Source organism: Perna viridis, chromosome 9 (assembly GCF_037379345.1).
Source record: "Perna viridis isolate PV_CMFRI_1.1 ecotype Kerala chromosome 9, ASM3737934v1, whole genome shotgun sequence".
NCBI classification, from domain to species: domain Eukaryota; kingdom Metazoa; phylum Mollusca; class Bivalvia; order Mytilida; family Mytilidae; genus Perna; species Perna viridis.
Genome location: NC_142453.1, coordinates 10,368,397 through 10,440,485, shown reverse-complemented (window position 1 = coordinate 10,440,485; position 72,089 = coordinate 10,368,397). Strand labels below are relative to the sequence as shown.

Here is a 72,089-nt window from a genome sequence, read left to right as displayed (position 1 = left end):
ATATGTACTATCAGGGGGCGTAGCTAGGCTTGTTTTATTTGTAGGCAAAATTTCAACGAGGGGTCGTGGTGGGGGGGGGGGGGGTTCGCTCAAGGCCCCAAGTGAGTCATTGCATAAAACCTTTATCTCATCTTTAAAATGTGTGTTTTTATTTTTGTTACTTTTTTCGAAAGTACGCAACTGCGTATTTGCGTATAGGCAGCTACGCCCCTGATTATATAAAATAAAGACCTTCACTCTTTCAATATGTTAATTATTATCCTGTTAGATTATATTGACCTTGGACTTTTTCCTTGCTCCAAGAATACCTGATTTTTTGGGGGTATTCTTAGGTATACTCTTGGGCATTTCTGGATTGTCTGATGTACATAACTCAGTACACATTTCTTTTCGCATTAGTTCACGTAGGGTGAATCAAAAAGATAACAACCCATCCGTTACAAAACCAGTCAAGCGGAGAGACAAAAAACAGGTCGAGTTCACCCAATGTTTACACGGTAAACAATATGAGTTGACAGATATTTTAAAAGATATTGATAATTTACACATGAACGATTACATTGATCAAATGACATGGATAATGTCATTGGTAAGATTTGTGGAGTGTTTCAATCAACTAGACAACAAGTATTCAATAAAAATAAACACCAAAAAAATAGATTCAAGTCCTATTCGAAGCCATGGTATAATACTCAATGTTATGAACATAGAAAAAAGTTCCACAAGGCTAGGAAACGATATAAAAGAACACAAGAGTGAGCTAAATCGGCTGAGTACGATTCGGTGCAATACATTGTATAAAAAGGTCACAAGCAAGGCATATAATGATTTTCAATTGAAATTTGAGACAACCATTCGGAAAACTGCAAAATCAAACAGTAAAGAATTTTGGAAGATACTTAACAATTGTCTGAAAACATACAACCTGACGAGATTGATTTAAAGGTGTTGACTGAACATTTTAAATAGCACTCCAGCTAAGAATCATGCAAACTGTGATACATGGCTGGAAAGCCAACATATTTTTTTTTTTTTTTTGATATTTTGTTTAAAATGCTTTAGTAATCAAAAAATAACATTTGGTTTTTCATATAACCTGTGCTCATAGGAGATAAAAATTGTATAGAATGCACTGTATAATTTTAAATTAAGGGAGATAACTCTGTGAATGACACTCAAATACAATAGAATCTATTGGATTTTCAATGTTGATTATCTCCTAGGAGCAGGCAGATTTGAATGAATAATTACTCATTTCATAATATAGACCCATAAAACAACTTGATTACAAAAATAAAAATATGTAGCCTTTTTTGGGGTGTATCACAGTTTTCAGATTTTGCATGAATCTTTCAAAGACAGCTACTTAAGAAATTAAATCAAAATGTGCATGATGACGAGACTGTTGATGTTGATACTAATGTAAATGATATAACTCCAGACATGGATGAGATACTCAACTCTCCGATTACTGAAATTGAAATTCAAAAAGTGGTAAAATGTTTGAAGAATGGGAAGTCTAATGGAACAGATGAAGTGCTAAATGACTATTAAATATTCCATTGACGATATGATGCCCATTTATGTTTCTTTATTTAATTTGGTTTTAGATTCAGGGGTGATACCGGAGAGTTGAGGTGAAGGTATCAATATTTCTATTTTTAAGAACAAGAGGTCTACATCTGATCCGTCATGTTATAGAGGTGTTACATTGAATCCATGTTTGAGTAAATTATTTTCAGCAAAATTGAATAACAGATTAAACACTTTTTCAAAAGAATTTGATAATATAACCAATGCACAAGCAGGATTTAAGAAAGGGTTTTCAACCATTTTACACTCTCTTTTATCTATTTATTTTTCACTTGAGAAAAGTTATACTGTACTTTTGTGGACTTTAATAGCGCCTTTGACACAGTATGGAGGATAGATCTATGGCAAAAGATGCATAGATCGAACATACAGGGAAAGATATTGAAGGTCATTTATAATATGTATCAAAATATCAAATCTTGTTTGAGGAAAGGGGATGATTGTTCGGACTTTTTTGGCTGTGATATTGGCGTGAAACAGTGGGAAAATTTATCATCTTTCCTATTTTCTCTTTACCTCAACGATTTACAATCCCTTTTCACAGAAAATGACGTTGTTTAGAAAGTATATCTAATATGTGTGTAGATCATTTGGGAATGTTAATTAAACTATTTATCATTTTGTATGCTGACAATACTGTTATTATGTGTGAATCAGTAGAAGATATGAGAAATGCATTAGAAAAATTTGAAGAATATTGTTTGGAAGTTAAAGGTCAACACGAAAAAAAAATACAAAATTGTTATTTTTAGCAAGAGGAAGCACAATCCACGAGCCACTTTTAAATTGTATGATAATGACATAGATATTGTAGATTCATATTCTCATCTAGGTGTGTGATTTAATTATAACGGAGATTTTGGTGCAGCAAGCTAAATCCTTCAAGCTAAATCCTTCAAGCTAAATCCTTCAAGCTAATTGATTAAGTAGAATGCATTGACATCGACGACAAAAAGTTGATTTAATGACCCTTGAAGTGTTTTCCACACTCGATTCTACTTTAGCTTAATGTTTTTTCTCCAATTTCTCATCACGGTTAAATGATGAAAATCCTAATTCAAATTATCGAGTGGATAAATAATTTCAGCAATATCCATTGAGAAAAAAAACAACCTTTTTTATAGATTATTCATATATTTAAAGAAAATTCTATTGGTTTTGTTAATGTTTTAAAGGATATAACGGACCGTAAAATTATGACAACCACTTTTTATTAGTATTTCCATTGTGTAAGTAGTTTAGGTTATGATTAATCTTTGCTCTGTCTTCAAACATTTGCAAACCATCTTAATAACTACTTTATTTATACTGTTTTACCAAGTACTTTTAAATACATGACTTCATATTTTTAACGTCTTATTCGGTCAACTGTAGACCAGGTATAAAGAGCGGACAATCACAAAGATCATAATCATTTTATCTCAGCTGCTTGAGACAAATCAATCAACTTTCCCGTACAGTTTTTTAATGCTATATAACTTACTTTTTAAAATGTTGATGATTAATTGGTTCCTTGCCTCAGAATGTCAACCAGAAGGTGATTTGTTCATCATACATTTATTGGTATACCCTACTCTTTGGCATGATCTTTTTGTTGACCTTGCTAGTGAAAAATATATGACTATAGGATGAAAGAGTAGCCTCTAGTGTCGTTTAAATCGTTTAATGTATCAAAATTCGGATATTTTGTGAATCAAATCAGCACTTCAATCGATGTCATAATAAGCAGCTTTAAATTTCATATTTATTGATATTGCCAATTGAATCATAATATGAATAAAACTGGAATATAAATTGTTATTTAAAAAATGAAAATCATAAATACAAATTACATAAGCCATGTAAAACAAAGAAAAAAACATTTGGATCCAGACAGCTCGTAGTTTCAAAGAAAACCTTTTTTGACTCGGGTTATGATTGCAATAGCTCTTTTATATGCGTTCTTTTATTCATAACAGAACTTTATTAAGTGCAGCCCTTTTGTACATTCAACTATTAAAACATTCTCTATTTAAAATGATCACTTTTTATACCTGCGTCAACGGGAACTTCTGGAAATTTGAGATGTTCAAAAAATGAGGTTTTTTTATATATATATAGTAAACTGCCCCTGAAATGTTCGTTGTCAATTTACTGACTCATTACATCTACGTGATGTGGACAAATTTGTCTCTACGTTTTTCAACATTGTGAATACTTATAGCTTATTTCTTACCATGTATCCCTCCAAAAGAGACAATTATGTTGTAAAGGAGAAAATTTAGTATAATGATCATCTGTTGCGCAGTACAGCAATTCTCGTCGTTTTGTTCCGGGAAGTAAAATATGTAGAATCGTAACTTTCAACAAAGCAATTTGTAAGAATGACCAATATAACAGTAAAATTCTTTGTTGATGGTTTCTTTTACCGTTATAATTTACATAAATGTAAAAATATTTATATATGTATGCATGTATTTTTGAGAATAAATGATGTATACATTAGGCCAGCTGCCAGTTTTTGTAAATACCACGAGTTTGGTGGTTTATTTCGTCATTTATCTGTTATTAAGTTGTAAAGTCATTTTATGGAACGACATAAGTGTACAACTGTCTTATCATTTCTCTATATTATAAACGAGTTCGTGTCAGGATGAAATTTAAACTTATTGTGCTGTTTCAAATTTTTCAACTGTATTTTAGCGAAAAAACAATAGAAAAACGGCTGCTTTTGGACAAAGGAAACACAGGAACCGAGACGCAACTTTTAGAACAGGAATTGCAAAACTTAAGGAGTAGGTTCGTGCAAATTGAGAACGAAATAACAAGTTTACAAGCCCGGAACACTCAAACGGAGAACGAAAACATGGCTTTGAAGACAAGGATGTCTGCAATTGAGAAAGAAAACAGCTATTTGAAGACAAACATGGGCACCTCAGTTTGTATGAGTCTAAGTTTTGTTCATTATCACTATATATATATATATATATGATCATAAATTTTACACGAAATGTTTATGAAATACTAAAGCAGACTAAGAAGACTGTAACCAGTTTTTCTATAGGTGTTTTTCTAAAAAATAAAAGTATGTTCACTAGGTCGAGTTATCAGTGAGGAGTTAATTTTCAACGATATTTGAGTCGGTCATTTCCCAACTTTTTATATGTTTAATAGGATTTAATTGGTTGTTTAGTCGAATATTTTAAGTTTATTTTCTGCTAATGGTAGAACTATTTCACGAGGTCTCACTTTTCTCTAGAACAAACACTTGGGTTCCATTCGCGTACCTATCACTAATGGCGTGGACGTTCACCAGAATGTTGTTGATTCAAATAATGTTTACAATGAGCTTATAAACTTAAGGGTAGCTCTATATGGTGCTGTTAAAGTTATAAAGCTGTAACTACGATGCGTACGTTGGTAGCAACGTTGACATACACTTAATAGGCTTGGTCTGGGTAGGTTTTGCCTTTGAGCGTTGGCATCGATGGTGATTTTTAATTTACGCTTTTTGAGCTGCACTTTTCATCTGATCTCAACGTCGATGTGTTCAATGTCTTACGAACCAGTACTCAGTTTGATGGGAAATCGGTGTATTGGTGTTGTCAGGACATGCTATGACGATGAATTGTCAAATCATTTAGATAACATAACGTTCACCTCCTAATGGTTGAACTTGATCCTGGGTTGGGGATTCTCCCAAAAAACAAACCCCTCATATTTGGAAATTATTTTGTGGATCTAACTGTCAACTTATGACTCACGTCAATGAGACAAACAGCGAGCGCAGGTCGAAGACGAATTGGTGATGGGGGGGGGGGGTTGTAGTTGTTGATGAGGCACTCCATGTTGTAGTAGTTTTTTCTGGATCTAAGCACAAGCGGTTGACACTTATTCAGATACATGCATGTCTCTCTCTCTCTTTGACCATGTTCTTTATATAAGACCATACTCTGAGCAGAGAACTTGGTCTCATGTTTCCGTACTGATATATTAAAAACGTTTTGTTGTCAATGGTTTTTTTTATTTTTTTGTGGGCAAATGCTACGTTGAGCTTGTCCAAAGAAAATAAAGTTCATGGTGTTGGTCTAACAGAAAACAAAGTCTGTTCAATTTAGTACTAGTTATGTTGGTACAATGCATAAAAAAACCTTTTATTTATCAGCTAATATGAGACGGTATACGATACTTCCTTTCGCAGCATCGGCAATGGAATATTCATATAATACGAGCAGTGAATTTTAATCCCCATGCGCATTTATGATTAAAATACAGACAAAACGTACAATACAAGCTCAAAACTTCAGGCTTTATCTTCAACGCTATACCCATTTTAAAATTAATTAACATTTGAATAAAAAAGCCAACACTGAATCGGAATTTCCAAAATCAAAGACAACAGTTTTACATAACAGTCAATGATACTTAAATTAAGATCGATAAAAAATGTCACGTTTTGTCCTTATACACAATTGCACTGATTTAATCTCTTTTTAGCTACGCGTGTTTATAATGTCTGGGGACAAAAGACCTGCCCTACAGTTAATGGCACACATACGCTGTATTCAGGTAAATAAGCAGACTTTCCCCTCTGTACATGATATCAAAATGACTATGTAATAAACCCACCGCCGTTGCAAGAATGCCATCAATACAAAGGATGGATCTATTTGTAAGTTTGATTAAATTGAAGATAAATGGTATGATACGTCTTTAAATAATGATTCAGTAAGTTTCGTTTAATATATATTTGTACTCCTATACCATATTAAAGCAATTTTTAATGCTATTTTGCATCAGATTCAGTGATACAAAACCTGTTAACGTATTAATTTTCGTGGTTGCTAATTTTTTCGGAATCTGTCAAGTAAACATTTTCGCAGCTATCAGTTTTCGCAGTTCCCAAAAAGGTTCGCGTTATACAGTGTTGGAAACCAATTTGCCGGGTACTATTTTTCACTGATTTCTATCCAACGCGAAAACAGCGAAAATTAGTACACCGCGAAAAAAATACGTTGACGGTATATGACTAGCACCAACTCATTGATTCATTGTACAGGAATCTTGGCTGGAAAACATTGGAATGAGAAGGGAAGCGGTGTCAATACGCTTTGTGTCCCCCATGACCCAGACAAATTCGGGATTCCCATCGTCCGTTGATGGCAACTACTTTGCAAAACTGTGGGGAAGTGAATTTCAGTATAATTACAAAAATGTAGCTATCAACGATGACGCACCATGCGCTGTTTGCTCAGTAAGAGGAGTGTCTGAGATCCTCATGTTTCCCTCAAAAATATCTTGCCCAAGTGGATGGTTGAAACAGTATCGCGGATTCCTTATTGGTGCATGGGCTGGGGAATATGCCTCGGAGTACATTTGTATGTCCGACAATCCAGAATATTATGAGGGCACGAGATCTCATAACGATGACGGAAGGACATTATATCCAGTTGTAGCAAATTGTGGAAGCTTGCCATGCCCACCATATACAAACAATCAGTTTATACCGTGTGTCGTGTGCTCTACGTAAATTTGATACAAAATACCGTTTAAAATCCTTAGAAGCGTTTTGTTTTACATTGATTGTGGCTTTTAAATTTTTTAGCATATTTTGTATTGGTTTAAACTAATCTGAGCTGGAAAGTCAATTGATTGATACAACTTTGTACATTTGTGTAACCTATAATTAGTTTCTTATTTTTGTTTTAAGAAGCAACGAATGCCATTTTTGAACTGATTTAAGGTGTGTTTGATTGTGTAATATATTATCAACAGTGGTAATATTTTTTGTTAAAAAGGGGGGAGTTTTGATCACGCCAAAGTACTTAAACTCTCCCGCGTTGTTTCTTCCCGTCAAAAGTCAGGAATATTTGACCTTTAAATATCTTTCACTTTCAGTTTACTTTTTATGTTACTGGAATCTAAAAGGGCAACTATTTTGCTGTACCTGTGTATATTATTGTTTTGGACCAGATGCAACCTACCCTGTGGTGTGAAGGTTTCCTCGTCCTTAATTGAAGAGTTATGGGTGGTCTTGATCTGACACTGTATATCCTGATATGATTGTTGCCTCTTTTACATATTCATCTTATCCAATTATCGTTATATTTATACAGCTGAATATCGGGTTTTTTACTTCTATTTGTATTTATGGGCTGAATCAGAAAGCCGAAAACAAATATAACGAGATAGTTGTGGTGAATATATCAGAGACAACATCCCCACCTGGATGAAAATGTCAGCCCATGGCCACTTATTGGTCTTCATTCATTGAACGACAAGGAAACCCTCACACCACAGGACAGTCTGCAGCTGGTCTTACAACATAGTTATACATAAGTACAGTGAAAAAAGTACATGTTCCACTGTGCTATTGGTAAAAAAATCGAACGATTAGAGTACTCTCCGGGTTCATCGTGTTGTTTTAGTTCACTCTTTTTAAAGCTGCACTAACTGTCATTTTTGTAAATTTTTGTTTCTGTTTAAATATATCTTAACTTTGAATAATTTCTACTAAATTGTATCTTTCCTGTATAATTTCATTTGATATCCACAAATAAACTGCATTAAATACATGAAATATGTGTCTATATATTTATTGTCTTACAAGACAAAAAATCGACCTAGACAAATTTGTATGCATGTGACTTCTGGTGACCTTAATTCGCGCATGTGCTGTAAGGGTTGCTTCTTTAACAATAAATCTGATTGCAAAGCGAAAGTGGTTATTCAACGGCAAGGAAGACCGACGGACTCAAGTCGAAAAGGAAAAAACTTACAATATAACGCAAGGTTCCTTTTGAAATTTACTTATTGTGATATAATGTGGCTTAAATATGGTCATGATTTATTTGAAAACTAATCAAGAAATAGATTATATGAAATAAAAAGAAGACACGTGCTTACCTGTGTAGCCGTGTAATTATTTTTTACCAAGGTTAAAGTATGTTTAACCCAAGTGAATGTCCTGTCGGCAATACTCGGAAGTAATGGCGAAAAATAATTAGATCAGAGCTATCGATCTTCTCTGATAAAAAAACCGTTATTTTCACAATATTCTGTAGATATTATCGACATTTATTGCTTCAATATATGTGAATATATACTGTACAATATATGATATAACATATCGATTACATCGTACTCACAAGTAGCACATCAGCAAGCGTGCATTCTTTCATATAAAATAATTCATGTGTACTTCTGAACATAAAACATTTTCTCTGCTGAAGTTCTGATCATGCTGGACATTTGTAATAACATGCACCAAATTATTAATTGTCTATCTACCGTTTTTGGAAAAGTTATTGATACAAAAATTGAAACTGCTCGGTTTCTCAGTGGAATTTTGGATACAAGTTGTTTTAAAAATTCATTATTAAAGAAACGACAGGCAAAACTTCAATCACCATCAGAGGTATCTCCAACCTCTGTTTTCTACAGTTCATGAGTTTTCAGCGAATTACACATGACATAATATTTACGCTGAAATTTTCGTTATTTTTGCCACGGTTAAAGGTGGAATTCTAAAAAAAGTCTCTAGTGGTGAAATAGTTTCAACCTGACCTGATTGAAAGAAAACGTGACACTATAGTTTACATTTATACGAACTTTTATTTATTTTCGACAATATGGAATATATTGTAATGACCAAACATTTATCAAAAATCATTGTTCCATTTCCTTGTAATGATATTTGCTTTACCTGAATTCTTTGCAAATTCATCTTTACCTGAAATTTCTTATGCGGTAAATAATATATAATATCAATGTTTTTACCTGTCAATTAACAATCGATGACGTAACTTTCTGGATCGCAAAGTACAGTGATAAGCAATGTGACATCCAGACAGATGGTACTACAATAAATCAAATTGTTGTCTATTTTCACAGACCTTAACATCGTTTTGTTTAAAGAACACTCTGATTCGTGTTCTTGTTATTGTTGTAACCAAATTATTGTTTAGCACATTGTGTATACAAACAGAAATAGTTATTATAATGCTGCTACGATTAAATTTTGTCTTTATCGCCCTGGTTCAAATACAATCAAAATCTGTTCATATTGAGAGCATATTGATCCAAATCAAAATAGAGGTCGAAAGGTATATGCTGTCAAATGAAAGATCGGTGACGTAACTCCCTTATCACAATGCACATCGGTAGCCTACGTTATATCCAAATGGTTTGTACTATTTATCAAATTGTTGCCTACTGTCCAAAACTTTGACACTTTTGTAGGAGCATGTCTTGTTTTAAAACAGTATGATTTGCGTTCTTGTTATTGTTGTAACCAAATTATTGTTTAGAACATTTTCCTTACTGTTTTGTTATATTTTGTTGTAAATACAATCAGAGATGATAATTATAATACTGCTACGATTAATTATTGTATCAGTGTCTCTGGTTCAAGTACAATCGAAATCGGTTCAAAATGCAACCCTTGACAACAACATGTTTGTATCCAAGGAATATTTTGAGAAGCGTATGAAAAATGTAACGGATTTAGTTTCCAACCTCATTGAAAAAGTAAGTTTTTTTATACAGTAATATAATCCTTTTGACGTTAAATCAATTCTAATATGAGAAATATTACGCAAATCATTGACAGGATTGATATACACTACTAAATTTAACTATACATTCATTTATTTCCTTAATCATGTAGATGTTTTCAACTAACAATCATTAAACTTATTTCATACATAGTGCTGATACATGGGAAGTGTCGTGATAACATAATTACATATAAAATAATAGACAGACTATCAAGAGTTGTATTGTGGAATTTTCTACTTTTTAGTGTCAAGTCAGTATCAAAGAATAATCAAGGGAACCAAGGTTATAGCGGTAATCAAAAGAATGTAATCCAGGGACAAGGACCAGACATGGAAAACAGACATACACAACAAAGAACATAAAGTAACTAAAATCATACATACAAAGTAATAGAAGGAAATGAGCAACTCGGACTCCGCTAAAAACTGGGAGCATGGACCAGGTGCATCGGTATGGTAAGCGCCCTCTGCTTTTCTAGAAACACTCGCGGAGTTGCTCATAAAAAGTCAAGTTCGGGATAGACGATAGAAGAATGGAAAACTATGACACGTTGAACAAATCAGTTTTCATGGCCCAGATGGATACACCGTAACGATCCACGAGTTTATGATGACGACCATAAAAACTTCTGTAGTGATTACTTCAATCTTGTAGCAACATAATCCTGTTCCAGAAGCATATTTTAAAGAATTCTAGCGCAAACAAAAAGTCCGCGTAGTTTGGGCAGGCGCTGAATTCTGAATGAAAAGTCACGTATGTCGTAAAGTTTGGTCAATAGTTTTCCTTTACCATCAATTTCTAAGTGTAGGTCAAGATATGAGGCTGACTTCATAGCTTCTGTAGTATCCTTTATCTCAAGTTCACTGGGATAGATGCCATGTATCAAATCCCCGAAATTAGGATTCTTTAAAGATAATACGTCATCCATATAGCGGAAACTGCGATTAAAGGATCTAGCTAAACCATATTCCTTCTTTGGGATCAGATACCCTTTAGCAACCAGAATGAATGCATATAAAACAATTAAATTTTGTGTGTTTTTATATTTTGTTTTGTCAATCATCTTTTAGGGTGAAAAATCATTTTACTACATGTAGTTTTATAAAGATATTGTTCTCACTGCATTTAGCAGATATCATGGATATAACCTTTCTTTCTTCCACAAATACACGGAAGTTTATGTTAGTTACAGTACATTTGTTAAGCATTTCAACAGGAACGCTTTTTAACCTTCGGTTTTGAATGTTTTATGACTTGCATATTAAATTGTTGGTGGTCGTTTGGGATATCTTCTGTTTGCCATATAATATTAACCAGAAGGTGATTTGTTCATTATACATGTAATGGTACTAGAGACTGTTTAGCATGCCTTTTTTGTTGACTCTACTAGGTAAAAATATGTTACATATGACTAAATGATGAAAGAGTACCTTCTATTGCATCGTTTAGTACGTTTAATGTTTGTGAATCAAATGAGCACTTTAGTCGATGTCATAATAAGCAGTTTTATATTTATTGATCTTGTCAAAAGAATTATAATATGAATATAATGGAATAAAAATTGATTTTTTAAATCATAAATACTAATTACATCAGCCATGTAAATGAAGGGGAACGCGTGTGGATCCAGACCGCTCGTAGCTTCAAAGAAAACCCTTTTCAACTCAGATTATGATTGCAATATCTCTTTTATGTGTGTTTTGTTATTCAAACTTTAATGGAACTTTTTTTTTTAAGTGCAGCTTGTTTGTACATTAGCAAGACCTTCACGGCATGCTAAAGTATTTGCAACACCATAATTATTTTGATAAATATGTTTTGAAATACCAGTCTTTAAGAAAAAAATGGGAAACATGAAACATGTACGTTTGAAACCCATCGATCGGACACGTACTTACACTTAAAAAGTCTCTAGTCAAAATGACTACTTTTTATATATATCTGCGTCACCGGCAACTTCTGGAAATTTGACATTTAAAAAAAATGACCGTTTTTTTTTTATAGTAAATTGCCGTTGCAAATATTCATTTGCAATTAACTGACTCATTCCACCTACATGATGTGCACAATTTTGTCTCTATTTTTTCAACGTTGTCAAATTATAGCTTATTTCTTACCATGTTTCACCGACAGACAGTTTCTGACAAATACACTTGAACATGTTGCGACTAACTTCAGTACATGTTAACACGAATTGTTGCCAAATCAGTCAATATTGTAAATACATCATGCTTGACCCATTACTGATCACAGAACGGCATGAAGTAGTTAAGGATTTTGAGAAAACCAAATTGTTCAAACAGTTGGTACAGCTATTAATGGATGCATAATCATAATATATTTTATGTTGTTTAAAGATTTAAGTGTCATTTTTATAAGAATGGAGGGGTGAAATATGGTGAGACAAAAACACCATTTTAAAAGTTAAGTCTGACTATTTGCACCATCAGAATCAGGGAAAAAAGACGTTCCATGCTTTTCCATATTTATTGTGGTAAATTGAGTTATAATTTCATTGAAATGCATTATAAATGAACAATTCAAGTGGAGATAACTCCGTCTAAAATATCATCTGAAATGTTTCTGAGCAAATCCAGTGATGAAAAGATCAATTAATTTTTTTTTCGAAATAGGGAAAGAATCCTTGATTAAAAATTCATATTGTCAGGTTGGATGGTTTTTGACATGTATGCTTCTTATTTTTGTCCATTTCGCCTGATTATTACAAAACCTGACACTTAACAAAAACAAACCAATCGAGTAACGCTCATTTGATGGTTTCAATGATTCTATAAGATGAACCAGTGCTTTGAAATCTGTTACAGATATCTGTACTTTAAAGCATCATATCTGCTCTGCCAAGATTAGAACATCTGAAATGTAGTGCATATTTACATGTATAACATGTACATTTATTTGCTTTAATTGATATGTTTATAGTTTTAGGCATTTTACGTTTATAAATAGGATTTAAAAAAAAAGAATTTCACGGAACAGATACATAAGCTATGCCGGGTACATTCATTGTCATAGTACGTAGCAAAGGCTAAAATAATTCTACAAATCCCTGTTTTAGGTTTTTATCAAATGTTTTAATGGGGGAAATGTACTTGTAAAATATTCAATGGCATAATCTTCCTATATCTTACCCTTGAGATTTAAACATATTCGCAATCTCGAATTGTGATTCCAAACACATGGCTGTTTTGTGAGAGTATCAAGTTGTGTGCAAATTTAACATCGATAAGAATGCAAGACAGAACAAATTTAGAAATTTAATAACGAGGCCTGTTGAAATAGAAGCATTGCTCTTACTTAGAGGGTCTTATATAGGGTATGTAAGTCTCATTCTAGTTGCGATTTCTTTACCAAAATTTCTGGCATAGAACGTATTGAAAACCGGAGACCGATCTGCAATTTTATTGTTTACTTCCGGGTACTTGAAACGCTGTATAACGATGCAAAATCTTCTATTTTATTTTTTTTCTTAATACCTTTATAATGCAGAAATCGATATTTGTCATTTTTCATCGAAAGTTTGTACACAAAACGATGTTTTGCCTTTTACACTGAACTTAACACTATTTAAATGAAAATTCTCCATGCTTTTGAACGGTAGACTAGGACCCATTCTCAAAAAATCACGGGGTCACAGGACGAGACTTACATACCCTATTCCCAAGTCATGCATTTTCTAGTGGGGTTTGATTATTGTTCTGTATAGTGTCCTATGATATAAAACACAGAAACAAATGAAACACTTTATCGCACCAGTGAATATGCAGACATAACTGTTGATTTAAGGAACACATATTGACAATGTAGGACAACTGAGTCATTTCAGACCTTGAACTTACATTAGAAAAAATATCACAAATAATAAACAGCCAACATGCTATGTTAATCGATTATTCTTTTGGAATTCCAAATCTATTGTTGCATGTGAGAAATATGAACCAACAGCTCGGCATTTTTGGTAAACTACAACTGTATTTTTTGTTAGCATGTATGATCTGTTGTACAATAGTATATGACTTCAAACAAAATGAGATAGAATATTTATAATAGAGTTTTTTATATTACAAATATTTAGGGCAATGACCGCAACTAACACTCAGTCTACTTGCAACTTTCTCCGGCAAGGTAAAACAATCACCAAAATGAACCGTATCTGAGGGCAGAATTCCTGATCCAAGATAGATAATTGTTCAAGATTTAGTTAAATGACGGAAGGGTTGTTATTTACCGTCAATGAGAGATTCTTCATTGGATTTAATTATGTTATATAATTTCAAAGTTGAAAAAGACTCACCGTCATTGAAACAGTATCATAAGTGCACCTCTACAACTTGATACATGTTGGTCAGTCAAGGTAAGTTAAACTAAATTGGTGGTTTAATTTCATGTAAAGATAAAACTTTACTGATAACCAATTGCCTAGATACCACACGTAAAATGCACAAAGAAACAAACTTTGAAACAACAATAGAAAAATTGGAGAATCGAATAAGGAATATTACCGAGTCATTTACTGTTGGGAAAAGTAAGGTTAAGTAACATTTTTAGTATCAACAGCAGGTTTTTCGTAGAATTATTATGAATGTTATTCATCGTAGAATGCGTATTTTCGTTTTTAGAATGATATTCTTTGAAGACTGCTTCTTTTTTAGAATGATATTCCTGTCGAATGCTTCTTTTTTAATTATATTCTTCGTTGGATGCTTCTTTTTAGAGTGACATTCTTTTAACAATTTTCTAATGGCAGTTGAAGTGAAAAATTTGGCTCTAAACCAAAACCAAAAAAAGTAATGTTATTTACAGATTTAATTGTATCATAACATTATAAATTATAAAATTGTCATGTAACTTCACATAATTGCTTTTAATTAAGGATTGTTTTACTTTTTTTACAAGCCTTTGAAATAATATGATGTCATATTTAACTAAATAAAAATAAACTTATTATGTATTAAAAATTCAATATTTTTGTTCGTCACAGGTTTTCTTAAAAATCATTACCGAAAAGAAAGCTTTCCATTTTCATGAGACGACACATTTCTAGTTCTTATAATTCTTTTGGGCCTATGAATATGTGTATATAATAGAGTTGTGCAATACTAGCACTTACATATTTATTTCTTCTTAGCTTTCCACAAAAGCAGTGTACAAAATTATTTGATTTTAATCAGTTGCTAGCATTTAAGATATTTCGTTCAGGTATACAAAATTGCCATTTCTAAATGTTCCTTTCTATTAACGGAATAAGAACTGCAATCAGCAATGAATTGAAATTTAACATCTTATAGATTCGAATTAATATGTGTATATATAGATGACAATTTACAACCTTACATATCTCAAATATTATTTACCTATATTTGTCGTAGCACAAAATTTAAAAAAACTCGAAAACCTTTAAATATTGAGTTTTCTTTCCTTGTAATAAACACGGGGCTACAATAATGTTACTCCTTTGACATTCTAATGTAGAACTTATCGGTGCTGAATTTAGCTAACTATTTAGATATTTTTGGTTTTGAATACTTCTTGTATACATCCTGTTGAAAATTTGAATTCCCTTAGTATGTGGCTCTTTTGTCGATGTTAAGACGTAACTCCTTGCAGCATACCTAAATATACCTATATATGTGTGTGTGTGTGTTTGTGTGATTCTAATTTGTTTGCATTTTGTTATCATGAACATACAAAAAATAGCTTTTTAACCTTGCAAAATTATGTCCAAATATATAAATAATTATTATTTCAGAAGTTAAACTAATAAAATACGCATTCCGCATGGAGGAATTTTGCTCCTCTATGACCCAAATATCATCATTTGTTTGGATTTAAAAGAACAATGTAATGTTTTATTCGAAACCAAAATTATGACAGTATTGTTAATATATATGTTTTTCTATGAATGATTTGCGGTTCTTGATAGTAATTAGAAATCAATATATGTATTTATATAATAAAAGCATCTTTGAGGGATTTTCAATGTACAGTAAACTGAATGTTTATTTTTCTTTGGCATAAACAAAACAATTGACCAAAAATCCACAAATAATGAAATATATAAAATACTAAATATAAAAAACAAACAGAAAAAAATAACATAAATGCTGTCATTTTCGGAATAACAATCCTCTGGTTAAAAATGTATAACAAATACGTTGTAAAGTTTGTGCTGGATAAGGGTGTACAGAAATAATTCAAATCCAATATATATAAAGCAACTATCGTTATGCCAATTTAAATCCCAGATAAAGGGGCATTTTAGATTACAAAATTAAACGGATTATTTTTCATAGTGGAATAAAACGAGGACTTTGGAATCTAAATTTCAGGACAAAATATTATTTTTATCTTCGGGATTCTGAACTTGGTTTGTAACGGAAAAAAAATCAGAACTTTTTTGCATGTGGGACGGTCATGAATAAATTTGATAAATCCATATAAAATCGATAATAGATAAACGTAATTACTTGTGATGAACAAATACATGCATTAATACATTTTTTTAAACTTAATACGATTCATATGTTTTATGGTTAGAAAGGGTTTGATGTAAGCAATAATCAGGTTTCGTACCGAATTGAAATATCCTATGTTTTGACGCTTTCCTGACTGACTAAAAGTTAACAACCAGTCAGAATTAAAATACTTAAATCTAATCACTTGACTTTTTTTTTGTTGGAAATTTTGTACTTTGCAGTAATTGCCAAATGCAGACATCTAAATATTGAAAGTAGACATATTTTAGGAGACAATAATCATAGTCCTATACATGCATCAAGGGTGAAAGGTGGGGTGGGATGGGCCAGAGTCTCCCTATATGGTCTATGGACTTACTGTGTCTATCCTAACTTAATTCATGTTTTAACATAATTACGAAAACAAGGAATGGTTTTGCTATCCATAAACATGATGTTTTTTCTACAGAATATAACAGTAAATTGAAGCTTTTTAAAGTAGTATGCGATGTTTAATTTTGGTGGCAGAAATATCAGCCCAAGTCACATTCAATTATCTTCAACTGTTTTACAACGTACCGGATTGCTTAGTGTCGGCATAGTTTTCGTTCAAATTATCAAACCGTTTGTTTCATTTCTTTTATTCTATGTTTTTACAATGTATTCTTCTTGAGGTTATTTTGCTTTTGTTATTTGTTTTTGTTTTGTTTTGTTTATGTTTTCTTTTTTTTTTTGTGTGAGAATTTCGGGGTTGGGGTTGGTTGATAATCGTAGGACGATTATATTAGGTTTTAATATGTGTCTTCATTTTGAAGTTACAATGTTTAATGATTCTTACATTCGATTATAAATAAGGGTTACTTTGGCAGCCAAAGAAGACAAGAAGGCTTTTTCATTAACATCTATAGTAAGTTATAACAATATATAATTCTCTTATTGATTTGAATGATTCATTGATAATATGAATATTACGAAATGAGTTATAAATATTTGTTAATCAATTACAGATATTAATAAATGAATTATAAGTTATGGATATTTAAAAAAGGAATATTATTTTTCATATGTCAATGATAAATATTAACGATTCTTTTATTAATATCTATTAATCATTGGAAAGTAAATCATTTATAAATATCCATATCCTCTGTAAACATACACTCCCTAAATCAATACTGAACAATACACCACTGCGAATAGAAAAAAAAACAAATGTTTATGTTTAAGTGTTTAAATTTCAACTTTAAATTTTCAATGTACCGACCGCAGAAATTCGAACATCAGCTACATTTAGTTGAGATCAACTTTTTGTACAGAACTATGTATTATTCAAGCAGGTTATATAGTAACAGTGTAACAGTGGTTTATGTATATAAATATGCAGAACCTTTTGTTGCGGAAACACATTGTTGCAATTCAAAACATTCTTCAAAGTACAGATCAATAAGGAAAAACGTGATTCAATCAAAAGACAAATTACATCTTTGGTTTCACGCTATTATCATATTTCAACTAATCTGTCATAATTTTTCTTCTGTCAACATTCCACCTCAGGACAGTATTCGGTATCAAGAGTGTATTCCTACAAGTGTTGAATGCCGTAAAGGCATCACAATTATTTAAGTCCTACAAATGTACGATAAATCTTTATATTGACATCTATGAAAATTATTATTGATTCTAACAGTATTGAAATAAGTCCAGCAGGTGAATGATTATTGAATGTTTGTGTTCCTTTACTGACATCTTGATTGTCTGAAACCTGTTCTCATCAACTCATCTTTCTTTAATTTTAGATAAAACAATGGAATTAAGTCCCCTGTACTTTCACGTAAAATGGCGGAAGCTGCTAAAACATACAACAAGAATTCAATTGACCAGTTCGGAAACGTTTTTTATAATAAAGGAAATCATTTCAACTCGGGTGATAATATCTCTCTTGCACCTACGTCGAGTGTTTACCTTTTTTCTTGGCCTGTACAAACACAAAGTAGTAAGAACAGACAGACTGAACTTCGTATCGCAAACTTCGTGAAAGAAAAGATGGTTTTCGCTCTTGGTTCGGTTGGTATTTTATCGTTTACTCGCATGGTCATCAGTAAAGTAAACAAGTGACCATGTTTGGATACAGACAAGCGATACTTGGACAGAAAATTTGTTCACAAATTATTATTCAACACAAAGTTCATTCACGGGAGTTCTTCTTTTTATCTAGATGTCTATATAAGTTTTAATCAAGATTGCTAGCAAAGCAGAACTGTATTTTGTAGACACGTTCAAATATAATTATAATTTGCTTCAGTCATGTTACAATCTCTGTTTAGCAAAAGTGCACAGGGCACTTTGCAGGAAATACAACTAATTTGAATTTGGTTATATGGTTAAGTTAGAATAAACAAATAAATCAACAAACGAATAACACAATGAATTATAAAGAAAATGTTTCTCACTATTGAACTCCATCATGTGATATATTTTTGTATCTACTATGTGGTTTTCCATACGATTGAGTTACATTTTAGTATTAACTCTTGAACCAATTTGCTCATATTCTTCTAGAGTGATGATGTAACCAAAGTCACTTTCATATTCTATCTGCCTGTAAACGCTTGCATTGTGTAACTGAAGTCAAATTCAAGAGAACAATACTTACCATAGTTATTGTTTGAATAGTTCGTTGAATTAAATATTCATACATATATCTAATTTTGTCATTCAACCCATAAACATCTGTCATGTATCAGTACTTTTATGCAAACAACAAATGAAGAATAATAATAGGATAATTAATTGGAAAGAGTGAATTACCAATTGATTATCCTATTTATTATATAGATTTTCTTCATATTTTATCGATACTTTCAACATGAATTGTAAATTTTGTGATTGGCGGATTTATATAAAAGTTGTGACATTTTGGCGGGAGAAAGTCCGAGAGTGAGATTACTGTATTTATTTCACAGTGTGAATTATCGAAATTTATTACACTGGGAACATTCGATAAAACACTGCTATCTGTATAAAAAATTAGTGCACCACCTTTTAATAACTGAGTTTTATATTGAATGAAATGTGAACTAAATATCAATTGCAGTAAAAGTTACAACTTCTTAACAATAAAACTAAAGTTCAAATTGATATACTTTGACTTGTTTGCATTGTTTTGTTGGTAAATAGCAGAACCACAGGATAAAATAACTAAATAACACTAAAATTAAAGAAATCACAAGTTTAGCTTTTCAAAATAAAATCTTGCCGTCTTTGTAGCTTCTTATTTTTATGTTTGAAGTATATAAATGAAAATTTAATTAAGGATTTGGCATTTTGTTTCATGGATGTTGAATATTATTTTCGTAATGTTTGCTATATGTATACGATTATTTATATTATATTAATGTAAATTTAGTTGTTTGAGCTATATTATAAGAATGTATTGTTAATTCGAAGCTTTAATGTTGTGTTGATCTTAAATGTACAATACCTGACCTTTGATATGAAATTCAGTTTTCGATCTTGACCTCAAAACGTATTCATGGCGCATCTTGTTTTTGCTGTGTACAATCATACCGTAAAGGACTTGTGTATTTGGAACAAGTATGTCATATCATACAAAGTTTTTGGGGTCTAATTTCAAGAACATTTATGAAGCTATATTTTCTTATGCTTGGCATAATAGTTACATATTCTCCAATTTATTCTGGATATATCTATGGTGTTTGTTTACAGTCATACCATGTATCATTTATTAAAATGTAATAAAAAGATATTGTACAGTTAATGTAAGAGTAATCAAAAGAATGTAATCCAGGGACAAAGACCAGACATGGAAAACGGACACACACAACAAAGAACATAAAGTAACTAAAATCATACATACGGTGTAAAAAAGCAAATGTGACGACTGTAAACATAAAAAGATCAAGACTTATTTCGCAGGAAAGTTGCCAGGATGATGAAACGTTAAGCATTTCTAAATTAAAAAGACCCAAAGAGTCATCAAGGGAACCAAGGTTCTGATGGTAATCAAAAGAATGTAATCCAGGGATAAAGACCATAAATGGAAAACAGACACACACAACAAAGAACACAGTAACTAAAATCATACATACAAAGCAACAAAAAAGCAATTGAGCAACTCAGACTCCACTACAAACTGGGAGCATGGACCAGGTGTACCGGTAGGGTAAGCATCCTCTGCTTTTCTAGAAATACCCGTCGAGTCTCTCATAAAAAGTCAAGTCCGGGGTAGACAAACGAGGAAAGGAAAATTAAGACACGTTGAACAAATAAGTTTTTGTGGCGCAGATGGATACACCGTAACGATCCACGAGTACATGATGATGACCATAAAACTTCTGTAGTGGTGACTTCAATCTTGAAGCACCATAACCCTGTTTCAAAGCCTATTTGTTAGAATTCTAGCTCGATTCAAAAGTCTGCATTGTTTCGACAAGCTCTGGCATTACGTACGAGTTGTGATATGAAAACTCCATACGTAGGTGCTGAAGGGATGTTGCCACAGATGAAAGGAAATTTGACAATTCTGAATGAAAAAAAATCACGTTTTTCGTAAAGTTAACTAATAGTTTTCCTTTACCATCGATTTCTAAGTGTAGGACAAGATATAAGGTTGGCTTCACAGTGTCAGTGGTATCCTTTATCTCTTGTGTTTTTGGGTAGATGCGATGTATCAAATCCTTAAAATTAGGATTGTTCAAAGATAATACATCATCTATATAGCGGAAACTGGGATTAAAGGGTTTAGCTAAACGATATTCTTTCTTTTGGATCAGATCACTTAAAAAGTCAGCTTCATAAGAATGAAGGAAAAGGTCAGCATGTAGATGAGTACAATTTGTTTCCATTGCAATGCCGACCGTTTGTTGAGAAACGCGTCCATCACATTAGACAAATATATTGTCGATTAAAATTCCAGCATTTTGAATACAAGGAATTCCGAAGTATCGGAAGATCCCTAAAAGCAAACACCTGGTGTACTGGTTTAACGATACCTTCCCCAGTCCGATGAAACGTTATCCTAGGAAAAATTACCTAATCAAAAGTGTTATCTAATGAAATATTAAGATTGTTGATTTTATCCAATCGCTGTACACTATTGCCGACTTCAGTTTCCGTGAAAGGTCATAAGCGATCAATTTTAGTTCTGTTCTAGGAAGACGGGAATCATGCGCCACAGTAAATAATAGCAACACAATAAATAAATCATATACTTAAAATTTTTGATTTTGCTAATGTGGCTCGCAAAGCCAAACGAAATGCCTTTAAATTTTGTATACCTAATTGCCAAACGCAATGCCTAGAAGCAAATACTAAAAACATTTGGCACTTTAATCCAAGATTGTGATCGGAATCTAAAATGTATTCCATGTAACATCTATTACATTACAATATACCGCAAATGAAAACACACATTCGAGAAACTTGAACATATATCACTCATAAGTCAACATATAACGGGCAATGATTAGACAAATATATACAGATTATTTTTTTTTAGAAATAGATAAACTACTTATAAAAAAGTAATCAAGGGAACCATAATGCTAGCGTAAATCAGAAGAATGTAATTCAGGGACAAAGATCAGACATGGAAAACAGACACACACAACAAAGAACATAAAATAAGCAAAATAATACTCACAAATTAACAAGTGTAAAAATAAATAGGAGATGATAGATACATACCAAAAACTTTCCAATTTTATTCAATTCTAATTAAGAACAAAAACAGACGAAATGGCTTTGTCATTCGATTGTTGCAAGAATTATCCTATTCGAAACGGTTGTTTTTGTAAGGTTTAAATAAAAATACCGATATGTATGCATAGAAGACTTTACCTACAATATACGTAAAACATAGCATATGTCACATCGTTGTTTTGGTGATCTCAAGTTAAACAAAATAAATATGATAAACAGGTAATTCTTCTTAACTTGGAATTTGTAGCGAGAGGCGTAGGTGAAAAGTACATGGTCAATGAGAAACCGTTTGTTAACAAGCGAGTACGAACGGGATGAACGTAACGGGTTTTAGAAGTATAAATATTCGACATAAAAAGTATCTGCTTACGTTGCACCATTTAAGGTCTTACTGTCTATGCTCGTAATTTCAAAAATCTGTAGTTGAAATACAACATGCTTATTATGTTCATTTTTGATTAATTGCACGGAAATGTTACATGTTTATCTACGCATTTTAAAATTGATGATTTATTTTAATTGCAAAATATTAAACTGACATATGTGCTTGTAGTTGCACCATCAGCAGCATTGTTTGATTCTGTGCTTTATAATATGCCTATAGTAATGCTCTTCCGCTGTATTTTGACTCATAGTTCAAATTGTGCTTAATATGTAAAAAGGAACACCTCTGACCAACATTTTCACTTATTTTCTTATTTTCGGGATGATACATGTGTACCATCGGTAATTGCATTATACAAGTAACAGTTTGTTGATTTTAGACAATATTTGACCTATATACATTTTTTTAGATTATAGATTTCCTTCTCATTAAAGACAAACTTTTTGGGGTTTCAATTTGTCATCTACTCTTGACAGCCATCACGCCCTTTTGCAAATTAGAGTACCAGACAACAACAAAAAATGTTACCATGTCCACTCGAAGGATTGTAGCAAAATGTTTATGAGGAAATAACCATATCTATACAACTCTAATAAACACACGTGGTATATACTATACAAATACACAATTTCCAGCAATAAAAAAAAGGAACAGACATTGTGAAACGCAACAAATTCATCATCATATAAGTTTTATAAAAGAAGTAAATACTTTTCTAGCCTCTGACACGGTGCGAGAAAGTACGTCTAGGTACTATAATGAAGATGATCTAAAATATACAGACAAACAAAATTTAAAAAGACATGAAAATGATTCTCAAAGATGAAAAGAACTACCAGATTTTGAAAATGTACAAACACAGTCAATGCAGCAGTTTCTTAAATGAAATAAAAACATAAGTTTCATATTTAGAGAACATTATCGATAAATTGGCTACCACTGACACCAACTCTCATCACAAAATGATTTGGTTTCTGATGTTACGGACATCTCTCTTCGCACGTAAAGGTCGTCCGCTAAAAAATACTATTATTCGTTACGGTCATCTCGTCGATATTGTTATCTCGAAATTTGTTCGTTAATCATACATTTTGCACCTATGCTACTCACTTCAAACTCCAAGCTAGGAAGAATTACGCAATATTTATTTTGTTCAATATCTTTAATGAACCACTTTATGATATGATATATTTGTACCCGCATTTTCTTCCGTCTTCTTTAGATGGCAGTAACGGTCGTCTATTTGCTAATAGCAATTCCTTAAAACTTATCTGGATTAGCTTGCATTTAATTGTCAAGAAACCATTTAATAAGTAGTTTGCTTTCATTTTCAAGAGTATTGACAAGGTTGTCTACAGTTTCAGTGGCATATGATAGGTATTGTCATCTGCATATTTGATATTTGTACAAGTTCCTATTATCAATACGGTTGAAAGTCATTAATGAAAATGTTAAAATGCAAGATTATTTCGTTAAGTCCATTAAAATTGCAGAATCAAATTATTTTTTATCTAGCTCCGCTCTCCTGGGTTCGTGTTGTATCACAATATCTTACCAAGGTACAATTAAGCGTTGTTAAAAAAAACTATTCAAAATACAAACTGAAATAAGTTCGCGCCCCTTTGGCAGTTAGTTTTTTCGTAATATATGTATGAATTATCTTTTCTTTCAATAATACCATGTCACTCTATCATATGAATTAAATCAGAATTTTTACTTCACAAAAAACAGGGCAATTGCGAATTTTGTGAGAAATAAAATGCCGGAATTTCAATCATAGATTGACATGTCATCACATTTTAAAACAAGCCTATGCTGTAAGAGCAGCGAATGAGTGATATACAACCAACTTTTACGTTATCTCATTTTTTTTTCAAAATGAAGATATGTTTTTTTTTTTTGTAAAAACACATCACATTAAAAAAAAATGTATCACTTTAACTGTACGCCATTACTACAAATTCCTTTAAAAGACGAAAATATACGATTTTAGTCTGAAAAATGTCAGTTTTCTGTACAAATGTGCCAATTTCACCAGTTTTCTCAATTTAAGGTTAGCAAAATTCAGAATTTCACATTTCTTTTGGTAAAACATACCATATTTGGTAAATATAGTACCCCACAAGAATCCAAACATACAACGCTTCATAGCTGGATCTACACAATGTACTACCAAATCTCTTTCAAAACTAACCTTCTGTACTCATAGCTGTAAAAGAGGGTCTCCAGTTCTACTACGTAACTTGTAATGGTATTTATTCAATGTGGATCCTGAAAATTCGAAAGATCACATGGAAACCCCCAATTCAAGATTATTATCAAAATACAATAACATTAAACCAAATGAGTTTTTAACTCATATACTTCACATACTCAGTTAAAAAAAACAAACATTATCAAAAAAACTTTATTACTCACAAAAACACGGTATATCTAGATTTAGTTATGTAGTACTTGGTAGTGATTCCTCTTACTTTGTAAACAAACTATTTTTAATTTTATTCCATTAAAACAGAAGATTTTCAAAATGCAGGAATTTTTTATCTAAAACATATTTGTCCAGTGTGGTGTCGTGTTTTCCAACAAACAATCGGCATTCCAATGGGAACAAATTGTGCTTCTCTACTCGCTGACCCATTATTATCTCTTTTGAGATATTTTTTTACAGCTGATGTTATTCCAGAAAAAAAAACATCGATTAACCAGATTCTTTTATCTCATAATCAGTTTTCGCATTAATAGATGACTATTTACATTAAATAATTCTAGTTTCGGAGATTTTATACATTGCATCTACCCAATTTACCTGTTGCAACAACACCTCAGCGTATATCGTACAATTTCATATCACAACCCATACATTATGCCATAGTTTTTGTAACGAGCTAAACCTCTTATAATTAGATTTCTTGGGCAGGGTAATGTTGCTGCAAGATTTGCAAGATTGATCACTACAGACGTTTTATGGTCGACATCATGAACTAGTGAATCATTATGGTGTATCCATCTGCAACATGAAAACCGATTTGTTCAACGTGTCATAGTTTTTCATTCCTCTTTCGTCTACACCGGCCTTGACTTTTATCATTAACTCGGTGGGTGTTTCTAGAAAAGCAGAGGATGCTTACCCTACTAGTGTACCTTGTCCATAGTCCCAGTTTTTAGTGGTGTCCGAGTTGTTCATTTGCTTTTGTTGTTAGTTTTTATTTTCACCATTGTGGAACTAAATTTTTTTTTCTTGCCAGAGGCAGTGAAAGTAAAATTAATATATATTTTTTTTTCAAAAATAGCCTAGACCCCCCTAAAAATGGTTAGTGCCTCATGGAAAAAATCTGTATAATAAAAAGGATAATCAATTGTCTATAGTGAGTAATAGTATAATTACACGAACCAAAGAAACCAGAAGAGGAACAGATTAAACACACTCAATTAATCTTCGTCACTCTTGATCATATTTCTTTACAATTCATTTGGAAGGTATTTTTGAAACAGTTGGTCCGAATTAATCGTGCACTCTCTATTGCGTCGTTCGAGTCGTTACATTTATTGTCAGATATAATGTTCCTTACATGTATGCCAGAATAAAGTGCACTCTTGACTCATTTTATGACTTTCTGAAAGGTACACGGAAAGAGTTCTCAATTATATTACTTGAACAAAACATTGTATTTTGAAAGAGACACAATACGTTTCTAAAAGAGTTCGAAAAGTTCAAAAATGGATAACATTAAATATCATTCATTTTAATCGTAATCAGTGAGATTTTTCTTTTTTTTTACAGCCAGATCAGTATAATTGGATACACTTATAAATATGTTCCTTTTACATGCTAAATTGAAAAGTTAAGCCATACTTTTGTTGAAAAAAAACTAGATTAGGCGGTTTCATGTTACTTTACTGACAGTATATCACTTTGTTATAAAAGCTAGGTCTACAAAGGCAAGAATTAAGAATTATCTGTTTGTTAATGACCATGCATTTTAGAAACGTTTGCGTATTTGGCGTTGTAACTTTTGTATTTGTATCTTTATGTTCAAAACATGTGGATAAAACAAAAATGATAATTACATGTGTCAATCGCGTGTATGAATACAAAACATAAAAACAAAACAAAGTTTAAATAAAATCTATACAAATATTTTGTCTAACAAAGGCGTCAATATTTTGTTGAAAGAGAGTTGATTAACGTAAGATTACCGTTGGAATTATTTCTTGTTTATGTTTTTTTTTCATATTTATATTTGTTTTGCCTAAAACTCTATTTTATTTGATCCAATTTCAAAGTCAATTGACCTCTTGACATCCTCCTTCATAATGACTATCAAAAGTTCACATTTAATGCGAAGAGATTGTACTATTCATCAGTTTTGTTTTGTTTTAAATTTGCCAGACTTTGACACTTTTATAGTGGAAAATCTTGTTTTATGATCAGTTTGATTTGCTTGGTATTGTTGTTAACCACATTAGCTGTTGTTTAGAAAATTTGCCTCACTGTTTCAATTTTCAGTATAAGTCAATAGAATCAAAGAAGATTATTACAATGCTGCTTGGTTTATTTATGGTTTTATTGTTTCTGGTTGGGATACAATCGAAATCGGTTCACAATACAACCTTTGATGAAAGCAAATTTGTGTCTAAGGAATATTTTGAAGAGCATATGGAAAATATGACAGATTTAGTTTTAAATCTCATTGAGAAAAGTAAGTTTTTTTATGGAATAGTATAGACTGTTGACATTCAATTAATTTTTATCTTAGTAATAAATCATGACAAATTGACTAAAATGACATACAAAAGTGATAATTAAACTACATAATTATGTGTTCATAAGGCTTGTAGAGCATTGCACTGCATACTATAAACTCAAACACCTAAGGCACCACAAAAAACATTAGAACATTGCTCGGCTAGACATTGGAAACCACAATCGTCAAGTAATTGTGATTAAACCACTGGGAAGACAAATTAATGTATATGTTAATAATGTGCAAGAAAATTGACAACAATTAATGCTGCAAACTGACTGTCCTTTATTATTTTTCTTTACTGAAGTAAATGATGCTAATGGTATTGAGATGGATCGTGACGGTGTATCCATCTGCGCCATGAAAACTGATTTTTTCAACGTGTCATAGTTTTCCTGTCCTCTTTCGTGTACCCAGGACTTGACTTTTTTTATGAGAACCACTAAAATTCGCATATTTTGCGAATCAAATGAGCATTTGAGTCGCTGTGAATTTCCTATTTATTGATATTATCAACTGAAAAATGATAGGAATAAAACTGCAGTAATGTTTGATTTACACAAATAGACATTCATAAATACCAATTACAGATTGTTTTTAATTATTATAAAAATAATTATAGATTGCTATTGGTACAATTACAAAATGGAAACATGCTATTCAAAATATATTATAGTCATATTTTGTACAATTGTGGTTTTTCACATTGGTTGTATCTTCACTATATTTCAGAGTCCGCTGATAGCTCAGTTAGAGTCTTTTTTCACGCAAAGATGGAATATGCCGACATAACATTCAACAAGAACTCGATAGTAAAATTCAAAGATGTTCTGTATAATGAAGGCAACCATTTCTTCCCAGGAGATAGTATTTTCATTGCCCCAGTTTCTGGAGTGTATCTATTTTCATGGACTATTCAGTCCTACAGTGGCAAGACCGTAGCCACAGAATTAAGAGTAGCAAATGTTGTTAAAGAAAGAATAGTGTCGACTCTGAGTACCACTGGTATAGAATCCTTCACACGTGTTCTAGTCTGCAAAGTAAACAAAGGGGAACACGTCTGGATCCAGACAGCTCGTAGCTTCAAAGAAAACTTTTTCTACTCGGGTTATAATTGCAATAGCTCTTTTATGGGCGTTCTTTTGTTCACAAATTGAACTTTATAAATTTAAGTGCAATGTTGTTTTTTTTTTTTTTTTTTTTTTTGTGTGTGTTTTGTTTTTGTTTTGTTTTGGTTTTTCATTACCAACTACAATGCTAAATGTGCCTACACGGCAAACTATTTGCCAAAAAATATTTACTTGAATAAATATGAATTTCAAATACCAATCTTTAAAATACCGGGAAGAATCTGCATGTGTCTTTGAAACTCACCTATTTGACACGTACGTTCACGTACGATGATTTTCTCTGTTTAAAATGACCACTTTTTGGTATTTGAGTCACCATGGACTTTTAGATATTTGGATTAGAATGTCATTAGAATGTTACCAAAATGAGAATTTGACACTTAAGTGACCCTTAAATGTTCATTTGCAATTAACTGACTCATTTTATCAAAATTATGTGGACAATTCTGTCTTTATTTTTCTATCATAATGATAAAAAAACAGTCAATTCACAATGTTAGAATTATAGATGTTTCACCGAAAGACTAATTCTGAGAGAGACACTTAAACATTGCACGACTACCTTCAGTACACTTACCAATTTAATACTACCAGCTTGACCCATTACTGATTAAAGGATGGCAAAAAGGATTTTTGTGATGTAGAAAAGAACAAACCTTTCAAAACAGTAGGTACAAATATTTACGAAAGTTTTAATCATAAATGTGACTTTCTAATTTATTCCATGCTGTTTAGAAATAAAACATGATGAATGAGTTGCGCTCACTTGGTGTTGTGCGATAAAAGGTGAACCTGTACTTTGAAATCAGTGACCAATATACGTACTTTAATCCAAACAATTCACTTTGCTAAGATTACAACATGTGAAATTTAGTGCATATCTAAATGTATAGCAAATACACTTCATTTGTTCTCAATGGTATGTTTATGATTTCAGGTATTTTTTTTCGTTCATTAATAAGAAATTTCAAAGAACGGAAATAAAAGACATACCGGGAACATTTTTATTGTTTGTATCAAAGTCTTAAACAATGCTCCAAATCCTTGGGTTAGTTATTTATCCAATGCTTTAAAAAGTCGTGAATATAAGAACTGATTGAGTTAATTGTATGTGAGTTAGATTTGCTAGGGAGTTACATAGTGAAAATAACGACCATGATATTTTTTTGTGATTCATCGACGTATTGAAGTATTTTTGTTTTAATCCAAAACACAAAGGTTACATCATAAAAAGTACACCCGATATGATATTGTAAGTACAAGGGGCTAAATTGCTGAATACATTAAGTAGATCATACCCAGCATTTCTAGTAGGTAGATTTTCTTTGTTTTCTTCTCTCTCAAAACTAACCTTGAATGAATTTACTTCTTATTGTAAAACATGATTTCGCGATATTATGTATGGATTGTATACGGAATTTTCACCATTCCGCGTACTATCAAAAAACTGGCAGGTAATATTTTCAAATATTTGAAGATGATTTGAACATATTATTTTTACTTTTCAACACTAGTAGTTTACTGAAAAACTATACGTCTGTATGATTTTGCAAGATGACAGAAAACAATGCCCCGTGTTATAGATATTATCTACCTTACACAAACTGACAATAGTATAGAAAAAAATACTCTACAATACACTGTAAATAAACATGCAATTATTAAATGATATATTAACAGATTTTATCCAAAAAATTACAATTGTATGAACAATAATTACAAAATATACACTGATTCCTATGAATACATTTATCTCATATAAATCTTCTCATTATGATTTTGAATAAGTGAATTTGAGGTATTTACTGTAATTTGATTGGTTCAAATAGTTTTTTTCTATTTGTTGATAGACGAAAAAAAAAGGGACACGCCCCTTTCCCCTCTTCCGAACTACTTTTTTTTCTCAATATTTTGAAAAAGAAATAAAACTAAAATTCATGGTTACTTTGTGTGCGTATGATTTATCCTTGTAATAATTTTTTTAAAAATATTTTAATACGCTACAAATTTGATCACTGAGCGTTCGGCTACCTAGAAGAATTGTTCTTGGACGACCCACAATTAGAATTAGTGCATTTGCAGACAATGCCGTTAACTGACCGCGGTGAAGGTCAGTTTTTACAAGTACAGACAGCACCAGCACAGTTTCAATTCCGAGAGCAAAATAAATTAGACTGTTTCTGACGACGACCTTCAACATTTGGAAGACAAGAGACAGTCGGAATATACAAAACGCAACACAAAATGCATATTTTTCAAGGTACATTTTGTAAGTTCACGAATCGTCGTTTAACTTGAAAATGTCTTTTTGCAAGGAACAAATATTTGTGATGTACATGAAATGGAACGGACCAGGGATTGAACCTTGGACCTCTCATGATAAATGAGCTCTGCACCACTGAACTATCTGATTGTATTATTCCAAAGTACACCAAACAAAAATATTTTAATAGTTTTAGGGAATTTTGCGTATTTTCTTTAGTTTCATATAAGTTTTTATTTTTTTAACTGAATGGTGCAGAGAAGCCGTTGGTAAAGAGCTGGCTTTGAGCAGTATTTCACCAGAGGAACTCAATACCCATCTCAGGAGATTTTACGCAGGTGCTACGCAAAAATTCGTGAAAACGTGAGAAGGAAATGTCCACAGGTAAGGCCCAAGAGAATCATAGAAACTCTTTCAAAAGCATAAGAACCGGAATTAACCGACATCTCAAGAAAATTGATAGAGATATCGACATCGTAGGTGACAAAACATTCAGAAAAGCAAATGAAACATTAGATGGAAAATTGAAAGAAAATTTACACCAAGGGTTGTCGCGACCGACAAAACATAAAGATGTAATTTCAGCATCAGATCTAGACATAATAAACACTTTACTTTTCTCAGAACAAACTCCATTACATCTTCGACGAGGCTACATCTGACCATAGAATGTATACTAGTTCCAACTGTAACAAATGCTCAGTGAGAAATTTGAAGTTGCTCATTTATAAGACAGATCCGAGGACAACTTGCCTTTTCAACCATTACTCGAACGATGCACAGATTTCTCCTGATCAGGAACATATATGGTACTCTATCAAATCCGTGAAACAATATCAATTTTCCAGATTTATGAGCGACATTGCCAAAAATGCAAAATGCTCTAAATCCTACACTGCTCACTGTGTACATCTCCGAGCTACTGCGATACAGGGAATGAGCGACACAGGGTTCGAACTTCGACAAATAATGTACATGAGTGGCCATAAAAAACGAAAGCTCTGTCTGTAGTTATAACCGTAGTTGCTCGTCTAATCAGAAGGAAGCACTTAGTGACACTCTTTCCGCGATTTCATCCGGCGCTAAAACTGAGTTACTGGTGTCAAGCTTGCCTGTTGCATCATCGCGGAAAGTACCATCTCAGCCCTAGGGGCATGTGTCTCGAATGTGCCACTGTCCGTTTCTTCAAACGTCATGTCATCATGATTTATATCAAACTCCGCATTTAACAACTGTGTGTTTGAAATTAACCCAGGCCAGAAAATCAATGGACATTGACTGAATTATAGATCGAACACCTGTTCATTGTTGACAATTGACAGACTTTCTAGATATCTAGAACAGGGTTATGGTGCTACAAGATTAGGGTCATCACTACAGAAGTTTTATGGTCGTCATTATACATCGTGGATCGTTATGTTGTATCCATCTGCGCCATGAAAACTGATATATTTTCAACGTGTCATGGTTTTCCTTTCCTCTTTCGTCTACCCTGGACTTGACTTTTTATGAGCAACTCGGTAGGAGTTTCTAGAAAAGCAGAGGACGCTTACCCTACCGGTGCACCTTGTCCACGCTCCTAGTGTTTAGTGGAGTCCGAGTTGTTTATTTTCTTTTGTTACTTTGTATGTATGATTTTATTTACTTCATGTTCTTTGTTGTGTATGTCCGTTTTCCATGTCTGGTCTTTGTCCCTAGATTACGTTCGTTCGATTGATTACTGCTATAACATTGGTTCCCTTGATTGTTCTTTCAATATATTGAGATCATAGAATATGATTTACTCAACAGTGCGGAAACATAATTCAACTGAATGGCAATCGATGAGATTCATGACTTTCCGTCAGTACCTCCATATGGCATTTTCATATCACAACTCATACATTATGCCAGAGATTGACGTAAGTACGCTGTGTTTTTATACTAAGATTCCAATGTCCAAGTCAGTTTGTGACTTAAATAATATAAAATAAAAAACAAAGTGCCATTGCTGGGGGTAATTCAAAGTACAGGAAAATCTACTGAACAATTGATGTTTTTTTTATATTTCTATTTCATTTCTCTATATTTCTACGGATCTATATGTTCATTGAATAATGAATAATAAGTTTTCTTGGGATTGACCGCCCTTTTGGAATGAATGACAAAACTGGCATTATTTAGTTGCTCGTCGACTGGGTGTTAGTGGCGATCATTGTCCTAAATATTTTCAATAAAAAATACTCCGTCACAGATATTCGATTTCATATTTTGAAGTCATACCACTGGTGTGCAACAGAGCAAACATGCTAACAAAACAATATAGTTGTAGTCTTCCAATAATGCCGAGCTGTTCGTTCATATTTCTAAAATGAGAAAGTATCGTTCTTGTAGTTCTTTTCAAATGAACCACACAATCATATATTTGGAATATTGAAAGAATAATTGATTCAAACTCACACGATGATACATTGGTATGACATTATATTTCAACAGCCAAAATACCATTATAAGTCTATTTTATTTGATAAAATGTTTTGGTTATTTCAGGTTGTTTGAAAGCAAGGATAGTTATTTTAAGAATATTGCAACAGAGTGTCTCTTTGAATATCTTTATATATGTTAACGCTCATATGTATTGCAATACTTGTTGGGCGAAGTTCCTCGATGACAATTCAAAATTGTTCGTGTGAAGAGAGTAAATTTGTCTCTCAGGAATATTTGGAGAATCGATTGAAAAATATTACAGAATCATTTACAAAACGTGCGGAAAAAAGTAAGTTTAGGTAACATTTTTGTAACTAACAGCAGGTTTTTAATAAAGAGCTTCTTTTTTTAAGAATGAAATTCTTTGTATTTTTTTTTCTTTTATAATGATATTCTTTGTAGAATGCTTCATTTTTGTAGAATAAGTCGAATCCTCTTTTTTTCTAAAAATGATATTCTTTGTAGAATGCTTTGTAGTATATGTCTTTTTTCCATGTCTGGTCTTAGTCCCTGGATAACATTCTTTTGTTTAACGCTATAACCTTGATTTTTCTTTCAATATATGGCGATCACAGAATATGGTTTACTCAACAGTGCGGAAACATAATTCAACTGAATGGCAATCGATGAGATTTTCAATATCCCATCAGTACCTCCATATGGCATTTTCATATCACAACTCATACGTTATGCCAGAGTTTGACGTTCACCTACGCTGTCTTTTTTATTTCATTCTCAAAGGTCCGAGTCAGTTGGTGACTTAACTTGATAGAAATGATATAAAATAAAAAAACAAAGTGCTATTGCTGGGGGTAATTCAAATACAAAAAAACTTACTGAACAATTGATGTTTTTATATATTTTTATTTCATTTCTCTATATTTCTACATATCTATATGATCATTGAATAATGAATAATAATTTTCGTGGGATTGCCGGCCCTGTTGGAATCAGTGAAAAAAACTGGCATAATAAAATTCCGTAAAATGCTTCTATTTTAGAATGATATCTTTCATAGAATGCTATTTTTTATAATGATATTTGCTGTAAATTGCTTCTTTTTTGGAATGATATTGTTCGTAGGACGATTTTGTCTAGAATGATACTCTTCGTAGAATGCTTTTTTTTTTGGTTAAAAGTATTCTTTCGTAGAATGTTTCCTTTTTTTGTAGAATGATATTCCATAGAATGCTTTTCTAATAAAATATTGGTCGTAGAATGCCTCATTTTTTTGGAATAATATTCTTAATAGAATGTTTCTTTTTTTAGAATTAAGATATTTTTGGTATAGTGATTTTGTTTTTTTGTTTTTTTTTTAATAGTATTCTTCGTAGAATTTTTCTATTTTTTAAGATTGCTTTTACCTAAAACAAGTGTGTCAAAAAATATTAACAAAATTTCGTTAGGGTACACATGTCAATTTTTATACGTTTCATCTTAATAACAAAATAGAACAATCAGCGTGTATTGGTTTTGCCTTTTATTTCAATATATTTGGTTTTGAGTACTTCAAGTATACCACCTTATATTGACAATTAAACTTCCTTAGTATGTGGCTTTAATGCCCTTGGTAAGACGATAATCCTTGAAACACGAGTGCAGCATACCTAAATTTGCAATATCCATAAAATTTGTATATTTCTATATTCTATATGAACATTTGTATAGACAATAATAATACAAATACATATATTTTTAATATAAAATATATATAAATATCCAATGAAAATCATTTACACTGTACATGAAAATATGAGAAAAGGTTAAGTTCAATAATTACCCTACAATGTTGTTTTCTTTTTTTTAATCATATGGATGCAAGAAAAAACATTAGTGTTACTTTAGTAAAATTAAGGTTTTACACAAATTCATAGTTTGGTGGCAATTTGTGACCAAGAACTGAAATAACTTCGCTTTAAACAAGTGTTATGTAGGAAGTGTCTTGTTTCCCTTATCTTCAGTGTTTGTGTGTAATCATTTTTAATCAATTCGCTACCTTGTGAATGTAGATCGTCCCTGTTTTATGTGTTCACGTTTAGGTTATGTTTTTGGATTTTAAAGTATTTGAATCATCACACTTCTGAGGCTTTGGTATTTATTTGACGATATTTGTTGCCGTATTCGAACAAGAATTATATAAATTGTGTGTAAAATAGTACGCAACTTTACCAGAGATTTGTTAGATTTAATTGGGATGCAAATGTATGGGTTCTGTTTCAACATATAAAGATCTAAAATAGAAAGGACAATATATGGACATAAATATTAGTATATGTGTAACGAAAGAAACATCCTTTGTTTGATGAAATTGTCTTACCCTTGAATCACCTCTATCCTATTTATTATAAGATTATAGTGAATTATAGTGAAACCTGTGTAAATCGAAACCTTGATATAACCGAAAACCTTCCAAATCCAGACAAGTTTTTAGGTCCTATTGTGTCAGTGAAATGCATTTTGAACTTTCATAAATTAGACATCTGTCCAAACCGATCGAATTCTCCAGTCCTAAAGGGATTCGGTTATGAGATGTTCTACTGAATATGATATTGTACTTAACGCCGCCATTTGTGACCTCAGAGATAATAGATATGTGTTCATATAGAACGTGAATTTTCCGCTCCGTATCATTCAGTTAAAAACCAATGAAAAAGTAAACGTTTCAATGTCGAAATGTTCCAATCACTCGCTTATATAATAATTTCTACAGCCATTTCACTGCAAGATTAATTAGCCCTATCTGTTTTGTTCTCTTTATGAAAAACTTTATTATGGTGATCTAAACCAACAACAAGTATCTCGATTTTGATGACAAATGCACAGGTCATTGTTTATGTCGGATGCACATTTGGATTCACCCTTAGCAGAGATAAAAAATCTATAACCGAAAGATAATTGGCAGAATGAAACACCAACCAAGGTTAACCGAGAAAGTAGAAAGACATTTCTCTCAAAACTAGAATATATCCAAATATGAACATTCCAATGACAAAAAGCAAATAATTCACCTATGACTTGCACCATTAAGAAGTTTTAAGTAGCAGTCTAGATAAGAATCATGCAAAATGATATTCATGGTTGGAAATCCTACATATTTTTTATTTGATATTTCGTTATAGTAAACAGAAATAAACATGTTGCTTTTCATATAACGCTTGTTCTTTTGAGATAAAACTATACAGAATGCACTGTAAAACTCAAATTTTAGAGAGATAAATCGTTAAATGGCACTAAAACACAACAGAAACTGTTGGCGTTTCAATATTGATTATCTCTTACATGTAAGAGCAGATAGATTGGAATGAATTATTATACATTTCATCATGTAGACATATAAAGCAGTTTAATAACAAAAATACAAATGTGTAACCTTTTTTAGGTGTATCACATATTAAAGAATTTGCATGACTCTTACAAATACTATTTCTTAATAAAACAGCTGCATGTAATTGATTTCATTTACTATCTAATCGAAATTTAATTACGGTTTATTAAGTTTATTAAGGCTATAACCAGATGGATAGCCTCGCTTTGAACCGTTTCAAACGAATAACTTAATTAGCGTTTACTTTTTGAACAACATAATTAAAGTATTTTAGCCAACAGTATTAGATTTCTTCGATTAAAGAAAATGCAAATTTATAAGCATTCGTTTTGTTTGGTTTAACCTTTTAGTTACAGTTGTAAATATTCTGAATAGTACCCTTTACATGTTTGCCATAGATGTAAGGATAATGTCATGATGACGAATCACAATTGTACTTTTTATGGGTCGATTGAATAATTTAATTTTGATGATACTGATTTGTTTACGAAACTCACTGAAGCAAGTAAGTACGTTTATCAGACGACGAAAAGAGTTTCGAGTTTCTTTAGCTGCACTTTGTTAGGCAATCGGCTGCCATAAATGTTATTTTTTTCCGAAACATATCTGTCTTATTTGTGTAAAGCTTGGACTTACGAAACAGACAAAATTTGTACATTACTGCCTTCGAATTTAAGTTCATTGTACTCATTGTACTAGAATATTTTTTTCATGTGAAAATGTTGTTAATGTTTATGTAGTATTTGCCAGTAGACCAGCTATTCCTTTTTTTTAACCAAACAGCCAATATTAATAAACAATGATATCATATGGTATATTTGCACTAACCATGAATATACTGAGATGTTAACATTACTCTATAAAATATTTCATTTTAAGCTGCTTTTCATGTCTAATATTAACCGTAACACATGACAAGCATTTCGTTCATACGGCTCAAGTTCACCGGTTCAACGACTCGTAGGTAAACATGACCTAGTCGTATGAAAAGGTAATGCTGATTGTTGACTTTTTATAACCAACTCGGCGGGTGTTTCTAGAAAAGCAGAGGACGCTTACCCTAACGCTGAACCTTGTCCATGCTTCCAGTTTTTGGTGGAGTCCGAGTTGCTTATTTGCTTTTGTTAATTTTTTTGTATTATTTTAGTTACTTGTCTCTTTCCATGCTTAGTCTTTGTCTCTTTGTCCCTGGATGACATGCTTTTGATTACCGCTAGAACCTTGTTTTCTTTGATTACTCTTTAACAACTATTAAAACACTTTATGAATATTGCGTTTTACAAAGATACCTACACAAATGACTTCATATTTAGGGAATCTACCTTTTAGTACGATTCATATATTCAACATTCGTGAGTGTCCACTGTTGACCAAAATAAACCGTTGACATTTATTTTCGTTTAATTCTATTAACATCTTCAAAAACAGAGAGAAATAGAAGTGCGTGTCTTTAAACAAAGGCGTAGGTCCTTAGATTGTTAACTTTTATACCGAACATCAGTGTTTGTGTACGTGATAATAAAAATATATTCTCTCGAAGTAGACGTCCGCCACGGGAGGCTTAATTTCCCGACCCTACCCACCCCTCCCTATTTCAAGTGGCAATCAAAACTTGTCGACTTTGTGTCCCTTTTTCATTTCATCGTAATTTCATGTTAATTTTATCATCCATTGTATGTTAATCGCCAGAATATAGCTGAAATATTGCTGCTCGGGCGTTAAACCCCAACAATCAATCAATCAAACAGGATAGGATTCGGTATTAAACAAAAATAGCTTTAATATGGAAGTTCAACAGCAAGAAAATAAGAAATCAACACTTATTATGATCTATACAATTCATGTCATTGAAATAATGCATTCTTCTTTATACATTTAGACTGATGTGTCTGTCCCGCTCTAACAGATATTGAGCATAGTAGCGTAGCGTAGTTAGTCATGGGACAGCACTGGCCAGTTTAGAATATTTCTGGCTATTCTACCTGCTTTTGACCGTAATCAGCATAGAAAACAACATAGCTCCAATTGTACTTTTCATTTCCATAAAAAGCTTTTTTTAAGATAGGAAAGGTAATATTATTTTTAAATGTATGCAAAACTGCATAGTAGCCATATTTGTTTACGAAATGTACATGGAGTTTACAATGTTGTAAAAACTATCATCGCTGCTATATTCAAAATAGTATGATTTGGTTTTCCAACTAATTATAAAAAAATCCTTGTGTAGTCGAAAGAAAACAATTTCAAAGTTTTGCACCATACAGGAATTTACATTTGGTCATGAATTTCGCCGATGAGGCAATATGTTTTTTTGTTTTTATCCCATGTATTTTTTAGTCAGATGAAGTAAAGGTATAATAATAACCTAAAAATGAAGTATTTATAGACGTCTTTGGTTTAATGGAAATCAAAATACGTCTTTGTAAGAATGTATCCAACCACTTCACGTGAAAAGTCAAGTGTGTAAAACCTCTTACTGTTAGACAAAACTTGTGCGAGATATACACTACTTAAGGTTTAGATATACACTACTTAAGGTTTACATATACACTACTTAAGGTTTAGATATACACTACTTAAGGTTTACATATACACTACTTAAGGTTTAGATATACACTACTTAAGGTTTACATATACACTACTTAAGACTTAGATATACACTACATAAGGTTTACAGTCATTTGTATCATGATAATCGAAAACACATTTGAGCGATGACATTCTTGAGCATTCCTAGGCAAATATATAAATATATGATAATCGTTATAAACTATATTATAGCGATTTCACGTTGTGTAGCAAATACCCTAAATGAAGAAAGGCATTTGGCTCCTTGAAAGCATGTATCCTCTAGCATGGATATCTTATATTTATATTAAGTTACATTATTCAAAGATTATTACTCCTTTGAAAAACAAAATTCAAATGATAAAGTTCGATGCATGCACTGTATAGTAGCATATTACCAGTATACATTGAATTTTTCGCTTGGGTATCTGAATTCATGCAGACAAATGCATCCAACCTGTTTGTTCTATAAACATGTTTTCATAACGTTGATCTTTTCAGGAATATGTAGATAAGTATTAACGGTTTTTGCAAAGTTGTTTTGAATAATTTATAGTTGATTTATTGATCACACAATAAGCGACTCTTCCATTCACTAAAAAATCCAATGTAATAAGCATGTGTCTTTTTCTGCTTGCATTATGATTGGTTGTTCGATTTCAGAGGCATCAGCGATGATAGTTTTTACAACATTGTAAACTCCATGTACATTTCGTAAACAAATATGACTACTATCGTTTAGTTTATTTGAACCAATTATAGGTGTGACATAATACTATCTCTTTTATTTCATTCATTGTCGACATCGTTTATTAATACCACGTCACGTTGTCGCGTGAATGCCTCCAAGAGTAATGTCAATTTAGGTCGTCACTTCCGGTGAAAAAAAATCTCAAAGAAATAAAAGCAACTAATACATTTTATATCATTTATGAGGGAATCATAAGTATTAAACACTTTTTTTCAGAATTAATGGATGTGTACACCCGGACCATTTGGACTTTTGTTTGTTTTGTAAGTAAATGGTCTTATTTTCCATAAGGGCAAGTTCTGAAGAAAAAAAAACATTCTTTAACCTATAATTAATCATAAGGACTGTTGGATATATACATTAGGTCGGCAAGTGCTCATTCGTGTAATAATCATTAAGTAAGGTACCAAACGTATATACTAATTGACCGATAAAGTATTTATTATTTAGGTAACACTAATAGGCACTCGCGTAAATTATTAAAGTGCATCTTTACTTCATTTGGGAATGAAGGATAATAACAATATTTCCGAACTGATACAATCTAGGCAGTAGTCAAAAGAGTAGTAAAAAAAGTCCGTAAACGGTAACAAACACAACTTCAGGGGAACGAATGGAAAGTTGGAAACCATAGCAATGGTCCTGGCTTGGTACAGGCATTTCACAATTTAAATACCACTCTGTGTAAGAATCAGGCAATAGGTGGAACATCATATTTCTCAATTTGGTCTTTTTTCCCTCAAATATATTCCATGCATCTAGAAAACAACTGAAAAGTTATTTAATGAATGTATTCAATTTCTGATTAGTTTATGTGTTATAACCTAATTTGGGTCCGTTTATGCCGAATAATGCGCGAAGCGGATTATGTTTCAGCGTAAACGGACCCAAATTAGGTTATAGCGTATAAACTAATCAGAAATTGAATACATTCATTATATTTTAATAAAAAATAAAAACAAATGACATATCCATCACTTTTATTAACACTGAGTAAACAGCAACTTTAATTTTCCCGCCGTGTAGTAATTCTAGTACACAAATTGGCCGCCATTTTAAAATCAGCGGCAAGACGCTGTCATTTCATCACTGGGAAATGTTCAGTTATTTTCCAAAATTGAAGACACAGTTATTAAAGCAGGAATTAGACATAAACCTGGCGGACATAAAGTTAGTTAATAATTTATTGTCACAAAAACATTTCAACGTTACAGTGTGACTGAAAACGGTGTTTCGGATATTGACAAACAAAAAGTAGTTCCGTAAATTTGACCTATCAATATCTAAACAGGCAAATTTTATAAACACTTTGATGGTAATTTCTAGAGATAATCGGGTATAAATAATAGGTTTTTGCAATAAAATCTATGCGGTTTTTTTCCTTTATGTGCCACACTTTATACACATTTTGCCTGATTCTTAGACGGAGAAGTACTTAAGTTGGGTCAAACCAGGTTTTTGTTGCGGGCTTAACTTCTTGCTTCCGGAAAGGTTCATTTATTCCGCTATAATTTATCACAAATGGACGGCACAAAAGTTTTTTGTGCAGACCTTGCAGGTTCAAGTCAAAACCCGCACATGACATCTTTCTCGGCCTTCCTTTTTTTTCGAATGGCACCATTTGGAACAATTACGAATAAAACCATTACTATTTACCTAAGCCATTGACTTGGCATCAGGAAATGTTTGTTTCTTATCCCTTTTTTACCCCTCATTCCCAAAAATTTTAAATTAAAAAACCCATACATCTCAGTCTTCATTCAATGGTCTGTCGCTTGCATGTTTGATCTAACTAATTCTAACAATGGTAAGACATGACCTCTGATGACTATAAACCTTCATATTAGAATTGATAGACTGGATCCAGACATTGCTATCCCTGGGTAATTCGACAATCACATTACCGCTCCCTGTTTCCCAACTAGAATCAGCTCCAATGTAAGTTCTAGCTATACGCTTTCCATTCACATAAAAACCGATTTCACCACTTGGTGTGTGTGACATGATATTAGCGACAATTAAATAAAGACCTTCGATTTCAACAATGAATTTCCCAAGCGTCGTCAGGTTGGTAGTATTAGTTACTCCTACTGATGATATTATTTCATCAAAAAGCAGGATTTTACCACTGTTCCATGTCGTGAAGGCAGAAATACACGCTGTGATGCCAACTGAAAAATTAAAAAAAAAAAAAAACAATACAATACCAATTAAAATTAGTAAAAATAAAATATAAACAAAACATGTATGTAATTAACGAAAAGGAAACTAGACCAATGTATAGTTTACAACACTGTTTTTTTTTCGTAATTATTTGTTTGTTTCATGCACAAAAACACGACCGCTTATAGCACCTGTAATTGTGGCATCATCATATATTTGTCTTCAATATATGCATACACACTGATCAAGATAAAAAAAAACCAATCGTTATAGTAACAAATGTCTTTAAGTATGTAGAAGTATGGCAAGCCAAAGTGGACAAAAACCAGCATTTTCTAATATTTAAAAGTGATTTTTTTTAATATTACAAATTGATTTCCTAATATTACAAATTAGATTTCTTATATCACAGAACACTTTTTTAGTATTTAAGAATCATTTTTTTAATATTAAAAATTCAATTGAATTTCATTATAAAAAAACTATTTTTTGATATTGGAAATTGTTTTTCTAATATTCGAAAATGGATTTGTCATATTCAATTACAATTTTTTCAATATTAGAAAATCATTTTGTGACTGATTTTGAAATATTGCAAAGTGATTTTCTAATATTACAAATTCATTTTTTAATATTACAAATTCAATTATTAATATAACAAAATGTGTGAAATTTTATAATATTACTAAATCAGGTATTTGTAATATTAGAAAATAAGTGTTTTCTAATATTAAAAAATGATTTTTTTAATATCACAAATTCATTTTCTAATATTACAAATTAGATTTCTAATATCACAAAACACTTTTTAATATTAAAAATTCAATTGAATTCTAACATTAAAAAACGATTTTTAAATATAAGAAATTGATTTTCTAATATTAGAAAATAGATTTGTTGTATTCAGTTTCGATTTTTTGATATTAGAAAATCATTTTGTAATATTAATAAATGTGACTGATTTTGCAATATTGCAAAGTAATTTTTTAATATTACAAATTCATTTTCTAATATTACAAATTCATTTTCTAATATTACAAATTCATTTTCTAATATTACAAAATGTGTGATATTTCATAATATTACTAAACCAGGAATTTGTAATATTAAAAAATCTTTTCTAATATTAAAAAAATGATTTTGTAATATTAAAAATTCATTCTCTTATATTACAAAATATTGATTTTTGTCCACTTTGGCTTGCCATATAGAAGTTTTTTTTTTCAATTTCAGCTGTTTTTGTCAATGTGTGTAATTAATGTAGTTTAATCACGCACTTTTTATTATAAAGTACCTTTATATATTTTCTTAGCTTTCATGTGAACCAAAATAATGAATATTTTATCTATTGCAATTATATTCCAAAATTGCCAACCCAAAGCCCGCAAAAGTCGAATACACGAATCAAAATACTAATTTGAAGCATATAAACATACTGTAGTAGTAATAGAACATTTCTGGCCATATTGTTTTAGATATCAATATTGCTACAATACATGTACCTGCTAATTCCAGATTTGTGTATGCCTGAAACGATTATTTTCGTTCGTGCAAATAATAGCGGAGTAGGGGTACCATTCTTTTACATAAATGGCATAAGATATAATTAGTAGTTAACCAATTTAGCTATATAGGAAGCTAAGATGGTTTATCAATGTTTTAAATGTCTAAAATCTTGTTGGAAATACAGCAATTGAAAAGAACAATGCCAATTACAGGTGAAAATGAAAGGAAATCTGAAATTCCGAAAAGTCTTTTTTTTCTTTAATTTGAGAATTATGTGTCCGAACTGAAAGGGTATGTTGGATACAGCGATATCTGAATCAAAAGTGACAAAAATGTCATTTATACGGAAGATATCGATTGCGCTACTTTTGCATTATTTTGCGCCGGTGTATCATTTGCGCCACCCACTTTTACAAAACGTTTACTAAACCGTAAAATCATTTTCTCCAATAATTATGTTATTCGATTGCTCCACTTATATAATGAAGGAAAATACAATTTTGAAGAAAAATTAGTACGTCTGTCCTCCTCCTTTATCCTGGCTGGAACATGCAGTATATAAATTAATAGAATGATTCATTTAAATTTGATTTCAATCTTTAGAAAAGCTACAAATAAATATTGAAATCATTTTTTTTTTGTTTCTTGTAATAAAGTAAATACGTTTAAAAAGAAAAAAAAATATACGGACAAACCGAAATAGCACAGTGAAACACATTGATCGCTCAAATAAAGGGCTGGAACTTTGAAAACAGAATTTTAAAAAAAAAGTTTTCTCGGACTTAAACAAGTAGAAAAACGTTCTGTGGTGCAAATTATACCTCTTAGAATATGCTATTGCCGCAAAGGGACGCTTTTCTCTTTTACATCGTTAAAATTCTTGAAATTGGCATTTTCAACGGTTTTTTTTCAGGCAATTTATTCAGATTTAGTGTTAGAAATTTTACACCTAAATGGAATTTAAATAGTTTAAAAATTTATTAATTGGACTCATGTGCAAGCTATGATATTATATAATGGTATTGTATCACATAAAAACTTGTTTGAAGTACGTTATTTTTCACAAATTGACACGGTGAAATAGAAGAAAATCTTAAATTCTGCAAATTCGTATTTTTACAATTATATGACACATATAAACCCAAAACAAATGATGGGTACATGTCCATCAGTGGTGGTATGTTGTGTATGAGCATTTTGTATCATACTGAGACCGGATTTCAAGGCGTAAGAATTATGTTTTATTTATTTGGAAAATTCTTACATGAAAATAAGCTTTTCTTGGTTTTATGAAGTACAAAGACAAACTTCCGAGAATATTCTTCAACGACATATTGATTCGTAAATGGGAGGCTTAAAGGTACATGAAAGCCATCATAAAATAGATTGGCTGAGGAGGAAGTGGATGGTGGAACCTACCAGCTCATGGACTAAAGGTCTAATGCTGATGGGACAAATATAAGCTTGATATATCACTGAAAATTGATAGGGTTTAATGTTTGGCCCAATTTCAAATTAGTTTTAGTCATACATCGTAACCCCCAAAAATATCCCAAGCCTTTTTTCATGGTATGACCTTACATCAACAGAAATTAACTATTTAGTGAATTTTCATGAAAATATGGGTGCAACCTTTATCAAAGTTGGAACACTGCGAACTCCCCACAGCAAATGAATAAAGTCCCATAACTCTAAATCGAACAGTCGTAAATTCGTGACAATGGAAAGGAAGCGTATGTCTGAAAAAAAAGAAACAAGTCACAAAAGTTTCACCAAAACAATGGAAGCAGTTTTATTTTACTTATTGCGAAAAGTATGAACGACGGATGATGGACGGACCAAAAATGATATACAATTATACGTCCAGTCTACAAAGTATGTAAATAAAAGAAAGATACGCTGCGAAATACATTGTTATTTTCAAATGTGTTATTAATAAGTTTTTTTTCTGGGGGAGGGAGTGATGGCTTTATGTCTTATACTTTTTAGTATAAATCAGGAAATACTCATACATAGTTTTTTAACTATACTTGTCTATTCTGTAAATGGTTGAAATTACAAAAGGTTAACATGCATAAACACTTTGAGCATGCAAGTCAAGGATCATTTTCACAGTAACAAAACAAGAGACCGATATGTGGTTTGTTCCAAAATACCGAGAATATCAGAAATATTGCTGACTGTGTACACCAAATATGTCGAATGAGCTGCCCTAAAAAGAATTTTCAAATTTATGTAATATAATCTAAACACTGACCTCTTTTGAAAGTTTCGTCCCTCATTTGTTTCAGTTCAGACGAAATAGTTTCTTTTGCCAGTTCACTACTTTTCTTCAAATTCGATATCGTTTTCTTCATATCGTCCTCCCACATTGCTTCTCGTTCTTTTAAACTATCCATTCTGTTTTCTAATCGTACTAATTTTTCCAAAAGTTTTTCTTCAAAATCGAACTTAGAACATCGGGTCAATTGTCCAATATCATCCGATCCAATGGAATTAAACTGTGCACATTTAACGATTGATACAATCAATATTGGTACATTCAAATAAATATACATGTTGCTGTTTTACAGGCATGGGGTATCTGAAAAGACATTTGAACAAATCAGTTTTATATCATTAACTACAATATAACTCGTAATCCAAATTTTCGTTTTATTTTAACCATTGATAGCTTGAATGTGATCTGTCGATCATATATTTGTCACGCCCATCTCCTCCTCTCCCAAAGCAGACATGATTCGTTTCGGATTATTGGGGTTGTCGTCGGGTTGAATGATATATAATTTCTAATACTTCACTCACTAAATGTTTATAATAAAGGACGAAGTTCTCATAACGATAAGCAATACTTTTGATCTTATATATAATATAGAAGAGCCCAATTTTATTCTGGCCGGAAGTTAACATGTAATACGCAGTTACTTCATATCTTTAATGACAACAAATTGTTTATCTGTTGATAACTCACGTGTCAAAGGTTTTGTGTTTAAATTATGAAAAAACCTTAGTTGATATATAACTATAAAATACATGGTTATTTAAAAAAAAAAAGCTTAATAAATATTTTGTATGTCCTCTTATATTAAATATATATATATATATATATATATATATATATATATATATAGTATTGCAACTATTACAAGTTACTCTATTTGTTGCTTTTAAAATGTAGTTGTTAATAAATGAAGAAAACAATTACCAAATAAATTCATTAACGGTTTTTATAAAAACAGGACAGTTGAAAATCTCATGGAATGATCTTTTTATTAGTAAAGTCAAATATTATAGCATTATTGGGTCAATTGTCCGTCTTGGTTTAGATATTGGGCCAAGGCTAGCCATGTCTGAGGCATGGCTAAAGCCTTATATTGCTAGCCGAGAACAAATAATCAGGTAATATGGAAAACCTTACGGAATTATACCTTTATTGACTAAATAATTAAATACATCATATTTGCTTAGGTCAATATAAATTTAACATTATTCAATAAAATATGTTATTGTTTTCCACGTTTGCATGCATGAATGACTTAAATACTGTAAAAATTAGCAATATTGGACACTTGTGTTTTCTGCAATTTTTCCTTATTTTTTATCCTTACAGAGGTCTGCTCTTGAAACGTTTCAGCGTAACATAAAATGTTTTCCGTGTAACAAACAAAGCAAACAAATATACTACAAATGAAAACACTCAATTAAAAAAACGTGTACAGAAAAGTCTCAAAATCAACATTTAGGCAAATATATACAGCTTTTTTAAAGATATGTATCTAATAAAAATCATTTACATTGTACAGGAAAACTTGTGATAAAACTAAATACTTACATTTAAAAGAATAATCAAGGGAACTAAGATGCTAGTTAAATTATCACCCTACAAATATTTATGTCTTTTTCATTCAAATGGACGCAACGCAAAATTACTGTTATCAAAGTAATGGTTTCGCACGAATTCATACATTTTCAATACAGGAATTTCCTGATTTAATTGATAAGTAAAATCCAACTATAGAATTCGTTTTAGATTTATACTGTAAATAAGGAGGAGTTTAGTGGTCATCCATTATTATAAATACCGCTGTGAAGAAGGACCATGTACCCGTCTTAAAAAATCATGAGTGGAGATGGTAGATTCAAGTAAAGTTAGCATCGACTCACTTTAATTTCTAATTCAGAAACAGTAACAGATGACATAATTAACCCTCCTTTGTCATTCGATTATTGCATTTTCAAGAGACCCAAAACAAATATTGCTTGCAGCTACTTCACTTCGACATAATGAAAAGCTATGTCATTATTGTAATCTAAGCCAATACCATGTACCCAAAATAAATGTGACAGATATGCAGAACACTGACTTAGTCGGACGGATGGATGGATAAAGCATATCTATGGATTCGCCCTCGGTTGACCTAAAATCAATTAACTTAAGCTATTTGGCAAAAAAAAAAAGCAACCATGCAAGCTTACGGAAGTAGACCAAGGGTAAGGGACATAACTATTGAAATCAGTGATATGTTTACATCATATTCAATTTCACCAAAGCCTAGTAAGCTTTTATTTGAAATAGAATGAAACAAATCAAAGCTACTTTGATGCTTAGATGAAATTGATGTAAAATACTTTACACAAATGTAATGTTCCAATGATTTGTAAGAGTTACGTTCTTTATCCTTGGTCTACCTCCTTAATCAATATAGTATAAAAACCATATTCTCAAAAATACAATATTACAAAACATGAACACGTAAATTGCAGAAAGCGAATGAATCACCCGTGACTTTTACCATCAGGAAATTTAAATAAAACAGCTGCATGTACTTAATTTTATTCATTTTTCAATAGAAAACGAACCGTTAGTTAATCAAAAACACAACAAGACATATGACCAGGCCATGATTCATGTCAAACAAAGCCTACTCTACTCCACTTTTTAAACTGCACTAAAACGAGAAAAAGCGCTTTGTTTATTAACCTTTATTATGATATGAGCAATATTACGTTCACTTATTTAATTATGGAATCAAAGTTAGTCTAAATATTAGATTATTACGGTTAAATAAAATGTAATTTTTGTATAGCATTTGTTTTCTTGGGTATCACTGGACGTATACGTTTCATTATGTTTAAAGTTGTCTTCTTTGCGATAGTTGTTGGAAAAATATCTTCGATGACGATTCAAAATTGCTCTTGTGATGAAAATAAATTTGTGTCGAGGGAAATCTTTGAGGATCGAATAAAGAACATTACCGATTCGTTTACAAAACTGATTGAAGCAAGTAAGTGCGTTCAACTAGGCGTCAGGAGAAGTTTTGTTTTATGTAAGACTGCTTTCCTAGAGCCTTTTGGGTGAAGAGTATCTATATAAAGTACCATTGTGTGTGAGAATCAAGCAATGGGTGGCACAACATTATTCTCAATCTGGTCTTTTTGCCTCAAATATATTTAATACATCTAGAAAACAAATATAAAAAGCTATTCAAATTTATCCTGAAGCATCTGTGACGTAGATATTTTTGGCTGTTTATAGAAGAAAGAAGTGTGGGAAATTTTTCTCGCCATTTTCCATAGTGCATTTTAATTAAATTTGACCTATCGATGTCTTTAAAAAGGAATATTAAAGAAACACTTTACGAAAGGTATAAATCCTTGAATAATACAATAATCTACTTGTGTTTTCTCCATATTCTTAGACAGAGAATTACTGAAATGGTAATATCTTTCAAGTTAAAAAGTGTTCCGTTCCGACTAAAAGCTCTTTTATTCACAATTACTTTTTCTTTAAATTCAAGTAAACGTTAAAAAGCTTACAAAACTCGTCTGGTAACAATATATATCATTATATTTGCAAACAAACTTCCCATTTGCTTCTTTTAAATTACTTTCATAGTACAGGTTTACTGCATGTATCAGAAAACGTGTTACTAACTTGTTAAATACTTACAAAAATATACTACATGTACCATATCACCATTTTTGCTAGGTAGCATATAAGTAATTTTGTATTAACCTACCCGAAAAAAACTATGGAAAATTGTATGCCAGGTGTTATATTTCCTGAATGAAATGAAATAATTATTCTTAAGCAGAAAACTATAACCTGCAAAATTTGTGTTTATGGTAGTTAAGATATTCTTTTCTGTCAAGTAATTTGCTTGTGACTTTGAAGAACTTTTCATTTATCGCTATTTCAGTTGTTTATACACTCACACATTATAACAAAATTACCAAATACACAAAAACTATATGGAATAGTAGAAATGGATAGTCTTAGAAGAGAAGTCCAAATGACACTATCTAGGCAAGTCCCGAAAAGTTGGAAAGAACCGCATCGGTCCGTAATCGGAGCAGGCATTTCCGAAAGCATAGCGTGTAAAATCTCTTATGGTATCATGCAATTAACAATCAGCACAAAAAATAAAAAAAACTGCCGGTACAAACTCGGAAAAGCATCCGGGAAAACAACATTGCGGAACAGGTCTATTGATTTTGGACACATTTATAGCCATTGAAGCACAGGAGATATATTGAAGATATTATAATATTCAATTGTCTATAATCCTTTTATGAGAAATATTTTTTCTCAAGCTATAAAAATCGGATATACAACTTGTTAGTACTACGTATGAGACGTATTAATCATAACCTGTCTCAAAGGCAATGATGGTGCACTTAGAAGTCAGAAAATTGTCTTCTTTCTCTGGCATACTTTATATTATATTTTGTAATTTCAAAATAAAATGCCTCTCGTATGTCATATATATTTTGTGCTGAAATGACTACTACCTGTCGATAGATTGAATAGGAGGCAACTGTCATAAATGACGCGACGGAAGCCGTAGTCTTTTTTATTTCTAGTTCCGGTGAAAAAATGAACGGAAGCCATTCTCCAAATTTAAGATTGTTCATATAAAAGAATTCCGTCTATATATCGATATGTAAGATTAAAAGGAATTAAATGGAATTTCACAAGATGTTGATGAAACTTTGATTCATACATATATAGGGAAACAGATCATCAGAGATAGGAGCACAATATGTGCCCTTTTCAATGATAAATATGTCTTTCAAACGTGATGAATATGTTGTCAAGTAGGAACTCGTCGCTTCTTGACCGGTATAGCATTTTCGTGATAAAATGTAAACAATTGTAACTTTCGGAAACTTATTTTTGTTTATTATACACAAATTGGAAACTCTGAACATTATTCAGATCGCGTGAGCTACATGTATATAAACGCAAGTTTGAATGTCTGAATATAATGAATAAAATTACTTCGAAGCAGAATAGTTATCACATACCGGTACCGATACAGAATTTAAAAAAACTACCACTACAGTTGAAACCGCATTTATTCATCTTTTTTCTTTTCTTCAGAAAGAACGATTGGTTCAAGTCAAGTGTACTTTTACGTCAAAATGAAACCAGCTAGTATAGTATACAATAAGGATTCAATCGTACAGTTTGGTGAAGTTCTTTACAACGAAGGGAACCACTACAACGCCGGTGACAGTATATTCGTGGCGCCTACATCTGGTGCTTACCTTTTTTCCTGGACGGTACAGATGACGACTAGTAAGAACATGCTGACCGAACTTCGAGTCGCAAACGTCATAAAAGAGAGACTATTTGCGAGTCTGGGATCTACCGGCTTTGTATCTTTTACACGTGTAGTCATCACCCGAGTAAACAAAGGAGATCATGTCTGGGTACAAACAGGAAGTACATGGACGGAAAACTATTTCCGTTATAGTTATGATTCTAAGAGCTCCTTCATGGGAGTCCTCCTGTATGAGGAGTAGAAACGCCACACATGACCGACCAAAACAGTGTTTGATTTTGAACCTGGAACAATTGTACATATACTAAAAAAATCTAACTCATATGATAATGAAATAAAGTTAACAGGTGATAATACATTACACCATTGATTCAATAATATCTCCTCCTTGAATGTTTTTTTTTTTCAAAAAAGCTTTGTTTTTAGTGTAACTAAGACTGTTTACATATGATTACAGTAATGCAAAAATAAACTACAGGACAAATTTTTCGTTAAACATAATTACATTAACTTCAAAGATCAATAACATCATACATTTAACGCTTACCTAAAAACACTAAACATGTTTTATTCTAAGTACTCGTTATTTTCGGTCCTCCTACAATAATGGGAAAAACGCCACATCGATTTGCTTAGTCTTTGTCCCTGGATTACATTCGTTTGATTACCGCTATAACCTTGGTTCCCTTGATTACTCTTTTACACCAAAGACGACAAGACGACGACATGACACCATAATACGACATATCATGTTTGCTCCGGTATGAAACTTAGTCGAAATGATGTTTCAGTACGCTGTTGATATTCCAATGTTCAAATGTAATTGATATTTCTTTACTGAAGAAGCTTCTTTGTACATGAAATAAATCATAAGAAGAATTTAATTGAGTAGTGTTACCATAACTCTACCATAACGAGTGTGGTAGCAGTATAGGTCTTATTACTTCTCTGATACTAAACATTGGAGGTAAAACGTTTTGCAGACAAAAGCAATGTTATTTTGGGCCTTGTCTGCTGGTACGACAACATATTTGTCATGTATAGTAGACAATGTTTTTGCTACATCGGGGTACTTGAAAACCGATATAGCCTTGGCACTCATTGACCTACTTAAAACTTTCATTCGTTTCAAAATTAAAGACCTCACGGCCTTTAACCACTCTGACAGAGAATCAATGTCTTCTTGTTCTCGTTTTATCCATTTTCTTGCATAGTCCTCGACGGCATCCATAAGAACTTTAAAGTTATAATTCCAATTTATGGAGCGTGGTTTACGGTACTTGGGACCTTTAGAAATGATTTGTCGCAGAGATTCGATTTCGATGATGGTTAAATCTCCCGTAACGACGTGACCAGAAGGACCATATTTGAATGGAGAGCTTTTGCAAGAACGGTGTGGTGGTTTAGCCTTGAAGTCCTCAACTTGCAATAGCCTTTTATAATTGAACATTTTGGATGCAATGGGTAAAGTATAGGAATATGAAATAGTTGGAATGGATTTGTCTTTGAAATATGGGGGAATTTTGTTGGAAACGTTTTTGTGATGGAGGATTTAGCCAAATTAATTGCATCTATACATTTGTTGACAAACGGTAGTGGAAGATATGATCGTTTTTCTTCATCTTGACTTTTCATACAAACTGATTTAAAGTGTCTGTGGAAATAAATATCCAAAATAATGGTAACAAGTCTGTATAAGGATGAGGTGGGATCAGAAACACGTTTTGTAAAGGGAGTGTAGTAGAGTAAGAGGTATAGGATAAAGTTTGGTTCTAATGTGAAGAAGTCCAAGAGGTTTTTGTATAAAGGAAGGAGATCATCTATGATGACATCGTGTAACTTAGGTGACTTATAGTGGCGATGGCCATGACTCCTTTCCCGTCGGATTTTTGTCAAATAAATTCATCACATTTATGCTATTGTTATATTGGCTTGAAAGGTTTCCTATACTTTTAATGTTGTCATTGCATCCGTAAGATATTGCAGTACCTAGTCTGCGTATCCAGTACTCCTCTCTTCCCTACGATAGTTTTTACTTAGAACGGGGCTGTTCGTATGATGGTGTTTTTTTTATATAAAATACGAACTTTCATAGAGAGGATTGAATGATCTTGTTGATTAAAGTGTTGATAAACTGTCGGGAATTTGGTTGTGTTAATTCCTGAACGATGACCGCACATTCTTTTGTTTAATCGTTCTTGCGTTTCTCCGACATATACTAAACCACACAAATTGCATTCTAATCCATATATTAAGTTTGTTGATTTGCAACTTAAGTCATCGTGACTTCTTGTATGGAAGGTTTTGTTTGTAAGTGAACTGGAGAAGTAAGAGTCGGTTATAAAATGTTATCTGTTTTGCAATTTCTAATACCACATTTTGATATGATACAATGTGGTTCGTCATCGTTGTAGTCAAATATATCCTTTAAAGTGATGGAACATGGTTTGATAATTTTGAAATAGTCAGAAGTTTTGTACTGGAATAGATGGTCTGCAGACTGAACGTGTGATTGGGTACTTTTAGTTGAATTGGTCGGGGCACTTTCCATACCAGATGTGAGTGTGCTAAGATTCCCAGCTGGGGACACCACATTCTTAAAAGACAACAGAATGTTCGATCTGCTGTCAGGTTCCTCTTCTTAAAACCATTTACTTTAAAAAAATGTATTACTGGGTTGATGATACCCTCGGGGACAAAATCCACCAGCAGAGGTATCGACCCAGTGGTGTGAAAGAGTAATCAAGGGAACCAAGGTTATAACGGTCATCAAAAGAATGTAATCCGGGGACAAAAACCAGACATGGAAAACAGACACACACAACAAAGAACACAAGCTAACTAAAATCATACATACAAAGTAACAAAAGGAAAATGAGCAATTCGGACTCCACTAAAAACTGGGAGCATGGACCAGGTGCACCGGTATGGTAAGCGTCCTATGCTTTTCTAGAAACACCCGCCGAGTTGCTCATAAAAAGTCAAGTCCGGGGTAGACAAACGAGGAAAGGAAAACTATGACCCGTTGAATAAATCAGTTTTCATGGTGCAGATTATATTTTTATAAAATATATTTCTAAATTCTGACAAATCATTAAGTATCTGTCGAGGAACGATTGTAAGAGTGGTTTCGGGAGGAACCATGGGCTAATTTCAACATTCATTTTCTTTTTCAACATTCATTTCCTTATTCGCCATTTAAGGTCGCACAGAGTTGGGAATGGTCGCAATCGACTCGGGAGGTTCAGAGGTCTCATTTCAAGATTCATTTCCTCTTTCAACATTCATCTCTGACCCTTCCTTGCGACTATTCCTAACACTGTGCGACCTAAAATGACGAATAAGAAAATGCATGTTGAAAAAGGAAATGAACGTTGAAATGGGTCCTTGGTCCCTCTCGAATCCTCTCTTACAATTGTTCCTCAAAAGATGCTTAATGATTTGTTAGAATACAAAAATAAATCATTCGTGAAAATCATCTTTGGGGTGCTCCCCAAGATAATTTTCAATTTTGTATTCGAATGTTGAAAAACTAAAAGGAGACAACTTGAGCTTGTTACACGTCCTACAACGAGAATGAATTCGTCACCGTGTCCCAAGGAGGATTTTATATTGCTTATCATTTTTAGTCAGAAAAGTTCGTCCTGTCAAATGTTTTGCTTTATTACTTAATATTTGAAAAGAAAATTGTTTAAAAGCATTTTTTTTTATTCTTTAGATATGATTCCTCAATTTTTTGGTTAAATCCGTTTGAAATGTTTCGAAAAAAGTCCGTGATGTTTTTTTTTTTTTTTTTTTTCTCGTCTTGTTTGTTTTTTCTTTATATTAGGTTACATGACTATCCCCCGGAAAATTGCATATCCGATATTGTACCGATATTACTTTCTTATTGGTACTTCCGGTAACAAACTTCAATCCATCACTTCATTGCAAAATGAAAATTAATTATGAATTCTGCAATTAGGTTTTGTTAGGTAATATCCTTAAAGAAAAGTCCTCTCATTGATTTATAGTACTCATTGAAAAACGCTTTCCTGTAAGCAATAAAAAATTAAATGAAATAACAGTATCTTTTGATTTGACTTCGAACAAATTACACTCTTATGTTGTGTTCAAGTTTTTTAATCAGATGGTTGGTATTCAGATGGGAAAAATGTGCTCCACTACTCACTGACCTACTCCTTCACTCATATAAGGCTGACTTTATAGCTGATCTTAGGCCAAATAATTAAATATGTGTGGTTCTGGTCACCTCTTAGTCTTTGAATAAAGTCTACTAAAGAGGTTGAAGGAGAAGGAAAGCTCATTACCAAACTGTATGGCAAATGCCATGACATTCCATAATGTCCTTTTTATCTGTGGCAACATCCCTTCAGCACCTGTTTATTGAGTTTTCAGATCAAAATGTATACATTATGCCAGAGCTTGCCGAAACTATGTAAACTTTTTATACCAATTGCAATACTCATTTACAGTTGGGCTTCTGGAACAAGATTAAAGTAAACACTACATAGGTTTTATGATGGTCATCATCAACTTGTGGATATTATAGTGTACACATCTGCACCATAAGTAATGATTTGTTCACCGTTTCATAGTTTTCCTTTTGTCTACCCAGGAAGTGATATTTTATGAGCAGCCAACAGGTGTTTCTCGGTACATGTACGTGTAAGCAGAGGACATTTACCCTACGGATGTACCTAGTCCATGATTCCTGTTTTAGTGGAGTTCAGATCGCTCATTTATTTTTGTTTCTTTGTATGTGTTATTTTGGGTATTCATGCTTTTTATTTTATCTTTTTATTTTACATGTCAAGTCTGTCCTTGAAATACAGTATGTTCTATTGGTTTCTGCTTGAAAATTTTTTCCCTTGATCATGTTGATGACTCTTTCACATAGGTTTGGAAAAAATACTTTTGAACCATAGGTAAATTACAGTTTTAATTATGTCATGACTGTGTAAAGAAGTACATTTGGTGGAGAAAGTATTTCACTTCATGTATATAATGCACATGTACATAGCCTTTCCACAAAATGCATGTCATTTTATATGAAAAGACCAGTCAGACCCTTATAGACATCATTTTTTTTTTTTTTTTTACAAAAGATACAAAGTTTATTTCAGTTGCCCGAAAATGTGAGTAATCCATCTCTTAAATACTTTGCTTAATTATCAGCTGAAAGAATATTATCAATGTAAAACTATATGTAAAATTTCCGTAACTAGGGTCTTCAGGGTTTATTTTTATTTTGAAGCACTGGCTAAATGATGCTCTGACTATGGAATTTTCTGTGGTGCATGTTGTAATCAGGTTCAGCCACTGATGCCTTAACAAATTTTCAGAAACTTTTTTCTCTCATTACAATAGATGAAACTATTGTTTACTTAATTTTAATGAAATACTGTGAAAGTACTTTAAATTCGTGGATACCAATTTTCATGGATTAGGAAAGATACATGTACATGTACACAAGTTTGTGGCTTCTTGATTTCATGGTTTTGAGGTTTTTGGTATACACATGAATGGGAATCTCATTTTCGTTGGGAACCAAATTTTGTGGTCTGGCTCACTAACGAAAATTGGTACCCTGCAAACAAAAGAACTTCCACAGTATCATTGTTAACTTAAAAGCATCATCATAATTTTTTAAAAGCATTAAAAAAATGAGCACTGTTCTAGTGAGTAACTTGTCAAAATAATTATTTTGTCTTTGCAGGCTAAAGTTTATTTTGCTTGATCCCCTTGAGTGGGGCATAAACATCAGATAAACATAATGCCACTGCAAACGTCACAATTATTCTGACTGTTTTAGGACATGATTGTAGTAAACAGGTAATCAATTAATATACATTAGAGATTTCTTTATAATTATGCCATTTTCAGTGATTGGGATAAGAGGAGACCATGTGCCATTTATCACATTTCAGCTGAAAATGTACCATTAAAATCGGAAATTTTAATAGAGAATGTTTAAGTTTGGCCCTTTGAAATTCAATTTGAAAATGGCCCAGTCTCAAAATGTTCATCCCAATCTACTCAGTGCTTCTGTTAGTCTTGTCCCCTCCTGTTTGAATTACATAGAAAATAGGCTATTTGGGAACAAAAAAAGCTATGATTGATTGGTATTTTGGGAAAGTCTGCATGATTTGTCAATAATGTTGCTAAGGGAAGCAGCCCATATTCAGAGTTAAATTCAGGTTAACAAATTCACTGTCACTGCATTTGAGGGATTTTTTTTATTATTTTGGTTAGTAGTTGCCTCCCCACAACATACATGTACAAGTACATGTGGTTATTCAGATTTTATAAAAGATGCCTTTAGAAGCAAATGTTATGGTAATCCAGTGGTACATGTAGATTCATCTTGTTTGGACATGTTTTTTTTTCAAGAAGATACATATTTTCAGCAGTATTGCAGAGTACTAAACTTCAAATGCTTGTAATGACTTTCAGGTTGAAATTGTGCATGTCATATCTACATGTACATGTATCTAATCCGTCTACATGTACATGTATCTAATCCGTCTACATGTACATGTATCTAATCCGATTCATGGTTTATTTTCATACTGATGCTATATTTTTTACAAAGATTCAATTTTTATTAAAGTTCTTCTCATTTTGACTTGATAACCCCCTTTTTTATATTTCCACACCCCATCAGTAGTTGCCGAGATGTACTATTGTACTATAAGAATGTACAATATTCCTGCATGGATTAATACTGTAATGTTATGTGCATTGGCTCTTTTTTACAGACTCAAGTAGGCTCAAAAGATGGAGGAACCCTTGTATAAAAAGATGGAATACAGAGATAGAATTCTGAACTCCTTGTACCTTCTGCAGAATAAGAACTTTCTATGTGATGTCGAGATAGTTTCTAAAGATGGACCAGTTCCTTTGCACAGAATAATCATTGCTATTAGTGATTGTCATGTGTTTAAAGAGGCAGTAATTCAGATGGGAGAAGATCTATCTTTTGAGAAAAAATCAATAATCTGTAGCAGCTTTTCAAAACAGGCAGTTGTCACTCTTGTGAGGTACTTGTACACTGGAGAGGTAATAGTGAATCAAGAAAATATGCAAGAATTCATTGATCTTTGTAAATCAGTTCAGTTAAATGATGTTAGTGAAACATGCATTAAAGAGGTAAATACAGGTTTGTGTACTGCAAAACCAAAGGTCACTAAGGGAGATAAGTCCTTAGAAAATAGTGAGTTATCGCCTACAAGTGAAGAAACAGAGATTCCAACTACAAATACAAGAAGTCGAGCAATTCGTGGTAGGAAAAATGGAAAATCTAAGAAGTCTCCAAGAACTAGAGTTAAAAAATCTGCTGATAAATTAATCAAACAATCTGAGCAACTTGAAATCAACCAATCAGCATCTTTTTTGAATGGACACGTTGACATCTCTGTTGACACTCCCTCTAGTAATGAAAATGATATTTTAACCGAAACTTCCTCTCCAGTTAAAAAAAATGTACATGAGGAAGAAGAAACAAAACAAGCGATAATTAAACTAAATAAAGAAGGTGTTGAAGAAGAAAATGTCACCAAAGAAATAACTGATAAGGTCAATTTTAACATGATTGTGATGTCACCTAAACACAGTCCTTACTATGAGTCACCAGAACTAGATTATTTTGGACGGAATCGATCGAAGAAACGAAAGCTGGAAAATGCTGCAAATAAGGGGAAAAATAAAGAGAAAATAAGTTTAAAAAGGGGTACAAAACAAAACTCTACAAAAAGGGGTACAAAACAAAACTCTACAATGACGAAGAATAATAGTGATAATGAAAATGTGGATCATGAGCTTGAGGAAGAAATTTGTATTGAAGAAACAAAAAAGGGAAAAAAAGGTGCAAAAAGAAAAAGGGAAGTTGTACACCGCTGGTGTCATAAATGTGAGATTCGATTTCCTGAAAAAGAGCTACGAAAACACATGAGAACAGAGCATCCTCCATATGCCTGTAAACTGTGTACATGGACGGGATTGCTCAGTAGAGAGTTAGCTCTGCACATGTATAATAAACATGAGATGTTGGTGATGCCAGAGAAGTACCCACTGCTTTCTTGTGACCATAAGGTTTGTAACAGTTTCATATAAGGCCCAATATAACATGTCTCCTTCCTACTACCTTACTTACCCTACATTTTTTGTGTGTACATGTACCTTGAACATGTTATGACCATTTTGACTCTAGCACGGTTAAATTCTAGATTGTTACACCATTATGTTAGTATTACATGTACTTGATGTAAAATAAAACAATTACCTACGTTTACATATTTTGTATAAATGTTTATGAAATATAAAATAATCTCCCTACCTACCAGATCTGGAGTCAGTTACATGCAAAAGTAATTAGTTACGACCCAATTACTTGCTAAGTTCTTCAATTTAATTACAATTACACAGAATTTGTAAAGTAATTAATTACATGTAAATTACAACTACTTTGGTAATGTAATTACTTACTTCAATTACTTTTGTACATAATAAATAAGTAAAAAAATGTAATACAACATTTACATGTATACAGAAATCTAATAATTACAGTTTATAGTCATTGGGGACATTTTGCCGTGGAATTTCCAGATTTCTCTTCTGGTACATTTGTAGATCAAAATTATATAGAATGTTAGAATTCATGTTGACAGGAAATTGTCTGAATATAAAATGAAGCCATGCACTGATTTTCTTTTTCTTTTATTCAATACATTATGTTAATTGTAATCATTATATTAGTCAACATATATGGTAGGTCGTGGGTTTGGTCCTCGGCTTAGTCACTCAGAAGATGTGACGGTGATGTGATAGTGACGTGCTTATTTATTGATGTACAGGCTGTACATGTACATTTAGCACACCAAAAAGTTTGGTTCAGAGTGTCTGATTAGAACAAAGCAGTGTCTGTTGATTGATCAGTGGTTCTGGTCATGAAATGCATGAAAAATCTGCCATAATTAATCAATCAATATAAGAATTAAAATTTTGGGTTTATTTAGCTATAAGATACATGTACATGCACTGGTAGATCCTCCTTTAACGGTCATAGCATGGGTGTTAGCACCATATTTTGTATTATGTTATACATGTACAATGTATTTCTACATGTATATGAAAATTTTATTTATGCAGTGCACATGTGTAATATATCAATACATGTTTATAGATTTATTTTAGTCTGTAGATTTATTTACATGTGCATGTAGATGATGAGTTGTCTGAAACTTGCAGTGATATGGATTAAATAGGACCACATGGCCACTATAACATTCCAGCTGAAAAGTCCCATTAAAATAAGAAATTAATACAAAAGAAGTTAAAGAATAGCCCATTTAAATTCTGGCTTTCATAGATAACAGACAATTCTGAAAATTTTAATCACTTATTTCATACATTGTAACATATACAAATGTATTCTCAGGCTGTTCCAGTTGAACAATTTTATTTTAACGTGTAGGATTTTTAAAAATTTTTAAAATTTTTAAAAATCCTACAAGTAATTTTTTAACATGATACATTTGTGATATTGCAATTGCATATGTGTAATATATTTATGTACATGAAGATGAGATTTAGATCGATCAATTTTTCATGTTTTTTGTTCACTTTGATTTGTTTTAACTTGTTTGCAGGATTGCAACTTTAAGACCCTTGTGTCCTATGCCTTAGACAGACATAAAGAGTGCCACAACAGATTGGTACGCCATCTATGTGATGTATGTGGTTCAAGTTTTGCTACAGCTGGTGGTTTGAGAGAACATGCTTTACGCCATGCCGAGGAGAATCCAATCTACAAGTGTCAACAGTGTGATGCAGTCTTTGGATGGAAATGCAAGCTTAAAGTATGAAGGGTCTTATCTCAAGGGAAAAATAAGCAACAATTTCTCCTTGTTTGTGCTCACTTCTCCCATTTGTCTTTGACATGGAGAAGTTTTTGTAATAGATTACATCCGAACAAAAATGTCAATATTGTAATTTTTCAAACAGAATTTTCTATAACTTCTCCTTGTCGGTCATTTCTAGATTAGAATCTGAGTACATACCCCACTTATAAGAGAAAGGCTATATTGCATTCACCTGGCTTATTTTTTTGCTTGTTATGTCTTTAATTATTTGGAAACATTTTTTTTTCAGTTTCTAATACAATGTAATTAGATTTGGTTTCATATTTTGTACATATATGTATGCATGTATGTACCTATGTACCTTTAACACGACAAGTAATAGAGTATATATTATCTCAATACCACTATGTTACAGTAATGTAGACTCCTCTATATACAGGATAATTTCAATTGTGGTATGAGCATTACAACAATCAGTGAAGTTCAGTCCTGTGTACTGTACACAAAAAATTGCATAAAAAGGCAGGGTTTAGTCCAGATTGCATGTGGTAGAGCACAGATATGTGCAGAATGGTTACTATACCCAACTCTTTCTTTTTCTCTACAAACCACCCCCTTCCTTAAATAATAAATCGGTGATTCGTGTAAGTACTCCAGAGTCGAGAAAATATTTGATAGTATATGACTGTTACTTGGCATATATTGACTGGAAAATGCATGTTGAGGTAGAAATTAGGTGTTAATCAACAATCTATTTATAATTCTTTTTAAGGGTGGAGGGTTATAGAGAAAAAAGGGGGAGTGTGTTGTAGAGAAAAAGGAAGGATTGGGTATAGTATCCATTGTGCATGTACATGTATCTGTGTGGTAGAGGTATAAAAGTTTGAAATAATGAATATATTCTCTGAACATGAGATTGCTCTTTGCTGTAAAGAAAAATGACATAATTTTATTTACATGTACATTATGTAGGAAAAATCTACATTTGTCTTGCAGGTTTACACACTATTATGAATAACATTAATTCTTATAAAAATATCATAGAATATAGTAAATATATGAATAAGGATATAACAAAACAAAAAAATTATTATAAAACAGAATTTTGATGTTAAAAAAAAAACATATATCACTCAACTTGGTTACAACATGACAATGAGCCTTAATTAATAAAGGCAATATTTACATGGACTCTAAATTCAATATTTTGCATACCATCAACAATTTAGTAGATAGAATTTCTAAACAGTTAACCGACATCTTTTCATATTTAAAAATGAAAATTGGAGGTTACCAAACTTTTTTTCTGGTATAAATTTCAAGAAAATAAAATTCTCATCACATTTTTTTCCCACCAATTATCTCCCCTTAAAAGAGGCTTTACACAATTAATATTTTTAATTTTACCAGTCAAATTTTTATGTCAAAAATTCTTTCAAATAACTTAAAAATACTGTTTTTACACCATATTAAGCATTATTATTTCATTGCAACTATATACATGTATGTTTGTATGATTTTGTAAAATGACTTAAAAAAGAATGCTCCATGTAATAGGTATGTTCTACCTTAACAGATTATAACTAAATATAAAAAAATGTCTCTTTTTTATATAGAGTCACGAGTTGAAAGAGCATGGTACGTACTTGCTGTGTGAGATCTGTCCATACAAAACCAAGTATAAAGACAAGCTTACAATGCATCTACATCATGAGCATGGACAGCCACTACCAGAAAAACAAAAAATGTAAGATCAAGTTGATCAGACATGGTATTAGGCTATATCTATGATGGAGCTGGCTGTCGTATTGTAGACAAAACAGCACCTCCACACTTGTGCAGTCGTCTACTTCCGTGTTGACAAAATTTTTCCTTTCTGTCAGAAATATTTTTTAGTCATTCATAGTTCTGGTTTTACATTCTATATATAAACGATGTCACTGACACTCTGTCCATATTAAGTGGTTGTAAGTACAGTGCAACCTGTCTTAACCAACCCTGAACTGAATAACTCAAAATTTCCAACCTGAATCAGAAAACTGTCTAATCCAGATTACATCAGTTTTAATGTATTTTTAACCTTGGTAAAGCTAGCACCTGCATAAACCAAACAAATTTTAAAAGGGATTCAGTTTATTCAGGTTTCACTGTTTCAATGTACATTTCATTGGTCTACTTAATTAGGGTAGATTCAAGGGAAACAATTACACTTTTGTGTTAAATCTCTGTAAGAATCAGACATTTCCAGCAATACTGAATTCAAGTAGCAGTCATTTTAGATAGACAAAGACTCTCTTGAGATTAGCTAATCCTATAACAGACTTTTTTGCAGTTTGTCAGATTGGTGGAATTTTGTCATTCAGGTTTCTGATTTTGTGTAAATATTACAAAGAATTGTACTATAATATAGATGAACCAATCTTGGAGTTGGTGGTCACAAATTATGTTTACTTGTGATGCATCAGCAGAACTTGAAAATAATTATAGGCAACCGTCAACTCCAAATGTATGATAACAAAACAGAGTTTGAAATTGTAGCTTGCCGCCAGCCCGAGACTGGCTAATTTCAGCAAAAATTATATGGCTGTGTAGTAAATATATTGAAAAATTGTATTCAGGACTTGCTAGAATTTGGGTGAGTTTCCTACCAAGTTAAATAAAACTTCAAATGCATTACAGCTGTATATATCAGTTCTATGAATGTTTCTGTGAAAATGTGAATTTAAGAACAAATAAATAAGGGCTGATTAAGATGGCTCCGGTCTCAACTCATTCTTGACATTCTACATGTTCTATGTTATGACAAATGTTGGATTTGTATTTTGAACTGTTATACTTACAACTTTGCTATCAGTAAGATGTAAGACAAGGGTTTATGCAGTTTTTGAGTAATAATGCTTATAAGATTACAATTAAACTAAACTGTTTAAGTATTTCACTTTGGCCAAATAAACAAGAAAAAGAGTACCAGGGTAAACTTGTTTTCTTACATGTAAACTATACAAAAATCTAACAATTGTTTTAAAATATTGAAAACAAATACTTGAATATATGACCACACTGAATGTCTCCAATGAGAACACTACATAATTAGAGTTCGTTCTAGTCATTCATTTCATATCATTATTTTTATTTATATTTATTTTTAGATTACGCTGTGACCAATGTGATTTCTATTGTATAAACAACAGTAAACTAAGATTCCATAAGTTACGGCATGAAGGTACAGTATACAATTCTGTTGCTTCAATTGTTTTTTTTTTTTTTTTTCAGATCAGTAATAATCTATCTTACAAAATCTTATATGTGATCGAAATAGATCTGTCTGTCAGGAAGGTTTTTTTGTGTAAAAACTTTAATTTCTCTCTTTCCTTATTCAAATTTAATAGCAAGGTTTTCATAAATATTCCTTTCTGCGCTGGATTACGATTATTGCTAGTACATGTATATGTATCATTTCTTATACAGTTTTTCATAGGGTAAATATTGCTATTGATGCGGGCATATCTAGATGCCTCTTAATATGCTCAGAATGTAGGATATTGCTTCTCAAATTAAAAATAAAATTAAGGGGGCCATGCCAAAAATCCCCCAAGCAAGGTTAGCCTGTTTCACAGGCTTCACACAGAATAGTGGAATGACTTCAGGTAAAGTGAATCATTTATATCACTTGATCAAGGGAAAGTTATGTTTGAAAAAATGAGCCATATAAAGAACCATCAAGAAGTATACAATTATACTTATAGTGGTTGTTAAATTTATTTCTAAAGGGAGACAACTCAACTTTTGTTTTTCATCTACACATATCTTGAGTTCTTTTTTTTACTTTTCATGATAACAGTACGATCAGAACTACAAGTAGATGTTAAAGAGGAAGACCTAGAGTAAGGGACACAACTGTTACTTAGATTGTAAAGTTTATATTCACAACTTTACATCTATCTTCTGTAAGCATCAAAGTAACTCAGACTGATTTTATTCTGTTTCAAAGAAAAGCTTGAAAGTCTTTGGTGAAATTGAATATGATACAAACATATCACTGATTGAAAGAGTTATTTCCCTTACCCTAGGTCTACCTCCTTAAGTGAAAAATTTAATTAATAATTTGACCCATGCAAAGTGAAGGATGGGGACAGTGTCAATTTTTAGTTTTTTTTAATTATCTTGAGTGTATAAGAATTGGAAGAGTTGTAAGATTCTATATTTTTCTTTCGATTTGATTGATGATTGTCACATGCATTCTAGTCATAGTTCCAATCTTAGTTTACTGGGCTAAAAGAAAAATCAAGAGCAAGTAAAAATAAAAAATCAGTTTCACAAACAAAAGTAAAATCTGTTTGATATGACTTATACCTTTTACCTTTCTTTTGTCATAAGTTATGATCAGTTACAATATTTTATGAAATCCACCACGATTTTTTTTAATAAAACTTTTTTTATACCCTGCCACATAAAGTAGTGAGGTATTATGTGATACCCTACAAAATTTGTGTGTCTGTCTGTCTGTCCAACAACAATTTCCAGATTATATCTTGAGAATGGTACATTGGATAATCTATTGTTTAGTACCATAAAATACAAGTTAACTTCATTTTTCAGCTATATGTAATTCAAAATTATAGTTTTCAAGTTGAAACTTTGGCCTTTTTTTGCCTTTATATGGGGTATTACTTAATGTTCCAAAAATGCCCTATCTTTTTTAGGTGTGAAAAACCATACCTGTAGCCAGTGTGGCAAATCTTATCTTAATTCACACCAGTTGAAGATTCACATCAACAGTACACATGGAGGTTTGTATATAGACAATTACATTACACTGACTTGATTTTAAATAAACCATATAAGAATGATGTTTTCAGTTGTGGGACAAAGTGAGTCTCTGTTATATGAAAATAGGAGATGTGATATTATTGCCAATAAGACAGTCATCCACAAAATATCAAGTAACGGACAATTACACTTCTACAGGTCACCATATGGTCTTCATTGATGGGCAATATTTGTACCCTAAAGCAAGCTGTAAAAGGTCCCCAAACAAAAGAAGTGAAACTATTCAAAAAAGATAAAAATCGAGTTGAGGAGGTAGGCCTACAGTAAGGGACACAACTCTTACAAATCATTGGAATGTTTGTATCCAGCATTGTACATCAGTCTCATATCAGCATTAAAATAACTTGGACTGATTTCATTGATCTGCTTCAAATGAAAGCTTGATAGGCTTTGGTGAAATTGGATATGATACAAACATATCACTGCTTTCAAGAGTTATGTCCCTTACGCTAGGTCAACCTCCTTAAATTAACATATCAAATGGGATAGGAATTTAAAGTGACACTGATTTCAAGAGTTATGTCCCTTACAATAGGTCTACCTCCTTTATCTATAGAAAAAATGTAAAGTCATTTTCACCATTTCGAAGTGAAACCTGTCTAAACCTAACTCAGTTTTTATAAGTGTTTGGTTTACAGAGGTTCAAAATCTTATACACAAGGACTTCAAAAAGTTTCTGGGTAAGAAAGATTTCACTGTTTATCAATTTTTTTGTTAAGTCTGTGTTTTGTTATTTTCTTCATATTGCAATAGAGAATTTTTAAAAAGTGGTCAAAGTCATAAAAAGTGGTCAAAGTCATAAAAAGTGGTCAAAGTCATAAAAAGTGGTCAAAGTCATAAAAATTGATCTATTCTGATTCAAATTGGGCAATATATATGACAACTTCAAAACAATGAAATATTTGTGATATGACAACTTACAGATGTATTCAGTCAGTAACATACTGTGTCTATATTGTTGTATGTATGTTGATTTTTCCTATGTTTATTGTTGAGGCCGGACTTTGAATTATAAAACCAATAGATCTACACTGAAATATATTTTAACAGAACCTTGAATAATCTGAAAACCTGTCTAAACCAGACCCTTTTAAAAGTCCCTTTATACATTTGTACATGTATAATCAAATTTTAAACCTAAACCAAACCAATTTTAAATTCCAATGAGTTTGGTTAAGGTTACAGACCACCAATTCAACCAATGAGCATTTGGAACGTACGCAAAAATAGTCCTACGCAGAAATTACCCCTGTTCCTCATAGTGCTGTGAAAAAAGTTCTCATCTTATTTAAAAAATTTAAACAGTTTCTGAAAGGAAAAACATTTCTGTACATTTTATAGGTGCATTTTGCTTCTTGTGATGTGAAGCCTAATCTCCATAATGATTTTTAAATATACCCCTATCTTGTGAAAACACTGGGATTTCCCATGCTATTTATAGACCACTTCTGGTGGCCAGTACTGCACTGCAAGTCTGCTAACCCCACATGCCATTCTGAGGATTGTGAGCTGACATATGTAGAATCATGCTGATATATAGTCCTCTGCAGGTTAAAGTTAAGGTAAAGTCCAGAGAAGCCATTGAATATTGTGAAATTAGCATAGAAGCCTATGGGAAGTGGAATTAGTGGTTTTTAGCCTTAAGACAAGGTTTCACTATATCTGTTTATAATGTCATAGCAGTGTAAAAGTACATATATTGTGTATACCTTATTTATCACAATGTTTTATTATTCTGGAAAAGAAAGTGCAAATCTATTCGACGATGTCTTCACAATAACAACAAAAATGCATCATGAAATTATTACATTTTTTATTAGGGTTTTTCTGAATGTCTTGGAAAATTCAACACAGCTATATAATGGGGTTTATTTTCGGAATAATTTGACGATAACTTTTTGTTTACTGAGGACTTTGTTTTTTTCCTCTGATCATGATTGAAAGTTGGGGTATCACTAGTGAGACCAGGTTCACACATTTCTTGTACTTTTTTTACAGATAGAAGATTTAGCTGCCATCTATGTAACTATGTTAGTAAAAGGAAGTCAGAAATCAATAACCATATCAACTCAAGGCATTCTGTAAGTAATGGATGCTGTTACCTTCAAGGTTTTTAATTTTTACATATACAAAGTATATCAATGTCTGTCCCCAATTGGAATTCCTCAGACTTTCTTGTTACACAGAAGAAAAACCTTAGATGCAGTAGGCATAAAGATGAATATGTTTGGAATTTTTCTGATCAGATTCTAGTAAGTAACGAAAGTGGACACCACATTAACGGCATTAACTGTAATGTCATATTTGTTATTGATGTATTCTGTAAATAATGGTCCTGTGGCTTGGTTTCAATCTAACAACAAAGTTTTTTTTTTCTATCTAATTTTGTATGTAGCTCATGCAAAGGTTTAATGATTTTGGAAGGTTCTTCTGTCTGTGCTGTAAGTCACCATAATTTGCTGTGATAGAATTTTGATGTTTATACCGTAGGAAGTTCCAGGGTAATATGTGATATCCTACGAAAAGTTGGGTGTTTGTCCGTCCCCTGACAGTTTCCACTTGATTTCTTTATAAGATATCAAGGGATCTTTTTCCAAATTTTGTGTACTCATCATGAAATACAGATTATGATTTAATATCAGTTCAATCAAATTATTTGCCAAAAGTTACAGCCATTTTTAATTGCTTTTTTTTTTTTTAAATATAAAATGAAGTGTTGGTGACCATAACAAATTGGATGGGATTGATTTTTTGTAGCCCAAACTTGTAGAGTGGAGGTTATATAGCAGTAGGGGTGTTTGTCCTTCCTTCCTTCTGTTACACGGGGCCGAGACAGTGGATCTCTTATCTATTATTTTTTACTGGGTGTCCAATATGAAGGCACATTGAGTATATGAGAATGCTCACTCTTACATACTAAGGTTTTTTTTATTGTTTGTTTCAGTTAAAAAAAATTTTCTTCATTTGAAACTCCACTGTTTAATACTGATTTTAATATTTAAGTACCTGTCCATATAAAATTCAGACACTGCCAATGGTAAAGTGATTTATGGTGTAGAAAATCCCACAGAACAAACAATGATTTGTCAGTCTACACATGCTATATATTTACATAATAATAATCATTTCTGTATTCAGATCTGCACTTTTGAGAAAATCATGCATTCATCTCCCACTAAAATCAACCACATAAAACCAAGTCAAGAACGATAACTCTTGCAAAGTGCCAATTTTATGTACAATCTATATAATGTTTATCTCAAAAGTGCAACAACCAAATAAAAAACTAATACTGGTTATTTGAACAAGAAATACAACTGAATTTGGTGGATTTTTGACATGCATGAATCACCTTCTGTCTGATTTTTTGACAGGCTTATGCTTAATATTTTTAATAGTGCATCTTTATAAAAATTATATTAAGTTTTATGTCTTTATAGTGCATAAATATATAAAGTCCTTTTTAAAATAATTCACTATTTAAGCATGTACAAGTTAATTTTTAGTCTTAAAAGATGCTGGCGTAAAGCCTGTCAAAACCAAACTCTGAGTAAGCAAAGACCTTAACCTGAGTAAACTGGAAACTTTCAGTCTGAAAACTAATTTAAAGTGTCTGTCCCTGTAAGAATCAGGCAGTGGGTGAAACATGGTATGAGAATATCCATCATTTTGGTAGTGTAATTTGCACGGTCTGAACCAAGGAACAAAGACAAGATTTTCCATATTTTGTTGGTGCATTGAGTTATAATTTCATTGAAATGCATTGAAAATGAACATTTCAAGAGCAGATTACTCTGTCAAAAACCACATTTTTCTAACATTCTATTGAAAAATTTCTGAGAAAAGCCAATGATGCAGAGATCAAGTAATGGTCTTTTCAAATATAGTAAGCATCCTTGATTGATATTACATTGTCAGATTGATGGAGTTTTGACATGCATGTTTCTGATTTTTTCCATTTTGTCTGATTCTTACTAACACTTCCATTTAATATATAACCCTCAACGAAAGTGGTGAGGTATAATTTGATACCATATGATGGTTGTTAAATTTGCAGATTTAAGGAAAAAAAGTATCTGAAAATTATGATGCCTCTAAATTTGGTGGATGCCAAGTGGTGAACTAAATACTGAGCCAATTGCAAAGATTCTGTGGAATTTGTTTTTGTTTTTTTAGACGGATTGCTAAAATACACCAAAATTTGCATGGGTACTCTATAGGGTACCCTCTGTCCCTCCATCCACTGATGGTTTGATAACTTGAGGAAAATTCAATTATTTATTTAAACTTTACACAGTTGTTAAATACCATAAATACAGGTTAAGTTTAATTTTCAACAAAATCCAAAATGTAATTTTTGAGTAATGCTTCCAGTATTTTGAACATTTTGCCACATTCCCCCTTTTTTCAGCATTACATGGCAAAGTATCACTTGTTGTTCCAGTAATACACTATTTTTTTCGTCTTTTTATGTGATTAATTCTGAGTATACATTTACATTTATGCAAATATAAGTACCATTACAAATTGGAATACTGCTCCTTTTAAATACATGTACATATACATTGTTGCAATCTTAGCTATTAGTAATAGCAGCCTACTTCCAACTAATTAGTACTGTCTCCCCTATGCTTATTAGTTCTGAATTTATAAGTTTTATGAAATCTGTTGCACTTCTATTTTAGGATGTACGACCCTTTACCTGTAACTTATGTGACTATTCCTGTAAGTTGAGAGGGAACCTTCAGAAGCACATCAGAATGGTACACAAAGTTGAGGTTGTCACAAGAAACTCTCTTCACAAAAACATGCTGCAGACTGGCAAAGGTTACAGTGAACTCCTAAGTGCCATGAAAACAGATGAGATTCGGTTGGGTGAAAAAGTTGAAACAACAACCATAGAAAGTGAGACCGAACATACTCAGAATGAAAAACAATTGGATCAAATTCCTTCCTCCGGTAATGTTGAGGTTGTCAGGCTACCATACGACCAATCTTATCCGCAAGGTCATATTAATGAATATTACCGTAGAAATATAGAAGCTATGATGAAAAGTCGTGATGAAGAGGAAGTAAGGCCTCAACAGACTTACACTCACTTAGCCAGTAGTATTTACCATGTTACTAATACTGAGACTGTACACACTACAAATACTGTGCAAGGATTACCTCAGGCTTATTCAAACTAGGTCAGCTGGGAGAGCCACCAGTTATACCATTTCATTTCTTTATTATACCCCCACTTACCATGTGGGGGATATATTGTGATAGGGGGTACCCATACTTCCCTCCAATGGCTCCATCTGTTCTTCCATCTATAATTTCACAGAGGGGGTCCATCTCTCATCAATTACTCCTTTTACACTGCTGAATGGAATGTAATGAAAATCACAGAATTCCTAGTGTGCACCTCCTATAGTGTGAAATTAGTATTGTTCATGGGGTACAAAATTTCATAGCATTCGATTGTCCAAACGATTGTAGAAATATGGAGTGTGAATGTTATTTAAAAAAAATGAGTTGATGCGAGGCATCCCCAAATTTGGGATCACCCTTGTGTAGGTTGTATACTTGTTGGGCTGCATATTTGATAGTGGGAGCAAGACCCTGTGTGTAGACCAAAATGCATCATTTGTTCAGTGGTTTTTTCTTCACCATGAATCACTTAAGCATGGGCAGTGTCTGAATATGCATGTACTTCAGATGTGTGTTATTCTCATAGTGACAGCAAGCATTAAATTCATAAAGCATATTTTCTGGATTTTTATTGTCATTACTGAAATAAATATTGTTAATATTAGATTATTTAATATTTTTTCAACGAGATTGGAACGAGAAACTCCCGCCAATATGGATCTTAATCCTGGCCAATATGACCTATTGGACGAGTAAAAGCCGTATTGGACTAGTATACAATTCGTATTGGACGGCTAAATCTCGTATTAGCGCACTTTTGTGTTTTTTATTGTATTGGCAGTTTTTATCGTATTTATGCTAATATTCGAACGTTAGTCAATAAAGTCGTTATTAATCAACTACCCAAAATACGTTGAAATATGTCAAAAAACCGGGCTTCTAGACGGGGCCAGTATAAGAAAAAGAGGGCCATTACGGCTTCATAACTCCGGGCTTCTAGACGGGGCCAGTATAAGAAAAAGAGGGCCATTACGGCTTCATAACTTCCGGTCGTTCGACACCGCC

General features: G+C 32.1%; 3 protein-coding genes, 1 long non-coding RNA gene and 2 pseudogenes across 5 annotated transcripts; 5 read left to right on the top strand and 1 right to left on the bottom strand.

Moving 5' to 3' along the window:
- The first annotated feature begins 4,165 nt into the window (after positions 1-4,165).
- LOC148606646 (uncharacterized) lies at positions 4,166-8,152 on the top strand (annotated as a pseudogene). The gene is made up of 3 exons (XR_015915300.1): positions 4,166-4,514; positions 6,070-6,141; positions 6,632-8,152. The product of XR_015915300.1 is annotated as an uncharacterized LOC148606646 (transcript).
- Positions 8,153-9,720: 1,568 nt separating this feature from the next.
- Positions 9,721-18,394, top strand: LOC148606645 (uncharacterized). Its single transcript, XR_015915301.1, has 3 exons — positions 9,721-9,757; positions 14,225-14,503; positions 17,460-18,394. It is a non-coding gene; the product is annotated as an uncharacterized LOC148606645 (long non-coding RNA).
- An 8,753-nt stretch (positions 18,395-27,147) lies between these two features.
- On the top strand, positions 27,148-28,778 carry LOC148606644 (otolin-1-A-like). The gene is made up of 2 exons (XM_088545919.1): positions 27,148-27,410; positions 28,188-28,778. The coding sequence occupies exons 1-2, from the start codon at positions 27,251-27,253 to the stop codon at positions 28,610-28,612; spliced, it is 585 nt and encodes a 194-aa protein (XP_088402045.1). The 5' UTR covers positions 27,148-27,250; the 3' UTR covers positions 28,613-28,778.
- A 1,374-nt stretch (positions 28,779-30,152) lies between these two features.
- LOC148606643 (uncharacterized) lies at positions 30,153-31,510 on the top strand (annotated as a pseudogene).
- Positions 31,511-40,121: 8,611 nt separating this feature from the next.
- LOC148606642 (uncharacterized) lies at positions 40,122-46,277 on the bottom strand. Its single transcript, XM_088545644.1, has 2 exons — positions 45,885-46,277; positions 40,122-42,129 (listed from the first exon to the last, which is right to left on the bottom strand). The coding sequence occupies exons 1-2, from the start codon at positions 46,183-46,185 to the stop codon at positions 41,747-41,749; spliced, it is 684 nt and encodes a 227-aa protein (XP_088401770.1). The 5' UTR covers positions 46,186-46,277; the 3' UTR covers positions 40,122-41,746.
- An 8,806-nt stretch (positions 46,278-55,083) lies between these two features.
- LOC148606641 (uncharacterized) lies at positions 55,084-71,688 on the top strand. The gene is made up of 9 exons (XM_088545098.1): positions 55,084-55,169; positions 56,915-57,030; positions 57,957-59,289; positions 60,846-61,055; positions 62,675-62,805; positions 64,208-64,281; positions 65,762-65,848; positions 67,887-67,969; positions 70,574-71,688. Exons 3-9 carry the CDS (start codon positions 57,976-57,978, stop codon positions 71,075-71,077), a joined length of 2,403 nt encoding a protein of 800 aa, XP_088401224.1. The 5' UTR covers positions 55,084-55,169; positions 56,915-57,030; positions 57,957-57,975; the 3' UTR covers positions 71,078-71,688.
- The last annotated feature ends 401 nt before the right edge of the window (positions 71,689-72,089 follow it).

Excerpts from the sequence above, each read along its gene's own strand:
- LOC148606644 (XM_088545919.1), top strand. The coding sequence starts at position 27,251 with ATGCTGCTTGGTTTATTTATGGTTTTATTGTTTCTGGTTGGGATACAA. Across the intron at positions 27,411-28,187 it reads TTTAAATCTCATTGAGAAAA|AGTCCGCTGATAGCTCAGTT; the intron begins GTAAGTTTTTTT and ends ACTATATTTCAG.
- LOC148606642 (XM_088545644.1), bottom strand. The coding sequence starts at position 46,185 with ATGTATATTTATTTGAATGTACCAATATTGATTGTATCAATCGTTAAA. Across the intron at positions 42,130-45,884 it reads GGACGAAACTTTCAAAAGAG|TTGGCATCACAGCGTGTATT; the intron begins GTCAGTGTTTAG and ends TTAATTTTTCAG.
- LOC148606641 (XM_088545098.1), top strand. The coding sequence starts at position 57,976 with ATGGAGGAACCCTTGTATAAAAAGATGGAATACAGAGATAGAATTCTG. Across the intron at positions 61,056-62,674 it reads GATGGAAATGCAAGCTTAAA|AGTCACGAGTTGAAAGAGCA; the intron begins GTATGAAGGGTC and ends TTTTTTATATAG. Across the intron at positions 62,806-64,207 it reads CTACCAGAAAAACAAAAAAT|ATTACGCTGTGACCAATGTG; the intron begins GTAAGATCAAGT and ends ATTTATTTTTAG.